Source organism: Rhinolophus sinicus, chromosome 2 (assembly GCF_057876585.1).
Source record: "Rhinolophus sinicus isolate RSI-liver-muscle chromosome 2, RSI-T2T, whole genome shotgun sequence".
NCBI lineage: Eukaryota > Metazoa > Chordata > Mammalia > Chiroptera > Rhinolophidae > Rhinolophus > Rhinolophus sinicus.
Window position 1 is genome coordinate 161,479,939 of NC_142502.1, and position 72,089 is coordinate 161,552,027.

The 72,089-nt window shown below is 47.0% G+C and overlaps 1 long non-coding RNA gene and 2 other non-coding genes across 3 annotated transcripts; 2 read left to right on the plus strand and 1 right to left on the minus strand.

Annotated features, from left to right (window-relative positions):
- Positions 1–12,382: 12,382 nt before the first annotated feature.
- On the plus strand, positions 12,383–28,774 carry LOC141571822 (uncharacterized). Its single transcript, XR_016019853.1, has 3 exons — positions 12,383–12,501; positions 14,205–14,312; positions 25,515–28,774. It is a non-coding gene; the product is annotated as an uncharacterized LOC141571822 (long non-coding RNA).
- On the plus strand, positions 14,471–14,569 carry LOC141571964 (small nucleolar RNA SNORD16). The gene has a single exon (XR_012496998.1). It is a non-coding gene; the product is annotated as a small nucleolar RNA SNORD16 (small nucleolar RNA).
- Positions 28,775–68,596: 39,822 nt separating the features above from the next.
- On the minus strand, positions 68,597–68,689 carry TRNAI-UAU (transfer RNA isoleucine (anticodon UAU)). The gene is given in 2 exon segments: positions 68,597–68,632; positions 68,652–68,689. It is a non-coding gene; the product is annotated as a tRNA-Ile (tRNA).
- Between the last annotated feature and the right edge of the window lie 3,400 nt (positions 68,690–72,089).

Below are 72,089 nucleotides of genomic sequence, written 5' to 3' on the forward strand. Positions count from 1 at the left end.
GTGTTTCTAAGCAGCAGATTCTCGCTAAGTGGGTTAAACAGCTTCTCACTCTCCATTCCTTGGGCCTCCCCATCCTGTTGACACTAGTCCTTCTTTGTTCACGATGAAAAGGTGAATCCATGCCAGGCGTCAGAGCAGCCCCACATCCTGGGTGAGAACCTGCAGAGCCACTGAGCCTCGGCTGTTTGTCTTGAGTGCTGGTGGTGTTGGCCCTCACATAAACCAAGCAAAGGGAAGCAAGTATGGCAGGCATTTTCTTCTTTTGACTCGCATAAATGAATAAACCAACAGTAGATCAATAGCCACCTATTGACACATTTTGGTGGAGCATTTGCTACATGTAAGGCACTGAGTTCGCCCTTTACAAATCGAATCCTGGGAACCTCACGTCACAGCACAATTAGTGGTGACTGACCGACTAATTTCCTTCCTCCAGATTTCCACCTTGGATTCCAAAAGCCATACTTCCGGGAAGTGCCAGGGCAGTGCCAGGGGAGGGAGGACTGCTGGCCTCAGGACCCCTGTCTTGGGTAGGAAGGAAGAGCCCAGCCATCTGAAAGGACCCAGCAAGCCTGACCCAGTCAGAGCAACAGAAGGAGATGGGCAAATGCAGAGATCCTGGGCCCATGTAAGAGATTTGGGCCACTGGCCCAAGCAGAGAAAACCTTTGGCCTGGGTGCCCAAGAAGGAATGTTTGCCAACCAGCCCCCGATCAATACCTCTAAAGTGAACGCCAGCAGCTCCCGTGGCAAGGCCTGAGCCACCATGAGCTTACAATCAAGGAGTATCAAATCAAACTAGCCAGGAAATCAGATGCAACGATGGCACCTGAGGAAAGCAGGAGAAGTCCCCAGACAGCTGGGCCAGGTCTTGAGGAAGGAACAGGGAGTCAAACAGAACGCAAAACAGCTGAAAGGAGGGCTCTGGCCCCAGAGGAGGTGGATCCAGGGGCTGACAAGAAGCCCCCGATCCCGGGGGGCTCTGAGTCATGTCTCCTGAGCTGTAGGTGTCTGTACTCCTGTGTTCCCAGGGATCCACAGAGATGGTTAGCCGCCGGGCTCTAGGGCACACTGTTTCTCACGAGTCATCCATTCAACCCTCACAGCCTCCATGTGGGGCAGGAATCATCACACCCAGTTCAACGTAAAGAACCTGCCGCTCAGAAAGATTCAATAACTCCCTCTGGTTCACAGTGTCCTCGTTGGGGCCGTTTGGTTGCAAGAACCTACATACTTATTGTTTGGTGGGATAAAATCATTAACCAGTGATTGTTCCAAGCCTTTCCCCTCCCCTTTCCTGCTAAGGAAACTTTGGCCCACTTCTTTGCTTCTGCTTCCCACCCTTAAAAGACATCCCTGCCCTGCAAAGTGGTTCTTTGGGACTTTGACAAGCAGGGTTGGAAGGGGAAAAGGAGAGAGAGATCGGAGGCACTGGATTAGCTCTGAGGTTGCTTTGAAGTGGAGTTATGGGGCGAAGAGAAAGAATTGTGTCTTGGGGAGTCAGCGGGACTGAGAAAGAAATGGAGGGTGGGATAGGAAGTATCCCCTTTCATAATTGAGAAATGCAAGGAAAGAACTGAAGTTATGATGACATAACGTTTGGCTTCTGAACTCTGTTCTTTGGAACCAACACCACTGAGACTGGACCTCATGAGTCACAGCTTTGTAGGCATTACATTTGTAAGGCTAGATGAGGGAAGGAATGGAAGCCAGGGCTGAGGCAAAGCAGACACCGGCATCTTTGCTTTTCTTCGTGTGCTGTTCTCTTCTTTGCATGCGCCCACTTGTTTTGTTCACTCTTAGGAGTTTCTGCTCCTTTGGCACTTTGGTTGGCACATATAACCGTGGCCACCTGCAGCATCTCTTTAGCCTTTTTCTAGAATGATGGCAATCCGGCTTGTGTTCCCACTGTAAACTGTCTCACTGTATTCCTGTTTCCTGATTCAGAAAGCACTTTCCCACAATTAAGTCTCTCTTTGCAAGCTTTGTTTATCTTTAAAGCTTAGCCCTAGGCTGTTCTTGACTCTTCATTGTGGTTTCACCTTTGTGGAGTTGTTATCAAGTCTAGGGCTTCTGAATCTATAGAACTGTATGCTGATGCTTAAAGAACTCACAGATATAACTGGTTTGTGGGAGACTTTCAATTTAATAGGAAATAAACACACACAAAAATGTCTCATTTCTTTGCCCTTCACTATCTATACTATAACCAATTCCTTCTCTCATTGGTTTAAAGGCTCCCTTAACTATTATTTGATTAAATCCACTTTTCAATTGCCTTGAGTTTCCAGGACAACCTAGTTCTGTTAATTAAGACTCAGTTCTGTTTGTTTGTTTGTTTGTTTGTTTGTTCTCCCTTTCCTAGGAGGGGCCAGGGCCCATGGCCCCTTGAGATGGAGAAGGGATCTGATCTGCTCTTCACACACTTTCCCCCACTTCCTCCTCATCCATCTAGTTAGTGTTCATCCGGCTCCTCCTCCGTCCAGATCATCCCAAAGATGAGAGAGAGGAAGACGGGCAAACATCTTTAACTTAGGGTGAAGTCCTTTGCTGGTTGGTTGCTCTGCTAAGTATTCAGTTTAGCCCAATGACCTCTGGTGCCTTCGGTGGGGCAGGCATCCATGGGTTGGCTCGCCCCTGGGATGCATGTCTGCGCTCTTCAGAAGGCCCTGCGGAGACCAAAAGTAGTCAACTCTCAGGGCTTTTGCTGCTGGTGTTTCTGTCTCAGCAGGCTGCCTGCTGGTGGCGGAGGGATAAGAGGAAGAAAGGAAGGGGAAGGGAGAAGGGAATGACAGCAAGGGGACTCAGTCTAGCTAGCTACCTTATCTGGCAGCCACTCAACCCACAGGAAACTCAGGAATGCTGGCCTGGCCAAATTGTGGGAGCGATGCTGCCCTCTCTCCATTCTGCCGGCTTTCTCTAGTCCTTCTCTGTTCAGGTCACACAGAGGCAGGCCATACATTCCATGCTCCTATTCCAAATATAAAATATAAAAAGCATTTCGCAAGCACCTTCAAAAGATTTTATTTTAACTTGCCGAGAAGAGATTTAAATATAGGCAAATGATTTTTGAACCAGGAAACATGAATAATGGGTTCTTTAGGAACGGGTCTCAGGGTGTCCCCTTCCTTTAGTTTTAAGGAAGAGAAAGGGTTCCCTGCCCCTCTCCTTTGGAAGGGGAAACAAATAGCCTCTCTCTTTATGAGCGCTACACACTCGCCCCAAATGCCACCAACTCCCAGCTCTCTCTAGTGCACCGAGGGGATGAGACTTCCTTCCAGGGGCCCAGGCAAGGGCCAGCAGTTCCATGTGTACCCAAGGTGAATGTGCCTACCTACAGGGCACAGGGCACGAAACAAGACTGTCGACCAAGTGTGCAGGGCAGATGGATCTGCCCAAGGAGGCATGTGCTGAATCTCGTTGGCATTTTAAACTGGCAGGGCATTGATTCGTTTTCTGTCTGGACAGAATGTGCCTTCACGAGGGCCTGTGGATAACTGATCCCATGAAACTGTCAGACGAGCTGATCTGGACAACGTAGGGGCAGATCAGAGTGAATTATTGTGCTTTACTACTTTTGAAGAAAGGCAGTTTTACGGCTTTCAAGGAGATACAGTAATGGGAACCAGGTGTGACCAGGAGAGGTCCTTGGGGAACGACTTCAAGGACCAGCTAAGAATGAGTTGTAACCAGCAAAGCAGTTGTTTATATGTGAATAGTCCAACTTCAAATGTGATTTTAAATTTCTTGTTTGACTGTCTCTCCGAACATCGTTACTCACTGTCTTTCTGTACTACCATGAAGAAAGGGTTGACTAATCAAAGGCCAACTTCCTCCCAGTCACGTCCACATTATTCCAAACCTCAAATGACCCCCTTTCCACAATCAAAGATGTTAGCCTGAGTTGGCAGCGCATGGGGAAGCTTGCATTTCACAGCAGGAAAAGGAGTTTAGCCAAAATTTCCACATGAAGACAACCTTGATCCCAGCCGTAACCCATCTCAAAGTGAGTGCGTCCAGACTTAGGTGCGCCCAAATACTGGAGGAGGTACCATAGTCAGGGGAGAAACAGGGAAAGCTGAAGTTGCCCTGTGGGACTGGGCCTGTGCCAGATCTAGAAAACAGGTATTGAAGGTGTGAATAATTCAATTCAGTGACGACTGTGTACCTGATTCTGTGGAGGATGCTCTGATGGATAAGCCGGGGTCCGTGTGCTCCAGGAAAACTGAATCTCATGCTTGAGAGGAGACATCCATATTAACAATGGCAGAGTGAAGATAAACACAACAGGAGAGAAATAAACAGCATTCCACAGTGGGGCAGAACCACAAGAGGCTTTCTGAAGGAAAAAACTACAACTGAGAGAGCAAGGAGACAATATTAGTAATAATTTAAATTAACTAGCTTAGTGTAATGGATAAATATATAACCCTTCACTCAGTCATTGTATAATTCATCCTTTCCCCTTGGAACATCTACATAAATTGACCATGTATTATGCACATATTAGAAATTGATAGCAAAAAATAACATTTAAAATGTTATTTTATAAATTTATAAACACATTCCTAAGTAACTCAAGGGTTAAAGAAGAAATTATCATGGAAATGAGAAAATATGCAGAACCTAACAATAATTAACATAACATTTCTAAATTTCTTGATGCAGCCACAGGGATGTTAGAGAGAAAATTGCATTTTCATTTATGGTTTATGTAAGGAAAGAAGCAAAGACTACAACTTGAAGAGTTAAGCAGCCAGTCCAAGAAGTTAGGGAGGAGAGAAACTGTAACGCAGGGTCTCAGCTCCCGCTCCCCACACAAGAACGCAGGATATGGTGAGGGCAAAAAGGAACACCCACGGAGCCATGGATGGGGGTTCATACCGCTATATTCTCGCAGGTGGCTGGGTTGGAGACATAGGAAGCAATCTGCCGTCTACTTCTCTGCCAACCAACCAACTTGCTAGCTGCAATCCCCAGCCCATGTCTCTGCCAACAAAGCAACCCAAACTGCCCCTAACGTAGCCATGGCAGTTGTATTAGTGGCTAATGGCTAACCAGTAACAGCTCATGGCCACCCCATAAGCAAGCCAGCACCTTTCCACGTGAGGCCGAGAGCCTGGAAACTGCTCCCTGGGACTCTGTCCCCACAGAAACAATAAAGTAAAAGCAAATAAAGTAGAAGGAAAGAAATAATAAAGATGAAGAAAGAGATTAATGAAAGAGAAAGTGGGCATAGCAAAAATGAACAATATCAAATGTGGTCCTTTGAAAAGACTGATAAATAGATGAATATCTGGCAAAACTGATCAATGTAAAGAGTGAAGGTACACATGAACATTCTGGTGGAGAGAGTCATGGACCCCCATCTCCAGAATGTTATGTACAAAAGAAATAGCCTTTGAGCTTGTTTAAGCCACTGTCACTTTGGGTGCCTGTTTTTTGCAATCAAACCTAATATTAACTAACACAGAGGCCATAGCTACACTGAGCTGAGGTAGCAGCTGGGACAGTGGCCAGCAGGACAAGTAGTGACCACAGTAAATGGCCATGAATGCTTTCAACAGTCTCCTGGCTTCCCAGGCAGATTCATCCCAGGGCTACCTTTTCGGGCCAGAACGCTGGACAGGTCTGGTTCCTCTTGGACAGGGGCTATGTACCATTCTTTCATTTGCAAGTCCCAAGAAGCCCCACTCAAATTGGTTTAAGTAATAGAGACAATTGAGTCACTCATTTAGCTTAGGTGCATCCAACAGCTCAAACTGTAGTTCCAAATACCCAACAGGTTGGCCCCACATGGTCCCCTGCTACCCCTCCCTCCAACAGCTTCAGGGTCTTCTCTGATGAGAGCAAAATGGTGTTAGCAGTTTCAGAATTTCCATCCTCACCCAACACCACTCAGGGAGAAAGAGTTCCTTTCCCAGGACCTCCCTTAAAGTCTAGTGATTAGTGCTTTCTCATTGGCCAAAATTGGATCATGTGCCTGTCTTTAAACCAATCAACATGCTGATGGACTTCAGTCAATCAGGGCCCAGGCCTGCAGCTTCTGCTAAGTTGAGTGACTTGGACAAATTACTGAGCCTCACTCCCTCATGTATTATACAGAATGCTAATAATACCTAACTTGTAATATTTTCAGATAGTGTAAATAAAACCACTTTTATCACTTAGCTTAGTACAAGACACAATCTACATTTGATCATTGGTAGCCATTAATAGTTATTACTACTAACACTAAAATCTGGGGTTCCATTCCCACCCCTGGGGTGAGAAATTTTGGTTGGGTCTCGCAGTTTGCAATGGCTGCTAGTCTGGAGCTAGTTCCTGGGAAGAGGGAGTGGTATCAACATAAAACTTGACCCCCAGCCCTAGGAGGTAAACTGAGGCAATATGCCCCTAGTACAGCTGAAAGCCCAGAGACAGGGAGTCTACAGTTTCCCTTAATCACCCAACAACCCCCAGGATAAAGAGGCAGAGGTGACTCTGCCCAAACATGAGTTTCCTAGGGGGATCCCTCCCCATTTGTGACCTCCCCAGAGATCATGCCTTGCCTCGGCCCCTGGGGTGGGGCTGTCCCATTAAATGGCCACATGCCCAACTAAGAGGAGCAGAAAGGCTGCAAAGTCCCCTCTGGCTCTGCTCATGGTGGGTGATAGGGTCATATGCCCTGACAGGCCTTTACCCAGGGAGAAAAATCTTCCTAATAGCCCAGAAGAATGTCCTAATCTGACATCTCATTTAGCAGATTATTGGGTCTGGCTTTGATCTCTCCTTGGCATAATGAGTGAGCCTCTCTGGGCCAATCAGCAGTCATTAATTAGCAGAAAGACCAGAAGCTAGGCTTGCCCAGGAATGGGGCCCTCTGTTTCGAATTGGGAGTTGAGGGAGGAGATGTTTGTGAGCAAGTCAGACCCAGATGAAGCTATGGGATATAACAGGGCCGCCAAGCCCAGCCCTGGGGTCTCTCTGGAAAGTACTCTAAGCCAGACCTTCACATGACACATGTGACATACAGTGCCCCTCAGGGACTGGGCAGCAAGCAATGGCCCCCACTCCCTCTAACACATCACCCAGTAGTGAGAATACAGAACCGACTCGATGCATAGAAAACAGTGTGTGACTCCACCACACACACAGCACCACAATGTGCAGGGAAAACGGCAGAAACCACCGCATTCTGCATCTGTCCTCCCGGAAGAACAAACCCGCCTCTCTGATTTATTGGTTCTTGACTCCTATTTCTCCCTCTTCTTGGGCCTTGGCATCCCTCCTACGTGGCCTTTGGGTGCCTGGGAGCTAATGGGCCAGAGAGATTGAGTATTGGGTGCTACATTTTCATCATCTCGAAGAGCCGTGGAACTCAACCTCTCGGTCCTGTATCAGGGTTGGAGTTTCTACAGAAACATGACCCGGGAGACAGATGAGAAGAAAAAGAGCTGATGTCCTGGGTCAGAGGGGCCGGAGGCAGTGTGGGAGGGGGACACATGCTGAATTCATATACCATCCACCCTCTGCAACTTACTTAATAGTCATGTGATCTTGGGGTAAGTCCTCTAACTTCTCTGAGTAGCAGCTTTGTCCTAAGGACCGGGTTCTTTTACACGTAGAGACTGCAATATGGACTGTACCTACTTCTGTATAATAACGAAACACGGAGTTAATTAATGTATTCTATTTGAAGTGTTCAAAACCATTAATAAATTTTTGTACCAGTGAAATTAATATTAAATTTATTTCCATTTCAAAAAGTAATGAATGGATAAAACTAAGTAAAACATTTATTTACAGAAATATAGGAGACAGAAAACTAGGAGACAAAATGTTAAAAGTAAACTGTTATGCAAATAATTACTTACATGAATTATTATTTAAAAGAAAAGAAATTGTCATTAACTGTGAAACATAAACGTTCCTTGATCTTTTGTAGTGCAATCCTAACAATAATTAAAGGCGTCAAGTCAAGCATATTTTGTGTGCAAATTTTCCCACTGCTACAAAGTTCTTTCTAATTCTATACCATTCAGGAACCAGCATGGAGAGTTATAAACTAACATGAAATATCTTCTTTTACTACCATCATCATGGGAAACACATCTATCTTTTGTTTAATGAATTTGAGAAAAGTTTTTAAATTCTTTTTTTCTGGCAGAAGTGGGGAGGGACCGAGACCTTTTCATTGAGAGCAAACATTCATTTTTGTTTGTTTGTTTAATAAAAGCCTTCTTTACTCTCCTCAATATAGATAAGACTCCCGCACCATTGGTTACATCCATTTCAATGCTCTAGTGTTCTTTGAAGTAGAGCTTCAGAAGAAGTTTTGCTGTGTTGATTAGCGTCTTCTTTCTCCTCTTGAGAATTATGGAAATGTACCCCCCAAAAAATGCTTTCTAAATAAGTGTTCCTCTGTTTTGTTTGGAATTTTAATGTAGCATATAACTCTCTGGATGGTTTGAAGACAAATACTCTCATTTTAGATTACTTAAAATATAAACTAATAGTATTATACTGAAAAGCAATTGATGTGTGATACTTTTAAAACATACACACAGAGACTAATAAAAACTGGCTTTGCAATGGCTTGTTCTAAATAGGTGGTTTCCAGATCTTTTCTACTGTCAGGACCCTTTATTGAAGAACCTGAATATAGAAAACCAACAAAACTAGGAGTCCCTGAATCAAGGGGGTGGAAGGTCTCAGAGTCCAGCTCTCCTCCTCCTCACTCCCCTTTCACTCACTCACACACTAACATGGCAAGGGGAGGAATGAGGCCCCAAATGCCCCTGTGGAGACTAACCCAACATTTGAGGTGAACTCTAGGCCCTTTCTGGCTCTGATCTTTGATGAGTCAGGTGTGTCCTGGCTCATTCACTCCGGCCAGATGGCTAATGCCATCTTTAAGGCCATATGGTTCTTCCTGGTTTCCAGGGTTTGCATTCAGATCTTACAAGAACCCCTTGTTCTCTCATCATCCTCATCACCTCATCCCCTCCTCCTTCCTCTGTCTCTGTCATCACCTCTTCCCCCATCCCCTTGCAGCCTTCCAGTCGACCTCAATGGCACAGATGTCCCCAAGAAGGGCACGTTCATGGACAGGCATACATTCATCATCACCATCATCATCTACAAGTCTGCAAAGGGGCTTCATCGGGCTCACGACTTAGAGCTGAGAGACGGGCCTGGCAGGCCTGTCTGGCTCCCTCCATCTGCCCTCGTGCATTTATTTTTATATTCAGTTCATTCTTTTGATAAAGGTTTATTAAGCACCATTCTATGCCAGCTACTGTGCTAGGTGCTGGGATTGCAGTGGCGAGTGAGACAAACAAACAAGATTCCTGTCCTCATGGAGCTTACAGTCTGGTAGGCGAAATGAACATTAACGAAATAATTATTAGATAGAAATACTTGATGACAGGAGTATAAGAATGCCTCTCCACTCTCTGTGGCTCTTCTGTGCTGCCTGCAGACACACACATTGACTGAGACCTAAGGGCCTTTCGGATACCAGCTTACCCAGCTCCTACCTTCAGGAAGTTCTGAAAGCCTGAGGAGCCTTGCAAAGGAGCCCAGGTATCCCAGCAGGTCCTCCTGGACCACAGAGAGCACATGGCCAGTGGCCAGTCCCCTAGGCCCCTCCCAGCCCTGCCTCCATGACTCAGGGAACCCTCGGGGGAATCGCAAGGCAGCTTCCTCTCCCACATGCCCACCATCTCCACAAATAGCAGAGCCAAGGTGGATCCAAGTGTTACAGGACCTGAAACTTATACAACTTAGGGGCCCTCTTTAAGAAACCAAACACAAAATTACAAAACTCGGTTAAAAAGTGAACATTGTTTAAAATGCTGCTCATTCTTTTCTAGAAGTCACACAAACTCATTCATTTTTAAAAGCTGACAAAAACACAAAAACCAGAAAAACACTGTTTTAATAAATTAACTTGCTGATGTATCTTTATAATACTTTTTACCTTTTGGCTGCGTGTTTTTGACTGTTTCATCCTATGCCAATGATTTCGTATCATTTTCTATAGAGAGTAGAGAATGGTCTTTCCTCTAACATGATTGATCACAATATGCACTTTGTTATTCAGAATTTAGAAAAGTTTATTTCAGCTTCTCAACTACCGTCATGTGAATTTTTAGGATTGTTGTGGGTTGGGGTAAATCCTTAACAAATTTCATACATGAGCTGTAAGATTAAAAGAACTTTCCACAGACTAGCTTCTGGCTCTGTACATTTCAAATCTTGATTTTCTACCACTTCCTACATGCTTCCTGTCCTGAGAGCCATAGGACGTATTCACACTGCTTCACACCAGGTGAGTCAACACCGTGGGTAATAGGAGAATTCCTGGAAACCGTGCCTCCCATAATAACTAGAACAATATACAGATGTGACCCAGAACCACATTCATGAAATATTATATAGGTATACTGCATCCCACATAAATACACCTCATTTGCCCAGACTAACTGCATCCCTAACTCGTTTCCCTAAGCTGGATCCCCAGAATGCCCACAGTTATTACAATACACCCTGACAGAAGGCAAAATGTGACAAAGGGGAAGTCAGGGTGAAAAGAAACAGCAGCCTTCAATGATTGTGGTCAAAATAAGTACTCTTGCAAGTTTTACAAAAACATGAGACCATCTGAAAGCATTGCCAGGGCCCCTCCCGAGGTCTTGGAAGGACCCAGTAAGGCTCTGCAAAGAGGCGCAGCCCTTAGAGATGAAAGAGGCAAGGAGAAGGGTAATTGCTGTGGCGGGGGCCCCAGGGCTGCGGCCTCTGGAACAATTATCTTAACAAGTTAAATTAGCCCAGATAAACCTGTACCTAATAAACCTGGGCTGCTTGTGCCTGGAGCCCTGAGGAAGGAGGAGGACTTCAAAGGCCCAAGGCTGGGTCATCAGAAGCAATTGTCTCCCCTCAGGGCCCCAGGCCTGTCCGTGGGCTGCAGGCCAAGGCAGGGCCGGAATCTTACCTCTCAGAAGCCCCGGGACCCAGCTCACACAGGAACACTCATAGTGACTCCCATACTCAGACACACCTCTGCCCCCCACAAAGCCCTTTTGTACCCAGCACCTCACCTGACACAACACACACACACACACACACACACACACACACACCCCTAAGAGCTATTCCCGAGTCCAGGACCAGGGTCTCATGGGCCTGAGGAAGGCAGGCCCTCCTTCTTGTGGGGTGGGTAGGGCAGGAGAAACATGGAGAAAAGCCTTTCCTCCTATTCCTCACTCTCATGCGGGGCGGCCTTGGGGGTCTCTGCTCCCGCTCCCCACACAAGAACACAGGATATGGTGAGGCCAAAAAGGAACACCCACGGAGCCATAGGTAGGGGAGTCATACCACTATATTCTCGCTGGCGGCATCCACCTCTCTGCAATCCACTCTTGCCAGCTCAGCCACTATCTTCTTGCTAGCCCCCATTTTTCTCTCTCTGCTAGCATAGCCACAGCAGTTATATTAGTGGCCAATGGCTCACTGGTTACAGTTGACGGCCAACTAGCCACAGCTGATGGCCATCCAATCACAGTTGATGGCCATTTACTACCTGAGCCAGCACCTGTCTATGTGAGGCCGAGAGCCTCGAAACTGCTTTTTGGGGTTTGGCCCCCACACTCACTCATAGGGTGGAAGCCAGTGGGGAGCACTAGCTGCCCCCTTTCTTTTTTTTATTCTTTTTTAACTTTATTGAGGGATCATTGACAAATGTAATTGTATGTAGTTAAAGTGCACAACGTGATGCTTTGATACACACATACATTGTGGAATGATTACCAAGATCAAAATATTAGCACATCCATCACCTCACCTGGTTAACATAGTTAACTCTTGTGTGTGTGTGGTAAGAATGCTTAAGATCGATTCTCAGCAACCTCAAGTATACAATACTGTATTATTAACTAATGGACAACACCAGGCTGTACATTAGATCCGCTGAACTTATTCTTCTTATAACTGGAAGTTTTTACCCTTTGACCTGCATCACCCCATTTCCCCCTCCTCCCAATAAATAGCATGGCAACCACCATTCTGTTCTCTCTTTCAATCAAATCCTGCCATTCTCCTTTAAGGCTCACACCAGCACCGGAGTCTGAGACTCGGCAGACCTGGAATGTTCTCTTGCCCTTCCTCTTCTTTCATCCAGGAAACAAAGGAGAGCCCTGGACCAGACAGTGGGGAAGATGCTGACTCTGTGCTTTAGAGCAGAGTTACACACGGAGCCCCAGGTCATGCCAGCCTCACATGATGCCGGCTGGAGAGCTGGATGATGTCACCCACTGGCCCCAGCCTCCACTCCAGGACAACTGGGAAACAGTCGGAGGGGAGGTGTTAGGGCTTGGCACCTCCCAGGGCTGCAGGGTTGGCCAAAGTCCTGGCTTGCCTTTCGCAAGCCCTGGGACCCAGAGACCTGCTCCATGGTTCTAGCTGGCTTGTAGGTTCCAGGACGGCACAGATCCCCAGCTGTTGCCAAGGAGCTTGGCTGGTAAGCAAAGTGTCTTCACAGAACACCAAGGTGGGAGTCAGGGCCTGGGTTCTTTAGAACTCCAGGTCTTGAGAGTTTGGGGAGGATGAGGGGAGATAATGGCCACAAAGATCATTGGATGGGTGGGTGAGGGGGCTCATTATCCTGAATAATAAGAGCCATGAGCGGACAGATCTAGCAGAACTAGCTGGTAGTGAGCCAAGTCTTTGAGGCTCTTCCGCTCAGGAAAACCCTGTTCTCTGCCCTAAGCCAGAGGTAGAAGGAAAACAGGAAACATATGTTCTGTAGGGAAGGCTGAGCACCCAGCCCAGAGAAGCCCCCAGGGAGGACCTGCTGCTCCCTGGATGTGAGTTTCCCAGCCCCACCTGGGGCCCTAGCTCTGACCAGCCGTAAGAGAGAAACACGCTTATCAAGCTTATACAGAGAGTCCAGAGTTGGTAGACCAACATCTGTGTTCTCATTCACACACTCCTGTGCAACCTTGTGCCAGGAGCTCAGCCTCTCTGGGCCTCTGCTTCTTTGCCTGTCAAATGAAGGTGATTGTCCCTGCCTCCCTCTCTGCCTTACCTGCGTAGTTGGCTTTGGGAACAATAAAGCGCCATACATGGGGAACACTGTTAGGAATCCCTAGGGAGTGTCCATGTTTTTTTCCCCCTCCATTCCTCTTCAGGAGTCCTCTCAGAACCCAGCCTGGCTATGGTGACTGGCAGGTGGCTTAGAGAAGGGCTGGGGGCCTGGTAGGGAGAAAGAAGTCCAGGTTGCTGGGTTAGCTCTCTCTACAAGTCGGGGTGGGCAGAGACAGCCACCAGAAATTTGTGCTCTCCGTTCTGTCATGAAGTCATCATTTCCCAGTCTCTCTTGCATCTAGGAGAGGCTGTATGATTCGTTCTTGTGGCTGGAATGTGCATAGAATAATAGCTGTCACATCCAGGCCAAGGTAGTTAAAAGCAGTTGTGCCTTCTACCTCTCCTCTTCCCTGTCTTCCCTCTGGAGGCAGAGAACTCTAATGCCATATGGGAGGGCAGAGCCACTTAATGCAAGAAGCCTGGATCCCTGAGTCACCACGTGGAAGGCCTCCTGCTGGCTAGGAATACCCACCTTGAACTGCTGTCTGTGAGAATTAAAGTCTATTTTGTCCAGCCACTGACATTTTGGAATTTATTTGCTTCATTAACAAACATCACCCTAATTCAGTTGCCTTATAGGAACAAGACTACAAGGCAAAAAATGGGTTCAACACCCCAGATCTGCCTACTGAGACCCAATTTAGGACTTGGAAAGTGATCTGGGCCCACTCCCTTAGTCTTGTCTATGGGTTCAGCCCCAGTTGGGGGGGGGGGGGATATTTTGAGTTCAAACAATTGAGAGTGGAATTGTCCATTCCTCACTCATTTTCCAGCCACCCTCCAGTTCCATCTATGCCAGGCCCTCTAGGTCAGCATCCTGACTGGACAGACACCTTTCTGGACTCCAAATTTTGGCATTTGTCCTAGCTGGCACAGGGTGTCTCTACTCTTCCTTGGAACCTCTCCAAGATCATGGTTCCCACACTTACTTGGTGCCCTCAATCATGCCCATTTCTTCCTCAGAGGTTGTTGGACCCTGTGAAAGTCCAGGGGCCAGGTCAGGCCCAGAACTATCTATAGCAGGGCCACAGTGGAGCACATATCTCTGTGCTAACGGCTTTCTTTTCCTCATTCTAGTAATCCTCACAACAAGCCTGGAAGGTAGACACTTGAATCACCATCCTGATTCTGCTCTTGGGTGTTAGAATTCCCATTTTACAGATGGGAAGACTAAGGCATGAAGTGGTAAGTCACTCATTCAAGGGTATGTAGTTCATAAGTAGTAAAGTCAGGCCTAGGTGATGGAGACTCTAGATGGAGCCTGTGCTTTGACGTCACTATGCTACATTGCCTTGCAGCTGTAGATGTTTAGTAAATGTGTGTTGGTTGAAAACACATGGCATTGCCATGATGTCATAATTTGCGTCATACTCTGTTCTCAGCGACAGTTGTCTGCTGTCAGTAAGCTGGTTCGGAAGGATGATGACATTTCTCACTGAGCAAGACAACCTTTTTAAATTCCTAACATTGGAAAAATGTGGTTCTTAACTGGGAAAATAGAAAAAATAAAATAAAAATAAAGAAAACACATGGCAGATAGATCCCCAATGGCCAAACAAAGGCCCCTGGGCTAGTAGTGTTAGGTGGCCCTGGGACATTTTGATGAGTCTTCCTGGAGAAGGTGGCATTTGGGGTCAGGTCATATGATCTCTCTGTATCTTGTTTTCCTTCCAAGGTTCTGTCAGTCACATGTGTATGAAATCCACATTGGCTTGGACATGGAAATACAACAAGAAGAAGTGTGAGAGTAGTACGATCCAACATACATATGACACAAGCCACAAGTGCAAGCCATACACATCATTTTAAATCTTCTAGTAGCTACATTAAAAAAGGAAAAAGAAATATGAAATTAACTTTAATAATGTTTTATTTTATTCATTATATAAGTAATGCTATATAAGTAATAGTATATAAGTAATAATAATGTGTCACTTAATGATGGGGATATATTCTAAGAAATGTGAAATCAGCTTGTTGTTAGATGATTTCATCATTGTGTGAACATCGCAGAGTGCACTCACACAAACCTAGATGGCAGAGCCCCCTGCACACCTAGGCTGTATGGTACAGCCTCTTGCTCACAGAATACTGGCCTGTATCACCTGTGACTGTACTGAATACTGTAGGCAACTGTAACACCATGGTAGGTATTTGTGCATCTAAACACATCTACACCTAAAAAAGGTACAGTAAAAATATGGCGTAAAAGGTAACCAATGGTACACTATGTAGGGCACTTATCATGAATGGAGCTTGCAGGCTGGGAAGTTGCGGTGGGTAAGTCAGTTGAGTGAGTGGTGAGTGGATGTGAAGGCCGAGGACATTACTGCACACCATTCATCAGCATCACAACAAACGTGAGTAACGCGTTGCCCTATGCCATTATGATGGCTGCCGCGTCACTAGCTCGACAGGAATTTTTCAGGTCCATTATAATCCTATGGGACCACTGTCATATATGCAATCCACTGTTGACCAAAACGTCATTATGGTCATGTGACTGTGTTATCTTTCCACATGTAATCAATGTAAAAAATTATTAATGAGATATCGTCCATTCTTCTCTTCGTACTAAGACTTCAGAGTCCAGTGTGTATTCTATCTACATGAGCAACATGTCTCAGTTCAGGCGAGCCACAGTTCAAGTGCTCAGGAGCCACAAGTGGCTACTGGCTACTCTATTAGACAGTGCAGGTCTGGAGAGGGTCCGGGCTTGTGAGGTCAGGCTGACCCTGGGAACATGGTGGGCCTCCCAGAGCCCGGAGTGCACAAATGGTTAGGCCTGGCTAAGCAGAGAACTACGCAAGTCTGTAAGTAGCATGCAAGGTAATAAATGCTGCACAAACAGAAACTGCTATGTGTTAAGATTCAGGGAAAGCCGGGGATGATTTTAATTTGCTGCAAAGTTGGCATGTGACTATACTTTCCTATTTACAGTAGGTCCTATCAGGAGGCTTGTAAACAACTCAAGGAGAGTCAAGGAGCCCCGCACTCCTTTCAGCTGTTCTGTGTCCCCTGATTACCCAGATCCTGGGTTACAAGCAAGCGCAGATTAAACCCAGAATGTTTTCATGACCGAGGTGCACAGTCTATGAAATGTGACGGGAAAGAAATTTGAGTGAAGAGCCAGGTTGGGAAATTGTTGCCAGCTGTGGTATGTGGGAGCCGGGGATGGAGGTGGGACCCCAGAAGGAAGCTCTGAGTGCTGCCTGTATCATTGGGGGTCCGCATCTAGCCCTGGTGGTATCGCCTAAGAGAGCAGTTTCAAAAACCGCAGTTGGCCTGCAGAATGAGTGATATTATCTGCCAGAATCAAGTGGAGGCCAGGTCTGTGACCTGTGTGGTCACACAGGATCCCTCACGTAGACGGTTTTGTGCTCAGAAGGGCCCACATTTGGTTTAGTGCTCTGCTGTCACCATTTTGAAAGTCTTAATGGTTTTTGAACCAGGGACTCCGCATTTTCACTTTGCACTGGGTCCCACAAATTATGGAGCTGGTCCTAAGTGGAGGCCACTGCAGGAAATGAGAAGCCCCTTCTGCCGGAGGTCCCCTGTTCAGCATTCTGGTGGTCTTTTTGGGGACCAGTCCCTCCAACTGTGCAAGGAGAGGCCATCTGGAGAAAAGACCAGAGCCGGCCTGATGAGGGCTGCCTGAGACCGCCCTGGAGAACAGCACCAGGATGTTGTGTAGTTTCCAAAATTCGACTCACAATGGTCTCTTTTCATTTAAAGAAAATACCGCAACCATTTCCTAGCAAAGGTTAAGTTTCTACATTTAAAAAAAAAAATGTTTTTTAACCTGCCAAGGAATGTGCTTTTTTAAGCTGGCTTCCTGCCCTTCCTGAAGCTGAGGTTCCCTCCTCCTGCTCACAGGGAGAGCCCTGGGGTCCTATGAGAATGGCGAGTGGCCAGAGGTCACTGCCCCCAAAAGTGGGTCAGAGATGGGGCCGAGGGTAGGGGAGCAGGGAGCGAGCACTGGGTTACCATCCCAATTTACCCAGAATCAGCCACTTGGGAAAGGCGCTTCTAATGGCAGAAATCTACAGAAAACCCCCTAAAGCCTATTTCAGGCTGGGACCTGCACCTCCTGCCCAGCCGTAAACTCCTCTAGTGCCTCACCCAAAGAACAGGCCAGGCCACCAGTTCCCGCCTTCCAGTCCCTGTCTCCCTTTCAGGAAGCAGAGAATCCATTCATTTAATTCATGAACTAGATTAGGAATGAGAGAGTGTGGGTGCAGGTACCCTGAGGGAGGAGGCTTGAGCAACAGAAAAGGAAGCTCTTGTGTCAGCGCCCCTCCACACTTCCACTCCTGTCTGCTGGCCTGGGTGGACTGCCCTCCATTCCTGCATGACACATACCACCCCCCTCCACTACCCGTGGATGTCTCTCCCGCAGCTCTTGCCTCTCCCTCCAACATCGTCAATTCTCCCCTTTTTACTGGATTATTCTCATCAGTATACAAACATGTCCTACTTTAAAATATAAATATATTTTAAAGGAAAAGAAAACACTCTTGACCACCTCCTCTCATTTTTATTCCCTTAGAGTGAACTTTCTAGAAACTGTTATCTACCCTTTTTATCTCCAGTCCCCTTTCCCTTGTTCTTTCTCTTTTTATAATTTTTAAAATGTAAGCTTAATGAATTTCACGAAGTAGCCACACCATATAACAAACACTCAAACAAATAAAACATGAGCAATATCTCAGAAGCCCTCTCAAGACCCTTTGTAATCACTCCCCACTTCCTCCTTTCCAAATGTCACCACCGTCCTGACCTCTAACACTGTGTATTAGTTTTGCCTGATTTTGAACGTTATCTAAACACAGTCATGCAATGTGTACTCTTTCATGTCTAGCTTCTTCACTTAATGTTATGTTTATGGGTCTCATCCTTCTTGTTGGATGTGGCTAGATTTATTCTCATTGCTGGAAAGTATCCATTGTATGAGTATTACCAACATTTGTTTATCCCTTCTATTGATGATGGGTATTTGAGTTGTTTCTGATTTAGGGCTACTATATAAAGCTAAGGACATTCTCATACATGCCTTTTGGTGTCATGAGTACATTTCTCCAGGGTGTATACCTAAGAGTGGCCATGTTGTGTCACAGGATATGTATGTGTTCATATAGTTTCCAGCGTACACTCACACTAGCAATGCATAAGAACTCTAGTTGCATCACATCCTTGGCAATGCTTGGCATTACCAGTCATGATGCAACACTGGCTATTTCCTGGGTCTCTAGCTGCGGGGTTACTCTGCATTTTTTGACTTGTCAGCTTCCATAGTTGCATAAGCCAATGAGCAAATTTCTTAAAATAAATCAATTTCTCTCTCTCTCTCTCTCTCTCTCTCTCTCTCTCTCTCTCTCTCTCTCTTCCTGATTAATTTTACCAGACGCTTGTTAACTTTATTGGTCTTTTCGTAAAATCAACTTTGTGGGTTCTTTCTATTCTTTGTTTCTTTTCTAATTCATTAATATGTGCCCCCATCTTCATTATTTCTATCATCTTATTTTCTTTGGATTTAGTTTATTTTTCTAACTACTTGAGTTGGATATTTACATAAATGATGTTCAGCCCTTCTTTTCTAATATAAGCATTTGAAGCTATAAATTTCCTCTGAAGTCTGGCTTTAATTGCATCCTACCTGTCTTGCATTTATCAAATGTAGTCTTCTTATTGTCATTCAGTTCAAAACATTTTCTAATTCCCATTGTGATTTCTTCTTTGGTTATCAGTTATTTAGAAAAATATTGCTTAATTTCCAAACACTTGAGGACCTTCTAATTGTCTTTTCTGTTGCTGATTTTAAGTTTAATTCTAATGTAGTCAGTGAAAATTTCAATCCTTTGAAAATTGTTGAGACTTGCTTCATGGTCTCACATAGGAGCAAATGTTCCACCTGCACTTGCAAACATTGTATGTTTGCCATTGTTGGAAGCTATGTTCTGTATATACCAATTAATTCAAGTTTGTGAACCATCTTGTTCAAATTCTTTGTATCCTTACCGGGTAATTTCTGCTTGATCTATTAGTAACAGAGAGGTGTGTAAAAAATCTCCTACATAAATGATTGTGGCTTTTCTATTTTGTCTTTTAGTTCTGTCATTTTCACTTTGTTTACTTTGAGGTAATATTATTAGATTCATATAACTTTAGAATTGTTTTAGCTTTTTGAAATGTTTTAGCTTTTTTTAGAATTGTTTTTGTAATGATTTTTTGCTTTAATTTATTTCATTTGATATAAATACAGCTACCCCAACTTTCTTTGTACAGTATTTTTTATCATTTCTTTCTTCTAATCTTTTTATATACAAGTGACATTTAAAGCATACCTCTTATAAGCAGGATACAGTTAGGTTTCATTTTGTTTTTGCTCTAACAATTATGTATTTTAAGTGAAATTTTTAATTCTTCTATATTTATTGTAATTACTGTTATGTTGAGTTTTAATCTACCATCTTATTTACTTTATAATTGTCCTTCAGGTTCTATGATCCTTTCTTGCCTTCTTTTGGATTGAGTCAATATTTTTATGGTGCCATTTGATTCACTCTTTTGAGAACAATTCACGTTGGTGATTTTGAAGTTTTTTTCCTTTTTTTTATGTGATGTTGTTGCAACATCTGTCTAATTAAAATTAGATACAAGTAAGTATTTCTACCACTGCTGTATAATGCAAGGACCTCAGACTGCTTTAACTCTACCACCATCCTCCAACATATGCTATTTTCATGTTATTTCAGATATTTTAATTCACTATACAAGATATTATTATTGTATACGTAGTCAATATTCACTTACATTTACACATATTTACCTTTTCTTTTTTTTTAAAAATTGTACACTTGAAACCCAGGTAGTTTTTTGTTGTTGTTTTTTTTTAAAGATTTTATTGGGGAAGGTGAACAGGACTTTATTGGGAAACAGGGTGTACTTCCAGGACTTTTTTCCAAGTCAAGTTGTTGTCCTTTCAATCTTAGTTGTGGAGGGTGCCGTTCAGCTTCAAGTTGAACTTTCAGTCTTAGTTGTGGAGGGCGCAGCTCAGCTCCAGGTCCAGTTGCCATTGCTAGTTGCAGGGGGCGCAGCCCACCATCCCTTGTGGAACTCAAAGAGTTGAACCGGCAACCTTGTGGTGAGAGCCCACTGGCCCATGTGGGAATCGAACCGGCAGCCTTCAGAGTTAGGAACATGGAGCTCCAACTGCCTGAGCCACCGGGCGGCCCTATTTACCTTTTCTATTGTTCTTCATTCCTTCTTTCATCTCTCAGATTACATTTGAGTTCATTTTCCTTCTGACTAAGAATACACTTTAATATTTCCTTTGGTGCAGGTCAGCTGAAGATGAGATTTATCAAATTTTGTTTTTTCTGAAAGTATCATTTCCTCCCTTTATTTTGGAAGGATATTTGTGCTTCCACAGACTTTTACTAGGCAACATTTGTTCTCTTTCAGAGCTTTGAAGGTATCATTTCATTGTCTTCTGGCTTCCATTGTTCTACTTAAGAAGTCAGTTGTCAGTCTTTTGTGTCTTTGCTTGCTTTCAAGATTTTATCTTTATTGCTTGATTTTCAACGTGAAAGGGATGAGAAGAAATCTGAGAGATGGATAGGCAGGGATGCTTCTGTGACCTCAGATCCAAAGATCTCTCAGTCATACAGGCTAAGGGAAGCCCTGAGAGATAGTCTCCATATACCTGGGAGCCCTAGGGTGGTAGCCACCAGAACTTGGGGTCTTTCCCAAGGGGGATCTTGGGTCTTTTCACTAAGGAGCAAGATAACAATTCTAGGGTGTGTAGAAGAGGATGAAAAGAAGGAAGGGGTGGGGGAGGAAAGACACCATCTGAGCCATTTACAACCAATCATATTGATAAGGTTAGGACCTTGATACCTAAAGTCCTCATCCAATGAATGGAGTCACAGCACAGCAGTAGAAATTCAGCCCCATGATCATAGTGATTTTTGTCTGTTTTGTTCGCTGCTGTATCCCCACCTACTAGAAGAGGGCCTGGGACGTAGCAGGTGCTAAAATCATATTTATCAAATAAATTAAATGGATCAAATCCTGGGTTCTGCCTCAGTAGGTTCTTCCCCTTCCCCCATCAGGCAGGTGATGTGTTTGCCAGCTCTCTTCCCATCTCCTAATGAATTCCCAAGCCCCTCAAACAAAACTCCGTGACTACATGATCTGCCTTCCCAGATCCTCCCTGGTCACCCTCTCCTCAGCCCTCATAACACATGCTAAGAGAGAAGCCTGTAGCCTCAAATTTCACCACATACCTGACCTTTGGGTGAGTATATTACAGTAACACATGTGGGCATATATACAGACAGCTGGTGGTGACTAGCCATACAGTAGTTAGTTTAGAAAATGTTTTTATTATAAAATAGAGGAAAACCCTATGATATAATAGTCAGAAGTTGTGCCTTTCCTATTAAAATCCAAGGCTGCCAGTAGAACGGCACCTACCGCAGCGGTGGCAGAAAGAAGGTTCTTGGCACAAGCGACTTATTTAGCAGAATGTACTCTGGCCGAGAGCCCCACCCACTGTGTTTCTAGCCTCCAGACAAGCCTGTGGTGCAGCAAACAGCAAAGAAAGAGAGCTATGAAAACATGCCTGCTGAACCCTGTATTCGAAATCTAACTTTGGGAAATTAAAGAAACTAAGAATCCCTAGGCTGCATGCCCTAAGAAGAAAAGGGTCAGCTGGCATGGAACCACATGGGACTCCAAATGGTTTGGGACAAGACGAGGGTCAGAATAAAGGACAGAACCAGGACACTGCCAAAAACCTGGGCTAGAATATGAACTGTAACATTCCTTTCTCTGTCCCCCGTAGAGGAGGGATTAGTAATTAACACCAGACTCATACCTTGTATTGTCTAAAGTTACTATGGGTACATAGGACTGCGCCTAACTGTTTGGCAAACGATATATAGTTCATTTGTACTGTAGGTTAGGTTCTTCTCAGTGAATCCCTTTTGCTGCCATTACGAATTTCTGAGTGTGGTTTGGGAGACACAGATGAACCAGTGGGCCCACCTAACCAACTCAGGTGAAGACCCTGGATCAGGGGTGGGAGGACAGGTCCTCAGCCATCACCTCGTGACAGAGGACCAGAACCCTACCTGCTCCCATCTGAGGTTGCCTGGCGGTGCCACACAACATGCGCTCTGTGGGTTTTGTTTCTCCTCTGAAGCTGGTCTCTCCATTTTATACAAACATAAGCATACCTGGAAACTCATCTGCTGATCATTAGAGGGAGAAAAACGAGACTCACAGGCTTCTGAACTCCATTCTGCAAATGGCCAGAAAGGTATCAGTTGAAACGAATAATTATTTCTGGTGAAGAGGACAGAATACATTTCTCTGGGCATATCCAGGTGGTTCTTTGGTGCTCCCAGGCAGTGACAGCCTGGCCTGAAAGAGCTGGGCTCCTCTCCTCTCCGCCCCATCTCCCAAGGAAGACCACACTTCCACACCTCAGAGTGCTACCCGTGTTGGCCTGTGAACAGATGACTAACATTGTCCAGGTCTTTCCTGGTGGCCCTTGGTGGGCCGGGAGGACGCTGGAAGGCCCCAGCCTAACGCAGGTCTCCAGCAACATCCTCTCCTTTTGGCCTCACAGAGCAGAGGGCAGCAGAGGGGAAGCAGAAATGAGCTTTTGATATTTCTGCAACTGCTTTGATTTTTTTTTTGTTTTGTTTTTTCAAGAAGAAAATACTCAGCCTCAATCCCGGGGGAAATGGGGAGGACAGAAGTGACGGCTATTTCTGAGCCTGCTGCCTCCCCCAAAGGAAGGGTGTGAGCAGTACCAAGGGGGTCCAGCCCTCACATCCTGGAAGCTCGCGTGTGGGCAGCTGTTTGCAAACTTTTCTTCCATCACATTATCTCATGTTTGATCCTCACAGTAACCCTGTTAAGTAAACAAAAGTGGGGTTATTGTCCCCACTTTACTGGTGAGGAGACTGAGGCTCTCAGGTTTTAACTAACTTCTGAGAAAGAGATGCAGTTCGAATCCTAAGGTAGGTCCTCTGATTCCAAACGCCCTGCCTTATCCACCACCTCCAGTCCTCTCTGGTCCACACTCTTGTGCTCAGGCTGCATCTCTGCATCGAGCATCACAGAAAAGGCCTGGCTTAGAGCGAAAAGAATCACTCCCTGTCCTAGCTCTGCTACCATCTGGCTGTGTGGCCCTGATCTCTCTGCACCTCCGTTTCTTCACTTGCCCGTGGTGATAACTGCCCTTTCCTTGCCTACTAATATCAGTGGGTGGGAAGATCAAATCAGGGTCCATATGGGAAACAGCTTTGCAAATTCTAGCATTCTCTACCTCTGGGGGCTGACTAGTGTGACCTTCATTATGAGAGTGAAGAGAAAGTCTCCCTTCCTCAAATTTTCTCCCTCTCCTCCCTTCTACTGGAAATCCAGGTTCTAGCGAGTCTTCTCTTTATCGAGGGGCAGATTCTTCTGAGCAAGGATACATCTCTGACCATTATCAGTCATGAGTTCGTCAGTGTTCGTCTGAGGAACTCATGACTGATCATGGGCTCTGGGGAAAGTGACAGCAGAGAGTATCGTGTCTACCTTGGAAAAAACACCATGTGATATTTAACACAGGAGATGGTCAGAATGGTGTGTCGGGCTCTGGGAGCTTACTTTCTGTTCCGCACTCTGAGCGTTCTGAGAGAGGGGCCAGCAGAGAATAGGGAAGAGTTTTCCTCCTTCTCAACACCCCCAGCCCCCCTCCCACATCCCACATAGCGATGTCCAGGCCTCATCCAGGGCAGGAAGTGTTCCTGGGACCAGGGCCGTCCTTCCTAACCACCCACCCCCAACGAGGATACTTTATGGGGCCAGGGCGGTGTGGGACCACTCAGACCCCACCCTTCCAACGGGGATCCAGATGGGAGGAACGAGGCCCAGCTTGCCCCCATATGCTCCCGTTCCTGTCCTCCATCCACCCAGGGACAAAAGCCCTGTGCTCATTCTGGGCTACACCCTTTTCTGCTGCAGCTTTACGGGTGGCCACGGCCAGCGAGCAAGCAAAGCAGCAGTTGTCAGAGTCGGTCTCCCATATGGGTCACTCTCCCAACCTCCTCTGTTCCACCAGCCCACCTCTGAGCACCTCTCCCACTTCTCCAAACCCCCACTACCTTCCTCCAGCCCTTACTTTGGTGCTCACCAGGGCCTTGTTATACCAAGGTCCTCAGGGTTTAGTGAGGGACCTTTCAACATAATGCTAGGCCCAAAGGCATGGGATTCTAATGGTGGCATATAGTCAGACACCTCGAAAGGGGCGTGAGGATGACACGGAGGGGCTAAGTAATGGGAAAAGAGAACACCTGCACCTGCTGTAAAATCAGCCCAGCCCATTGCCCCAGGTCCTGAGAACTGAGCGCTCTGCAGCCTATAAATTAACAAAATGTGGTTGAGCAAGAATTTGCCTGAAGGGATGCGGGAGGAGGTGTCCCAGCTCCTTTAGAAGTAGGTGTATGACGGCACCTTATCCGATGTCCCTTCACTAACTCACAGCACATTCACTTAGGTTCACCCAGCCCAGCCCAACTGAGCTCGACCCATCTGAAGGAGGAAGAAATAAAGGAGGGAACGTGTGAGGAAACCACTTTATAGCACTTTAATAACTGTTTTGCTAGTTCTGTTTATTTTGTTCAAAGTATGTTATAAAAATATTCTGCAATTAAAGAAAGGAAAAAAAAACAGGAATGTCCTTTTAAAAACAGGTTTGAGGTAAAGGACAGGTTGATCCTATTAGCTGGGGGAAAACCCCCTCCTGCACCAAAAGAAGTCCATGAATGTGCGTGTTCACGCTCGGAGGGAGGGAGGGGTGACCCTGAGGCCCACCGGCAGCTCTCTGTCCTGCACCTTCAGTGCTGTCACTGGGAGCCAAAGTTACTCACGCCCAGGCGAACAGAAGACGCGACAGCTTTTCTCCTCCATGATCTTGGTCTTTACAAGCGCTTTGCATCCCGCAATTTGTCCGGGTTTGCAAAAAAAGCCTGAGTCCATGAGCCAGCCTGTCCTTTTGGGGACTCGGGCTCTGCAGGTAAATCGTCAGTCTTTCAGCTCCCACCAAGTGTCTGGGGACACAAAGGGAGGGGAAGGGCCCGCTGAAGGGAACTCATGTTGGAGGAGAAGCGGTACAGTCCTGTGGTACCTTCTAGTCTTAGTCTCAACCGCTCTCTCCCCTGCCCTGAAAGAGGGTGATGCATCCTTGCTCTGTCGCCATGTGCTTTGCAGTGACTTCTGAGGGAGGAATGTCCTTCCCCACCCCACTGATATGGCCAGTGTGTGACTTGCCTTGGCCAGTGACATGTGAAAGCAGACACATTAAGAGCCAATGTCGATTCCCACCAGGTCTCTCTCTCTCTTTTCCCTGCCCTGAGGAGGGCCTGACACACGCTGGTGCTGCTCCTTCAGCCAGACTGAGAAGACCTGTGCGGCGAGAGCTCCACTGGCCCCAGCCACCGACACGTAACATGAGTGAGAAATAACTGCCATGTTTTCAGAGGTAGCGATGTGGGTCTGCTTGTTATGGTGGCCTTCTCTAGCAAGAGCTGACGTCCTTGTCCTTCTCCAAATCCTCCAGGAATGTTTCTTGTCCACTTGCCGAAAGCTCTCTGCCAGAGAGTCCTGCTCTGCTTTCTTTGTCTTGGTCAGTCCTCACCTCACCCACCGTCCCCTAAGGTCCGGCTATGACTCTCATCTAATACCCAACACAGGGGGTCTGCCCTTGACCCTCAGCTTTAGGGCACTTGACCTGTTGCCACAACCCGTCTGGTAGACTTCCCACTCCCACTCTCAACTAATTTCCAGCCTCCTTTGGGCTCACGGGGACACTTCTAGAAACTATCCACAGGGCACAGACACCCACGGCAGCTGGAGGAAGCTGAGCTCAGGCCCTTGCTCTGCCTGCCTCCACTCTGCCTCCACGTGTACTCTGATGTGGCCACTCACAGGTTGGTGAAGGGGCAGACTTCAAGGTGACCTCCTCTAAGCCCCTACAAGGCGGAGCAAGACTCCTCTACCTGTAGCATCCCCTTAGCCAAGCCAGCACTTGGGCCTGGGTGGAGGAAATCAGAGCGCTCACCTCTCACAGCCTGCCACTCTGACCATGCTTCCTCCACCGTCCCTGGGCCAGAATGGAGTCGCTCTCCACTTCTTTTTCTTGTTACCTGGGCCCTCCCCACCTGAGGAGTGGTCAACTCCCTTACCTAAGCCACCAACCCTGGCACTTACTAGGCCAAAGGAAGATCTGTGAGGCATCCCTCCATTTCCACAAAGCCTAGATTTCCATACTATCATGTCAATAATTAACTCAAAAAAGTCAGCCTAGAGCCCCAAAGGGGACCACCCTGTCCCTGCCACCACACTTCCCTGTGGCCATGTGTGCTGTCACCCTCTGAGGTGGGAGCCACAAGAAAACATGATCGGACGGGTGATAATGAAAAGAAATCAGTTCAAAAGGTTAAGACAATATATTTTATGCTATGTGTTTTCACCACAATTAAAAAAATAAATCAGTTCAAACTCAATATATCTCACCAATCAATTTCCCCTTTACATCACCTAGACGTATACGCAGAAGAGATGAAGTCAGGTGGGCTGGCACCAGTCGGCACCTAAACACCCACTTCTCTTAAATGTTGCTCCTTGTGGTATTCCTGTTTTCTCTTTCTTTGGGAGGCCTGGAGCTATTACTATCCGTGTCCTCCTGAGGAGGGGGAAGGAGGCTTCACCACCACCCTGCCTGCTGGCATAGAGCTTAAAAGTGTCCCTGTCCTATCCATCTCATGTGACCTTCTGGCCCCAGACACAATAACATTTTCTAATATGCTCCCTGCCATAGGCACATGGAGCTAAGAGCCCTGATATATGCACTAACATGCTCAGCGTCATTCAGAAACTGAGTTGGCCACATAGAACAGAAACCCAAATAACACTGGCTTACAGAAAATAGGAGATCATTTTTTCCCCACAGAATGAGAAGATTAAAGGTGGGAAATTCAGGGTATTCTAGCATTTCCATGATGTTTTCCAGGTCCCAAGCTCATTCTAGTTTTCTCATCTGCTGTTGTAGGGTATGACTTTTAAACTCATGCTCACAAAATGGCTGCTGGGATCGCCACCATCATACTCACAGTCCACGCACTAGAGAAGGCCAAGCGCTTTTGTGTGCACACTGGCTGAATACCACCCACCCCCCAACCCCTGCTTTTAAGCAGCTTTCGTGGAGGCCCAGTCCAAATTCTGCTTATATCTCATTGTCCAGAACTGCATTGTGTGGCTACCCTAGCTTCAAACGAAGCTGGGAAATGTAGCATTTTAGTTGGGCCAATTGCCAACCCCCAACAAAGTCAAGATTCTGCATAGTAAGGAAGAGGAGGAGAGGGGAGAGTTGGTGAGGAATTGGCAGCCCCTGTCACTCATTCCTAATACCAAAGCTCCCATTAGAGGCCCTGAGGCTGGCAGCTTCCACACTCAGTCTTTCCTCTTTCATATCGTTTGTGCCTGCCTTCCCCACCCCCCCAGGTGATAAACCCTGTTGCAAATAGGGACAACACGTTATTCATTTTTGTTACTGTCTTCCCTCCCCCTCCAACCTTCCAATCCTGCTGTCTCAGTTCAATAAATTCATATTTTAAAAATGAAAGAGAAATGACTCTCACTGGTAACCAAATATGCCTTGTGACAAGTTTTCCATTACTTACTTCCATCACCATTCTAACCATGTGTTGTCATCTTACCCTTCCTAAGTGTCCGTAGCCTACAACTCCTTAACTCAGTTGTAACCTCCTAAGTGCCCCTTCCAGTGACCTTCCCACACCAGGTGCTTTAATGAATTGTGAGACTGTGTGACCTGGGTTCTAGTGGTTATCAGTAACCACAATAGTAATTTGATCTCTTTGTGATGCTTCAGAGTTTACACAAGCTCCTTCAGCCACATTATCTCACTTGGTCTTTTAAATCATTCTTTTTAAGTAAGTAGTGCTGCTATAATTATGCCCTTTTTTTTTTTTTTTTTTTTTTTTTTTTTACAGATGATGAAATGGAGGCTAAACGAAGGTACACAACTTGCCCAAAGGAATATACAATGAGTGTTTGGATTGGAACTTCAATAGAGGTCTTTCGACTTCAAGTCTGGTCCCTTTCCCTCAATTCCCTTACTTTCAAAATGAAGAAATTAATTTAGATGATTTCTTATACAGTGCTTCCTAATAGAAATAGAATGTGCATCACATATGTAATTTTATACTTTCTATTATTCATTTTGAAAAAGTAAAAAGGAACAGGTGTTCATTTTAATAATAAAAATTTAACTCAAAATATTTTAATTTCAACATATTATCCTGAAAAAATTATTAATAAGATATTTTACTTTATTTTTTTTTTCCTTTGGAATTCAGTGTGTTTATTACACGTCTAGCACATTTTAATTCAGACTAACCACATTTCAGGTGCTCAAAAGCCATTCATGGCCAGTTGCCACAGTATTGGACTAACGTTTGAAAAGTAAATTTGAATTTAAAATTAAACTCTGAAATTTCAGATTTCATGACTAATAATTTTAGAAATTATCTAAAATAATTACCTATTTTCTATACATTCTTGCCATAAAGAACTGTTTCCAGCCAACAACTATTCGCAGCAGATCTTTGCTTAGATCTATCACAAAGCACTACTGCCATCTGGTGGCAATCTCTTGAATTGCAAGCAACTCCCTGAAGATGAAATAATCAGAATCTAGAAATGTGTTTTTCAAAGCAAGATCACATCTGATTTACCATGGGAACTTCTTTAAAATGCACATTACTGAGCCCCACTGAATCAGAATTCCCAGGACAGATCCCAAATACCCATATTTTTAATAAGTTTCCCAAGTGATCAGGCAGATTAAAACTGGAGAATCATTGATGTCTATATAATGAAAATTCAGTAGCAGCAAACGTCAGGGGTGGACTCATTTTTCCGTGATGCTCTGATATATTTCTTTTTTTTTTAAAGTGGTGAAAGAGCATTTTATTAGAAGAGAAAGTACACTCCAATGATATTTCTAAGACTGATGCTTTTTCTTTGTAGTCTGATTGGGTTCTGTGGAGTTGTGTTGTTTCTAAATACAAAAACAAACAAACAAACAATAAAACTGACCCATTCACCCAACACACACAGAACATTGAAAAGAATCCATTATCCAATCACTTCCAGGGCCCCACCTCCATGCAACCCTGTTAACGGATATAGATGTATAGCTACATAGATATATCTCAAGGTCACCAGCCTCTGTGGCCCCTCCAGCCTCTTCTCTCACCCCTGCTCCTTCCACACCTGTAATCCAACTCACAGTCCTCCTCTGCCTCTGAGACTTTGCAGTGCCGTTCCCTCCTTCTAGAACAGCATTCCCCCTCCTATGCCCTCAGAGACAACTCACGCCTCAGGATGAAGCCCGGGTGTCATGTACTCGGGAGCCCTCCAGGCGGTGCCCTCCACTTTTCCTCCCAAAGGGCCTCTTCTGCTGGTTGTCTGTGCAGTGTCTGACTGCCCCACACGACTATAAACTCCTAGAGGACAGGGTACGTCTCCTTTCTCCGTATCTCCTTGACCTAGCAAAAACCCTACCACAAAGAAGGCATTTTAAAATATTTGTTAGGTGAATAAATGTTTTCCATGGCAACAAGTAGTCAGTCTGATTTTAAAAATAATAATAATAATAATAATAATAGTGCTGTGTCTGGAAGAGACTAATGAGGTAACCCTCCCATAACACATACATTTAACAGGTATCTGCAAAAGCCGTGGCAACTTCACCTGACAGCTGTAATGGCAGAACATCAGGCCTATGTCTGGCTGAGCAGGAGACTCCATGGGTATGGAGGAGTGATTTGGACACCCATGAGGGGAGTGAGACAGGGAGGGGTGCAGGGAGAGGGCAGAAACAGAGCAACCTGGGAATGTCCTCACCATCTCCCAGGAAAGGAGCCATTTCCCCAGAGGACAAGGGCCTGTCACATCTCGCCCAGCTAATCTGACAGAAGCCAGCTGCAGCTCTGGCTGGGCCTGCCCCTGGGAAGGCGTGCTCAGGCTGGGAACCACATGCCGCTGTTTGCCCCCAGGGACAGGGCACAGGGGGAGGGTAATTGACTTGTCTCCCAAATTTATTTATTAAATCCTAGCTGCAGCATTTGATGTGGTTTCCAGGAGGCATGCCGTGGAAATCTGCCCCCTCCTCTTGCCCACAGAAGGAACATGTACGTTTGCATGGCAGTGCCTCTGAGGGCGGTGGATGAAGCTCAAAGCCAGCCCGCAAGGCAGCCTGCAAGCAGGCAGGGGGCTGGAAAGGGCTTCCTCTGTGCAGCCATACAGCAGACCCAGGAGTGGGCCTTGGGCAGTGGGGCTCGCTGTGCCCAGCTCAGGCAGCAGGTTCTGAGACTGGGGTGTGAGAAGCCAGTGGGAGAGCATGCTGAGGAAGCCTGGAATGACATTCCAGTGACCCCCTGGGACAGTGCAGGGACAATGGGGACAAGTGTCACCTTTCTGCTTCAGCTCCCCAGCCGGGAAAGGAGGAAAAGGTGACTACTGATGGCACTTTGTAAGGCTGTATGAGAAGATGGAATGTGATACAGGGCAGGAAAGTGCAGTTACAAGGAAAGGGCACTCATAACCGGTGAGAACTCAAACACTGCGGGCGCGCCAAATGTGATCTTTAAGTCACAGGCTTAAGCCACTTAGATCCTCTGCTTTATGCTTGCTGATTTCCCACATTTCCTACAATTAGCAAAAATGAGTTTTATATCCAGAGAAACATTAGAATAAACAAAAGACAGGAAGTTTGTGGATCAGAGATGGAGCATGTGCCTAAACTTGTATCCTGCAGCAGACAAGCTTCTTGGTTGAACCCCAACAAGCAGGGTGGTTACAGGGTGGAGGGAGAAAGTGGGTCCTCCCGCCACCTCTGGCAGAACCAGGAAGGAGCCCACAGATGGAGGGAGAGAGTGGCGTCCTCAGGATCAGGGACAGGGTTGGTGGCTCACATGAATGCAACCAAAGATCCCAGCCAGAGGGAATGGGAGTCAGGCCCCCACAATTCTCCACCATTAACCCACCTTCAGCCTTTGTAGGATCAGCGTAAGCAACTTCTATTTAGCTGGTGTGCTGGGAGCTGTGTGCCCCCCCCCCCCCCCCCCCCCCCCCCCCCCCCCCCCCCCCCCCCGATCCCTTAGACCCTCTCCAAAGAGAGACTCCCCACCCCTTCCAAGATGGAGGGGGAGCGAGAGGGGAGGGAGTGACAACCCAAGAAGAGGGGAGTGGACAGTAGAGGTCAGGCATTCTTGATCTCCTTCCTCACACACACGCTGGCCTTTGGAATGTGCCTGTGCCTGTAGCACAAGCAGGGTTAGGAAGGTGCTGAGGACGCAGGCTGGGCCCCAGGGGGCAGGAACGGCTGCTGCAGAGAACACACACATGCCCATCCAGGCTCCAGGCCACGGCCCTATCCTCTCACCACAACCTGTGGCTCCCCTGATCATGCCTGTCCACCCTCTGAAGAAGGAGCTAATGAGGAAGAAAATGTTCAACGTTCCCAGAAAGTGGGCAGCAAATCAGGCTCCAGGGAATTCTCAAACTCACAAGATATAGATGCAGACGCAGGGATGCCTGCCCTTTAAGATCCTAAAACTGGCCCACCTCCTGTCACTTACACTTTCCCTACACGCCTTTGCCTCTAGAGCACTGGCTTCCGCTGAACCATTCAGTGGGCAGATAACACCCCTGCCCCACTTCCACGAGGACAAGTCCAAGCGCCAGAATCCACCCCTTTCCTTCACTTCCCCACCAAAATACTACTCACACAGGACAAGTGTGTGTGGAGCGGGCCCCACAGAAGGTCAGGCTGATGGAGGACTCTGATCCTTTCATTGGCCCCTTTCCAAAGCCTCCCAGCATTCCCACTTTCTAGCCCCATCCCTTCAAGTCCCCCTCCCTAGAAAGGAATTCTTTTCACTTTGTTTCACAAACTTCTTTTTTTCTCTTCCATCCCTATTCTGCTCCCTGCTTCTCTTTATACTGTCCAGACTCACTGTCCTGCTTGGCTGAACCCTGGGCTGGGCTGCCACTTCCAGGCCTGCCCCTCAGCTCCACGCAAGCATTAGCAGAAGCTCTGAAATTCGTAAATCTTTCTCTCCCTACTTCCCTATCTCCTCACACCCACCCACACTCACCAGACTCCGAAAGCCACTCCTAAAGGAAAGAATCCCAGTCAACTTCCAATCCTAGGGCCTACCCTGACCCAGACCAAGGAATCCTTTCTCTGTGCATCTGCCTCAGGTGTAAAATTTAAAGGACACCAAAAAACGCAGTAGGTAAGACAAATCATATGTTAACGCAATATTGTTTAAAATGAAGACTAATGCAAAATGTCCGTGATGGGTGACTGAAATATCACATCTTAAATAAAGACAGGATCAGTGCTTCTGATTTTTCCTTTGCCTCAGGCTCCCATGTGGTGGAGCAGAGCACGGCATTGACTATACTTCTAGATGAAACTATCACAAGCAGGAAGGTACTCCTCAAAAGTGCCAAGAGGATGAAGTAACATGCAGATCAGAGTGGATTTTAAAAGCCTCTGCAACCAGTCAGGTGATGAGTTTTGCAGGGACTGGGGCAATCTGTGCCTGGACAGTCAGGTACCCAGGAAGGAAAGGGGGTTCCCTGGCCAAGGAGCCCCCACAGTTTGACCCAGGCCAGGGCCCAGGAGTGTTGGAGCCCAGCTCCTGGTCCTCATGATTCAGGGGGCCTCAGGCTCCCGCTGGCACAGCCTATTATCATGCCTGCCAGAGAGGATCATATTTCCCAGCTTAGAAAAATTCAAGCCAGCTCATGACTCTGCCTCTCAAAGACTGAAATCACCTTCGTCTACAGAGGAAAGCCTGTGTCTGCTCAGCCAGACCAAAGAGGCTGGACTCCTGCTCCCATCACCCCAAGGACAGGAACTGCCCAGCGATGTCAGAGCCATTTTGCAGGATGTTCTCTCGCCTTACCTCCCAATTACAGGAAGCACTGAGCTCAGAATGGGTCAAGGAGGTTATGATTCTAGCCTGCAGAGGCCAGGGTGACATGGGGAAGGACACAGTGTACTCATGGCCCCAACCCCACCCAGCACCACAAACCTGTATTGTGTCTGTGTGGGGCCGAAGGGGGGGCAGGTGTGCACCCACTGAGGGGGCCCAGGCAGCCTTAACCCAGATGATGCAATCCTCTAGTGGGGACAGCTTCAGCTGGCTATGCTGTTGCAGAAAAACGGCAAGGACCAAGAAACTCAAGCGGCACACAGAGATCAGGGAGAACACAGCTTTATTACGCCGGCGGGCTCAGCGGGATCCTTCCCAAAAGACTGAGCCCCTAGCAAGGTTTTGAGCAGGTTTTTATGGGTTGGGGACTTCCTTGAGTCGGGGAAGGGGTAGGTGTCATCTGGTGATTGGCACAAGGTGTGGCTTGGAGGGGGTTATGCGGAAGTGGGCTGGGGCTTAGGCTGGGGCCACCATTTTAGCTCAGTTCCATGTGGCAGGGAACCATAATAAGGTTAATTTCCCCATCAATGCCACCATGTCTAGAATTCTGTCTGCACCAGGAGCCTGGGCTGTGCCTAGGCTGATACTTATTCACTCAGCAGACATACACAATTACTACCCGCTAGGCCCCAGCCCATGCAGGCCAGGCTGTGCCCACTCATGTAGCGGTGCACACACACAAAGCACATTCTGTACACACCGGGCTAGGGGGTGTCCCGTACCCCTCACAAGGACTGGACAGAGATCACGCTCATGTTCACACCCAGCCTGGGCCACACTGGCGTTCACACACTCACCTAGACTGGCTGTGTTTATGCTCAAGGGCTCCCTTGGTCTCCGCCTCTGGCCCCTGGATTGACACCTGCCTCCAGTGAGAAATGCCAAGTTTTGGTGCGAGTAGATGAGATACCCAGAGGCCCACTGCAGAGGCCAGGGCCACTCTAGGCAGGGTTGCAAAGGAGGGGCTGGGGCCTGGGCTAGGTTACAGCCCAGATTTTGTTTCCCAAGCCCATCTGGTTCCACAGGCCTGTGGGTGAGGAGCTATTGTGGCTGACACGGTGTTGTCAGGTCAGGGGAACCGAAACACAGAAACAAGGCCTGAAGCATGTCCAAGTGTCACAAAATGTGAAGTGGATTCCATTCTGCCATCTTTGCTCCCTAGGCCTCAGCCACTGTACCCACTCACAGCCCTAAACTTCTTCACTCCAAACATCCCCCACCTCCACTCTTCTGCTCTCACAGCCTCTACCTCCACCCACCACGTGACTTAATCATCAGGCTTATCTATCTTCTTAAAGCCCTCACTTTCTTCAGGTCAGTCCCTCTTTCAAGAATACTCAATAGCTCCCCATTGCTGAAGGATGAGCTCTGGCTGGCATTCAAAGCTCTCTTGATGGACAGGAACTGACATCTCCCTCTTCTCCCTTCCCAAACTCCCTTTGTACCAGTGTTAGCACTGTCATTCCATAAAGGCCTTGCCTTTCCCATCTCTGCATCTTCTGCAAAGCCTCCTCCTGAAATGTCCTCTTTCTCTCCAATCCTCCTCAGCCTTCAGGACCCAGCTGAACCTCCACTTCCTCCAAGAAGCCTTCCCTGATGACCACAGTCCCCAGGGTTCACTCCTGTCTGCCTCCTCCTCTGTGCCATATGCTGCCCACCCCCACCATGATACACCATTTTGTTCTGTCCCCTGCTGGGAAATTTGCTTTCCCCTGATAGAGTCCAAGCTTCTTCAGGGTCAGAACTGGGCCACCTTCTCTTCCCAGCTTGTCCTTTCCTGGCACAGAGCTGGGCACACTGGCCGAGGCTCTAAGGAAGGCACTGTGGGCCTCTTTCACCCCTAGCCTACTCTAGCCACAGAAGTTTGTGTGACTGTCTGTCCCTGGCCAGCCAACCTCCCTGTTTCAAAGGCAACCGCTGTTGGCCGGGTGCTCCGAGGCTCCTAGTCAGGCTGGGGCCTGCTCTGCTGGGCGGGAACCCACACGCATTCCTTCAGAATTAAACAAGGTTCCGCTGGCTCCAGGCTCCCCAGCATGACCATGATCCTGTTTGCTTCTGGAAGTAGCTTTCTGCCCTCCCCAGCCAGTGAGGCCCACTTAGCTCCAGAGGAAAGTTCTCTGGTCTCCGGGGACAAAGACCTCAACAGCCACAGAGGAGGGTGAAGGGTGACATCTGGGGCCATTTGGAAACCTGAGACAAGGCCTGAGACTCTACCCTTGGCCTCCTCATGTCTTCAGTACATCCTGCCACACATCTGGAATACACACATGTATGTAACACACAGACATACACACAAACAGGTATAAACATGGACACACATGCACATACAAACACATAAGCATGCACATGGTCTCAGACACAAACACACGTGTTAAAACGTACACAGACATCCACATATGTGTATGCACACAGACACATGGAAACACAGAAAGACGTGCACACACAGACACCCACGTAAATGCACCCTGCGCAGACATCAGCACACACTGGCCAAACACATACGCCTTACGCTGCCACCTCAACCCACCAAGAAGTAGGCACCCTTCTTTTCTCGCAACCCCCCTTGTACTAGCCGGCCCCTGAATGAGGCTATCAGGCCCTGCACACAGGACAATGAGATAGAGCTTTCTAGCAGAGGTAAGTGGGTTCTGGAAGCCTAGGGGCCCTGAGGAGGACTTGGGGGGGGGTCATGCCAGCTTTGGCCACAGGGTTCCCAGCCCCTTTCTAGATGGTCAGAGCAAGAACTGTTTAAGATCACCCCTCATATTTCTTCCATAGACTGGGCAAGTTTTTGAAAGTAGCTTCTATCAATGTTTGAAGGAACATGGTCATTACAAGGTCAAGAGAAGCCATAGTCACATGACCAGCCCAGTCTACAAGGCTGTTGGAATCATATGACCTCCCCCCTTCAACTCAGCGCGTGAAACTCTGACAGTCATATGACCCTGCTCAGCCTCGGTCGATATGGCTAACTGAGGTCACACGGTCTCCTCCAAGCCAGCCCAGAGCCCTGGATGGTCAGGTGACCTGGTCACTGCCAGTCTAAAAACTATGGTACTGACGTAGAAAAAGATACTCCTTTTTCAATGTACTTCATTTCCATTGGTCAGGAAAGTACCGCAACACACTGACAGTGTCAGAATAAGCACTGTATGTCCATGTGCAGGACACTTTCCGCAAGAAATATATGAAATGCCCGCCTTTGGAGTCAACAAAATTATTATAAAAAGATGGAAAAGATTCCCAATAATAAAAGTGTCTGTGGTATGAATAGTGCTCCCTTAGGTGTGGTGCCCTCATGCTATCTTGGGGTGGCCCTGCATGTGGGCCTCCATCACCCCTATCATGGGCTGAATTGTGCCTCCCTCCAGATTCAGACATTGAAGCCGTAACCCCCCAGTACCTCAGAATGTGGCTGTATTTGGAGACAGGGTCTTTAAAGAGGTGATTAAGGTAAAACGAGGCAATGAGGGTGGGCCCTAATCCAATCTGAGTGGTACCCTCATAAGAAGAGGATACTTGGACACGTGGACACAGAGGGAGAACCATGTGAAGAGACAGCCCGAGGGTGGCCATGTGCAAGCCAATGAGAGAGGCCTCCGAGGAAAGCAACTGCTGGCCCCTTGATCCTGGGCTTCCAGTCTCCAGAACCATAAGAAAATACGTTTCTGTTGTTTAAGCCACCCTTTGTTGTGGCAGCCTGAGCTGACCAGTACAGCCCTTCCTTGGTTACTATAAGTGTCCCCTTCCTCCCATCCCCAAGACAATCTCCCTCAACATAAACTCCTCAGAATAGGGGACAATCGGACAGCCTTGAAAATGCAGACTAACCAACACTTGCCATGCACGTAGAAGTACCACACCTTCCCCTTCCCCAGGGTGGGTTCCCACCACAGGCGACCGTCCCCTGACAATCCTGAAAACAAGGAGGACAGCTTCCTGCCACCCACCCAACCCCACGAAGGCCCCTCTAAGGATCTGTCCTATGCCTTTGAGCTGTGACAATGCAAAGCAACTGATCAGGAGACAACTCAGACCAGTATCCACTCAGGCTGTCCTCTTCCTCCACCAGGGGCCAAGCCCACAAAGCCCCCTGTTCTGTTCACGTGGCACCTAAGTCGAATGACAGGAGAAGGAGAGGCCTGGGGAGGCTGGGACCGAGGGAAGTCATGCTCACATCCCCGCCAGTCAAGGAGGGAAGGCGTCCTCATGCACAGAGAGGTTTGCAGTCTCTGTAAAGGGAGGGTATCGGAGGCTCCGTGGCAGCCACCAGGGCCGAGGTTTCTCTTAGCCCCAGCAGACACAGGGGCCGGGGCCTATGATTCTTTTAGAAGCCCCCCACATTGTTTTCATTTCTTTTAAAATCAGAAAAAAGCAAATATCATAATAATGAATATACAATGAATCCTGCCTGGATTATATGCATCTATATACCAGCATAGTCCTAAAGCCTAATTTGTAACAAGTTTTAATGGAGGAAGAGTCCCACAAAAGCAAAAACACATGCCATGGCAGTTCCGGGTGCTGGACGAGCATGAGGGCTTGCTGGCTCTCTCCTCTTAGTTTCTTGTCGCTCACATTTAGTGCCATAAAACAACACATGTATTATTTTACAGGTCTGGAGATCTGAAGTCCAAATGCTTTTCACTTGGCTAAAATCAAGGTGTCAGCCGGCCTACGTTCCTTCTGGAGGCCCTCGGGGAGACTGTTTCGTTACCTCTTCGAGCTTCTGGAGTTCCGGGATTCCGCGTCCCCTCCCTCCGACTTCAAAACCAGCTACGGCGGGTTGAGTCCTCGCATGGAATCATTCTGACTCTGCGTCTCCGGCCCTTCGTCCACTCGTGAAGACCTTGTGCTCATATTGGGCCCACCCGACTAATCCAGGATAGTCCAGATCCTTTTGTCAATCACACCTGTGATCTAAAGTAACATACGCACGGGTTCCAAGGAGTGGGACATAGACATCGGGAGCCATTATTCTGCTTCCCACAATCTTTATAGCAAAGCAATCATAAAATCTAATTTTTATTTTATTTTATCATTTTTTTATGGAGGGAGGTTCCACAACGACAGTATTAGGTTGGTGCACAAGTAATTGCGGTTTAAAAGGTTACAAATAATGGCAAAGTCCATGATTACTTGTGCACCAACCTAATACGTAGGCCCATGGAAGTTATCAGAGGGCCCAGGGAGCTCTGGCTCCTCCAGGTCTCCAGTGCTGGGGTCTGAACTGGAACGGCCTGTCTCCTTCCCAAGGGTCTCACATGGGAGGCCCTTAGGACAGGCTGCCCCAAGCACGCCCCAGAACCGCTTCCCCTCCCCAAAGCTGGCACAACAACAACCTGATATCCATGTGGCAAAGCTCACCCTGGAGGTCGCTGAGCCAAGCAAGAGGGGTCAGGGCAGAGAGGAGGGGGGGCCTCGTGCCTGGGTCAATGCAGGGCCTTGGCCAGAGGCTGCAGCTGTGCCCAGTATCTCCCCTTAGTGCCGGGAAGAGCGTGGCAGCGCTTCCTTGTGGGACCACGATGTGTTTCCATGTGGAGCATGACACTCCTTCCATCCAGGCCAGGTTCAGATCAGCCCGCCTGTCTGCACCCAACTGCTTGCAATCGCTGCTTGTGCTGGGATTTCCCTTTTAACGTTGGTTTATGGAAAACACAAGGTGGCCTGAAAGCCACTCAAATTCCTCCTCCATGAAGCAATGGTTTTGAGAGGGAAGGAAGGGCCCTGGCACCCTAAAAGGGGGTGAGGGAGATGGAGGGGGGAGCATCCACAGAACTGGAGCTCTCTGCACAAGGGAGTATCCCCCAGGGAGCACAGCCTCCCCCTCCGGGGGCCTCCAGGAGGCCTCCTTGGAGAAATGAAACAGGCATGCAGTGGAAGTCTATGCAGCGTTAAAAATAAATGAGCCAGGTTTATATACACTAGAATCCCATAAACATATTGATAGGAAAAAAACTTACCGCACAAGAATACATATTAAGATGACACTTTATACAAAGCATGCAAAACCACTCTGTAAATACCTCAAGAAAACTTGAATCGTGAGATTGAAAAATTACAAATACTGGATGGTGCTTTCTTCTTGGGGCATGGGGGGTTGTAGTGGCGCCCAAGTGTGGCATATCAGGAAGCTGCTCCCGAGGGCTTCAATTAAATGTGTGATTTAATGTCTGAAACTGGTCTATGGCCCTCTGGTTCTTCATTCTATCACTATTTGTTTTGGTATATCTGAATCAATTTATAGTAACAGTATTTTTAGGAAAATGAGACCTGAAGGAGGACAAAAGAAAATGTTCCAGCTTCACATCCAGTATGAAGTCCCCAAGGAACTTTCCAAATGACTCAGAGACCCTTGGAGCAACACTCATGGGGAGAGAAAACACACACGCAGCCAAGCCTGGGTCCCTCACTTCACTCTTCTATCTCCCAGGGAAGAGGCTAGGAAGGGCCGGTAAGATCTCCCCCACCCTCCCAGAGGGAGCTCAGGCACACAGTGGGGTGCTAGCAAGCAACTATGAAACCCCCACTGTACTCAAGGCTAGGATGAGGAAATGTACCCCAGGATTCCTGCCTGAGGTCCCAGAGCTTCATGGTCACCCTATAACATGATTCTCTCAGATGACCCAACCCTCACATACCCTAGACTCTCCCCTCCCTCCATAGCTGTGCTAGCCCAGAACCCAGGCCTGGGCCACAGCTGCAGTCACAGCCCTGGGGTAGAGCCCTGGGTAGAGCCATCACCTGCTTCCTCTCCAACTCCTCCAAGAACTGGGGGTCAAGGCGGGGGATGGCTCCTTTGCTACCTCCTGCAGCCCTCTGGCAACTAGGGGTGGCCTAGCTAAAGTCTCACTGTCCAACACGCCCGTCTAACCTGCCCTGCCCCAGAGCCCAGCTGCTCCCCAAGACATTGCCAAAGGTTTGCATTTTTAAAACTTCAAGCATTTAGAGACATAGAAGGACTTGGGAAGGTGGTCTCCGTGGAGCAGTCTGGGAGACAGTAGGGCAGGGACAGGGGTGGGATGGGACTCCAACAGTCTGGCCAATGGCACCCAGCAGCCAGGCTATGGGAGATACTGGGGATGGGAGACAGGCTCCAGCCTTAGGGCCTGAGTAGCCCTCGGCCTACAGTGCCTTCGTACCCACCTGCCACCAGGAGCCTGGATGAAGGCATAGCAAGTGTCTTCCTAGTCCCAGGGGCTTCCTCCCTGCTCTGGGCACATGGCTAGTTCCCTGCTGCCAGGGATTTTGTCTTGCTCATTCATTCCTCAAACACATAGCAGCACCTACTATGTGCCTCGTGCCTTACTGGACACTAGGGAGTCAGTGATAAAGCAACAGTCACAACCTTGCTCTGAAAGACATGTCAGATGGCGTGACGGCAGCAGCCAGAAGCAGAGTCGTTGTCACAGAACTTGGAGGCTGCATGGAGACTAGAGATCACCTAGTGGAAACCTCCTATGAACAAGGGACTGACACCCAGGAAGTGACATCATTGCCTTAAGGTCAGACAGATCTTGGACCAGAGCTCTTTCCATGCCATTAGATGATCCCACAAGCCCCAGTGACCCTGGGACCAATATGAGTGGACCTGAGCTTGGTGGTCATTGCCAGGCAGTCCTTAGGGAGCCAGGCGGAGTCCAGAACACCCCCTTCACCTGGAGGCTGTGGCCTGGGGCTGGAGAGAAACTGGGGCCATTCTCACAATGCCACATCTCAGCTGCCCTTCCCCTCCTTCCAACCTAGGAAAACAGCGAAACCCAGAGATTTCAGGACCTTCCCCTCACACGTGTTCCCTCTGTCTGGGGAGCCACCACCACATCCCTCCATAGCACAAAGCAGAAACCGAGAAGCCATCACTGACATTCCATCTGTCACCTGCCTGGATAAGTCCCCCTGACCCAGGATGGTCACTACCTGCTCTTCCTTCCCCAGAGGCCCAGCCCAGAGGGGCCGTCAGCAGGACAATGCTCAGTGAAAAAACAGTCTGTGTCCCTCCTTGGAGAACAAGGAAACCTATGCTCACACTGGCCATTTCAGGCTAAACACGCGGCTCTCAGAAAATCAGCTGTGTTCAACGTTTCACACAAGGCAGGAGCTATCACAGCACCTGATACAGAGACTCCAAAATTAGTTCAGGGCCAAGGGCCTGGACGTTGTAATGCACGTCTCTCAACATCCAGAAGACAGCTCTACCACATTTCACAACAGCAGGGGGGCAAACCCGCCACAACCATCCAGCAGACTGTTTTGCTTGGCCCACGCCTTGTTTTAAATTGGAATTTGTTGCCAACATGTAACATTAGGAGAGTTCACATAAAAATCCAGATTTAAAAATAGAACAGCTGGCTTCACTGGGCTGGCATCCCCCTATTGTGACACCATCCTGCTGAGAAGGCGGTCACCTCATGGATGGAGCAGGGGCTTTCCAGTAACCTCGATGCCCACCACGCCCCACTGCTCCCCCACCTGGAGGCCCAGTGCCATTTACCATCTCTCCTGGGTCCTGTCTCTCCTCTCCTTCCATTACCTCCTGGGTCCCTATAAGCAGTGGAGTTTGCGAATCCTCATTTTAGGACCTGAGGACAATGGTGCTAGTGGGAAATATGGCTCCATGACGTGTGTGTTCAGGGGGACAGTCCATTCCCTGGTCTTCAGCAGCCACGGTGGGAGATAAGGGCTGAAAAGGAAGAGAGAGCTTGGCTATGGCAGCAACCCTACAGCCACACAGGTTTGTTATATAACCTAGAGTCAAGCAGGGAGGACAAGCTGTGTGAGCCTAATAGTCAGGCCCCTGTGCAATTTAGAGACAGGAAATGATTGATTCTTGAACCTGTGAGGGTGTCGTGCGGGGTGGCCTGCGAGGTCTCTGCTCCCGCTCCCCACAGAAGAACGCAGGATATGGTGAGGCCAAAAAGGAACACCCACGGAGCCATAGGTAGGGGAGTCACACCACTATAGTCTTGCTGGCAGCTGGGTTGGAGACACAGGAAGCTGGAGGCACACCATCCGCAAACTGCTGTCCATTTCTCTGCAATCTGCAACCCACACTCCGCCGTGCTAACTACAATCCGTGCTTGCTAGCTCAGCCACCATCTTCTTGCTAGCCCCCATTTTCTGCTAGCGAAGCCATGGCAGTTATATTAGTGGCCAATGGCTCACTGGTTACAGCTGACGGCCAACTAGCCACAGCTGATGGCCATCCAATCACAGTTGATGGCCATTTACTACCTGAGCCAGCACCTTTCTATGTGAGGCCAAGAGCCTGGAAACTGCTTTCTGGGGCTCTGTCCCCACAGAGGGTGGTGGGTCAGTGGTTTTCTTTTTAGATTCTAAAGTAAGCCTCTTTCAATGATAAGTGTCTAACTATTACATTGTTTTGTGCACTTGAAACTAATAAAAAATAAATAAAGTAAGTAAGTAAGCCTCTTTCTATAGTACAAGAATATCCCCTTGGTACTTCTGCCTCCACTCCTAGACCCAAAACTTTCCCCGTCTCTCTGTGCTCAGTGCCACAGGAGAGGAGAGGAAGGGCTGGGAGTTATAACCCAAGCCGGAGGCCTGAGCCTGCTCCAAAGAGTTTGAAGTGGCTGGGAGACTCACTCACCACCAAGGGAAAGCCATCAGCCTAGGAACAAGTTCAACTGCATGAAATTTAAAATCCCAGGGTGACAGAAGGGTGGGAAGAAAGCAGAAGCAGGAGGAAGGGAGGGGCTCTAAGCGTGGGGGCCAGGGAAACATGTACTCCCAGGGCACTGAAGAAAGAAGGGGCAGGGAAGCCTATTCTGAATACAGAGCACTCGGAGAAGGTATTAGATCGAAAGGGCAAATCCTGACTTTGCAAACGTCTCTTCCTCTCTGCCCACTTTGAATTCCCTTGCTGGAAATCAGAGCACAGAATCAGTTGACATCCTTCTGCTCCTCACCTTACTCCCACATGCAGGTCTCTAAGTCAAATTCAGTCAAGTCACAGAAAGACAGAGGAGCGACCATGAATGTTACCTGGCCGAGAAACCATAAGCCAGACAGTCAGATTTTCCTGACTGCCCCACTGCAAGGCCAGGCTGTGGACGCCTAACAAAATCACCTTCAGAACTGCCCAGGTCCGTAAAAAACAAGCCATCATGAAAAAGCACAATTGTCTATTCTATGTTTATACAAATATTGACTGACTTATCACTCGGTAGGCACCAAAGGTTTAATGAAATGTTATTGGAAGAAAACCCAAGATGGAACAACTTTAAACTGTTAACTTACTAATTTCCTGCAAATTGGGACAAGGCAGCCAAGATTTGCTCTGAGCTGTGAGAAGACATCTTGTTTTAGCTAATGAGTGCCCAGGTCCCTCGGGGACGTGGCTTAGAAACCACTGTTCTAATATGCTGTTACTATTGCTGGACGATTTAGCTATGACAAGAAAGACATCTGCCATCAGGGCCATCCCCTCCATGCCAGTTGACCGCGGGCACCCAGGGTCTGCATGAACCCTTCCGGACTCTCCTACCCAGCCCAAACCGGTTCCCTGACTGGCCAGGGTCGCAGTGACCATCTGTGGGATGACTGAGGAGCACAGAGAGCACCAGACCCTTCCTCTGCCCAAGTTAGCGTCTCTTTTTCCTTTTGGCCACAGACCCCAAGCACTCAGCCTGACTCCTGACCCGCCCCTATTTACTGACATACCCCTCCCGCCTTCCCCCCTCTTCCTGATTCCCTACCCCTCACTTCTGGATTCCTTTTCCCAGAAATCTGGTTGTGCAGCAGGAAATCACTTCTCAGGCTCCCTCCTTTCTTACAGCATCCCCAAAACAAGCCCAAAGAGCATCCTTCTCACTCCAAAGATTGACTGCCAATTCTGAAGCAAAACAGTGGGAATGATGAAATTACCAACCACAGGAAAGAATGATGTGTGGGCACCCTTTCTCTGCAGTTTTATAGTGACAGTCCTTGCTGGCCAGTGCTAATGCTCCTTTAGCCTTGAAGCTAAATCATCCTCCCTTTTAACCTTCGCCCTCCTCCCCTCCTTCCTAAAACCTTGTCCTCCAGGCCCTTTAACTGCCAACAACGTACTTTCCCAACTTAGATTTATCTCCACCAGAGGGAATGCAAAGTTAGATCCAGCCCCACCCCCAATACCTTTTTAAATAGTAACCCAAACACACCCAGGCAGAACTCATCGAATCAGAGGCAAACACTCAAACCCACCCAGTCCCAGACAGACAGGCATAAATATACACATCCATGTACTCAAAGACAAAGCGAGGGTTCACAACAGACACCCTGCACACTCTCTCACATTCAGGACAGACCCATGGACATGGTCAGGCACACACGCCAGAAGCCCGCCCTGTGCTGAGAGCCATTTAGAGTTTCTTTTGAGGAAAAACACTCTGCTCCAAAGAGGGCTCCTGACAGGACCGTTTTTTTTTTTTTTTCAGAGCGGCTGGATAAATTGCTTTTGTGCAAAAATAAACACAAGTGAACTGCATTAGCTGAGCGAGTGACACATTAGTTACAGATGCGGGGCCTGTCAGAACATTGAAGGAACAGCTTTTATTGGGGAAGGGCTGGGAGACTCATAAATAACCCGTTGGCAATCTCACATAAACATTTGTGCGTTCACATAAACACCGCCTACCACAAATGCTGGTCTGGCTGCCAGCACGGCCTGGAAGACCCCTCTCCCCATCCTCTGAGAATACTGAGGGTGGGGGAGGGTCACAGACGCCTTTTCTCCCATGGTCCCAATTCCTTGGACTCATGCTCTGAGCTGTGGGATGGTGGGAGAGATCCAAGCTCCATCCTAAATGCCTGCCACAGAAGGAGGGTTGAGACCCAGCCCCAACAGGACAACTGGTCGACTTTCCTCTCTCTACATAGAATAGAATAGAATAGGAGAGAATAAGGTATGTACCATATTTCCCTGAAAATAAGACCGGGTCTTATATTAATTTTTTCTCCAAAAGATCCATTAGGGTTTATTTTCATGTACAACCATCTACATTTATTCATGTACAACAATCTACATTTATTCATTTATTCATGTACAAAAATCGACATTTATTCAAATACAGTCATGTTATCTTCTTCTGGAACATCGTCATAACTCTCCAAACCCCAAATTCCAGCTTGAACGTCTTGCGACTCCATTTCCTGTAGAACCATTGGCCCCAATCTCTCATGTCCAGCAATAGAGCTCTCCTTAAATGAGCACGTCTTGTCCATGTAGCCTGCTCGTAGTGCATTGGCAACACAGCTGTCAGTGATTTTATCCCATGAATTCTTCACCCAAGTCATGATCTCTTGCAGGCTAGGCTTCACAAAGTTTCCACGCTGGTTTCTCTCCATTCTATTTTCAATGCAGTCATTGATTTCCATGCACAAATGGTCCTTGAATGGCTTGTTTATTGCAATATCAAGAGTCTGGAGATAGGCAGTCATTCCTGTGGAATCATTATTTGATCTAGTCTTCTCTCTGCAACGAAGTTCTTCATGTCTTTAGTGCGGTGAGTGCTGGCGGAATCCCAGGCTAGCAGACTTCTTTGGCCACCTCGCAAAACAAGTGGCAGCATTAAATCGACCCACTTCCTTATAACTGCTGTGTGCACCAGGCTTTTTCAGCTTCAAGAATGTAAATGCCTGAAACACGTTCAACCTTATCTTTCTTGCCCTTAGTGATGATTAGAGGTGGGGCTTTCTTTCCATCCAGACAAATTGCCAAAATACAGGTAATACATGCACTTTCGTAACCAGTGGAGGGAATGTAGATTGACGAGGTACCCCTCCGATCAACTGTCGTTTGAGATCCTTGGCCCACAAACACTGCAGTTTCATCCATAGCAATCATGTTGGAAAGCTGGTATTTAGAAAAGTCGATGCCATCAACAAAGGACTTGAAAGCAAGTGCACATTTAATAACTTCAGTATCTTCCAGCTTGAACGGTGTTGTCGATCTTACAGACAGTTCATATCGCTGAAGGAAGCCATCCAGCCAGTGTTGTGATGATTTAAATTCTTCTGGGGATATTTCTAACTGTGGTACCATTGCAAGGGCAAATGCTTGAATATCAGCACAGCATACAACCAAAGCCTTTGCTCTCCTGTCAGCAATCCATTCACAGACGATGTCTTCCTGCTCAGGAAATAATGGTTGCAGACCTGATCCACATTTGTGCTTCTTAGCATTTCCCTTCTCCACCTGTTGACTGAGGTTATCTTACTCTGCTGGCCATTTTCGGACCATTCATAGATCCAACTTCTTCTCTTTGCAGAAAGCCGTAAGATTCTTGCCCTGGGAGTCCTCTACCATTCCTTTCTTGTACTCGACGGAATAGCTCTTTCTTTTTGCACTCATCTTGTCTGGGAGTCAAAATATTATTCCCTTTAAATCTACCATTAAATCAAATGTTAATTGAAGACTTACGAGACAGGAGTGGCAACAAAAATGATGACAGCTAAGAATGATGGTCCACACAAAAGCAACGAAAAATTGCAGGCACCAAAATTCAGAAAACGTTTCTTTATTTCACATGAGTGCAATTAAGTACTTCTATTGAATAATGAAGATTCATATGAGACACAACCACGTCCATTCGTTATCAAGTGCACACATTATTCGTGCGTGTGTCTGTACTCCGATTGGTCATTCGGCAATAAGTCTCAAGTTCATCTGTTTACATAGGCATTTACCTCTCATCCAAAGGCGCATGCTTGGGTATTTATGAATACTTAATTATAATTTATATTATCGTTTATTTTAAGTATTAATGTCAATAATATTATTTATTCATATTTAATTATATATTAATATTACTATTTTATAATTTAATACGTCCATCGTGTGTTGCAATGGGAGTACTAAATGCGTCCATCTGGCTGACGATCTTAACTGGGGCTTATTTTGGGGGTAGGGCTTTTATTACAAGCATCCTGAAAAATCATGCTAGGGCTTATTTTTGGTTAGGTCTTATTTTCAGGGAAATAAGGTAATTGCTCTCGGGGCTGGGTTATTAAATAAAGCCAAGTAAGGAATTTAAAAAGAGCTTGGAAATGCCTCCTTGGCTCCAACTCCAGTGGGAAAGTGGGATGAGGTCAGTATCACCCTCACTCCAAGGACAAAGGCCACAGATGGTGGTACCATCCAGGGCACAGGGAGCCTGGACTTCCTCCCATTGGCTCTTGGAGATGCCCTTACCTTGGGGACTGGGGTTCTTCCTCTGAGTAGGACACTTCTACACATCTAGCTGATCCCAGAAAGAAGGGCAAAACAGGCCGTGTGAGCTGACACCGTCCGCCCTCTCTCTTCCTCCTGTGGTACTTGTCAAACCAACAAGCATTCAGTACGTTCATACTCCATACCTCTCCCAACCAAAATCCACTCTCTAGAAAGGATCTGATGCCCTTATGTGCCCTGAGGTATGAGGAACAGTTAATGGCTGTATGTATTTCATTCTTATCCCTCTCCCTCCTCCCTATCACAGATGTTTAAGACAAAAGGACAAGGTTTAAGACAAAGTGGTTAGGATTTAAAGCAAATGGCTAACACTCAAAATTTTTGTTGAATTTTTGAATCAGCAAGAGAGGGGAAGAGTTGGGATCTTTTCAGGGAAGAGAATACGGAAAGAAAGAGAATGTTCACTGGCCCTAATATTGCATTATAGTGATTTAGCTTCAAAACCAGCTCCATCTTCCCACAGCTCAGTAACTTCGTATTTGTCCTCCACTTTCTACCACATAAAAGGCCAAAATCCTTAGACTGAGTGGCCTTTTCCTTTGTCCGTCATATTGCTTGATCTAGTCCCACTTACCCTTCAACCTGATTGTCTTCTCTGCCCCTCACGCACCTTGAGGTCCAGCCAAGTTGAACTCACTACTCCCCGCCCTCATCCCCGTGTTACAACTTTGTGCCTTCTCTTACATCAAATCCTCTTCTGAGAAGGTCTTTTCCTTTCAGTCCTGCAGGTCCGGATCCAACCCACGCTTCCAGACTCAATTCAAAAGCCACCTCATCTCTCCTTCCTTTGAACTCCGGGAGAACTTTTCAATCCCTTGTTGCTGACTTACCTTCTCATTCTAAGTTGTTCGTAATCTGGCCTATCCCCCCTCAAGATTTTAAACTCTCAAATCTGTATCGTCCTAATCTTTCAGGTTCCCCTCCCTCCCAGGCCTCTAGCAAATGCCTGGGAAAGGGTAGGTGTGTTGAAGCCACGAAGGAAAATGGCGATGGCGCCTGGATTCATGGCCGTGGTAGTGGTGGGGATGTGGTGGTGGGGTTGTGAGGAAGGGGATGACGGCAGTAATGGAAACTGGCCAGCAAATCCTCCCCCGGGCAACCCCCTCTTGGCTTTCACTTTGCAGTTCCACAAGACGAGCTGTTGTTGCTTTGGAAGAGAAATTAAGATGCCAGGCAGGTACAGACAGCCAAGCACCATAGCTCTATTGAATAAATCTCAGCCGTCTAGGCCCTTTCTTCCCATCAACAAATGGAATGCTTTATGAGGAAATACTGCAAAGCATAGCCCTGGATAGAAATATTGAAGGCTCTTTGGCCAGGACATCCCTCCGGAGGGAACACAATGTAGCCATAATTTATTGCATTCAATATTTTCGTTTCCAATCTTATTTTTATAGACATTATTTCATAGGCTGAAGCTTAAACACAGATGGAAAAGATTCTAGCTTTGTAATAAGAGATGGTTTATGGCAGGCCAACCCACTGCTCTGTGTTTGTGTATGAATAAACGTACATTATCGTGTCCTTAGGTGGGACCGGGAGATGCCTGTATTATGTGTTTGGACTTTGATCCAACAGTTCTGCCTTCATCTCTCCCCTTTGCCTTCCGGATGCTCCCAAGAGAAGGAAGTGACACTCTAGTGGGGCAATGGGGCGGAGGGACGGGCAGTCTTTGAAATGCATTCCTGGCTCTGGCTGGATCATCCATTCCTGGTGTCTTCAAAGGGCCTTGACCCAGGGCCTCAGGCCTAGACCCCAAAGAGCAGAGTTGAAAGGAAGTGGACACTGTGGTATTACATATATGATTCTGTGTTGTGTGGTTTGCATTGTCTTTTTTGTGGGGGGCGGCTAGAAAACTGAGCTCACACTGCCTCTGATACCTTGTGAGCTCTCTTCCCTCAACAATATATTACAGGTAGTTTCATGTCAAAGAACATTTTTAAAAACATGATCTGGCTTATGATGTTCACGGTGGGTATGTACCCAAGTTTGTTTAACCAACCTCATTTATGTTGGGGAGAGAGAGAGAGAGAGAGAGCACAGGAGGCGAGAGGGAGAGAGATGAGGAGATCTGAAGAGAAAGGAAAAAGGGAGAGGGAGACAAAGAAGGTTGGGAGGAAGCATCGCTCAGACCTGAGCAGGGCGTTGAGCCCCCAGGAGGAACCCCAGCCCATCGAGAATGTCTTGGCCAAAGTGTGGCCCGCACACATCCGTAGACTCACTGTTGGTGGGCAACAGGCCTCATGGAGCTTGGGCAAGCAGTTCTCAAGACATGCCTTTCAGGCCCTCCTTTCTTCCTCGCAGGGTTGGTTTTTAGCCAACTTTAAGTAGCCGTGGGAGTGTGTGTCAAGAAACATGGGACTTTGGGCTGATGTGGGGAGAAGGGAGGAAGGAGCAGCAGCTCCATTCAGCTGGGAGGATCAGTGGAAAGTGAATGGAGGGAGGGGTCCCTGTGGGGCCTCAGGAGGGTAATCTGTCCCACTTGCCGGGCTTCTGGGGGGTTCCATGTGGAGATGGAACTCTATCTTCACTCCGTCTAAAGTGAAACGTTATGAGAGGCCATCTACAGGGGTCGCCATCTATGGAGAGCCTATCAGTAGAATTCGGGGGGGGGAAGTGACTAACCCTCCTGTCTGGCAGAAATGGTATCTGTAGTGTTCATTGTACAGACATTTCTATTTTGCACAATTGCAGTGATACGATTCTAGTGAAGCCATCTTTGAGGGTTGTGGAGTGTTTGAAAAGACCTAAGGAAATGGTGATCCCCATCTAGAAAGTCTTCTGCCTTCACCGGGGCTCAGGGTAGGCCGATCATTTCTGCTTTGCTCATGCTAGGTCATACCTGCGCTGGGGGTTTGGCGAGGGGTTGAAATCTTTGAAACAGGAGTAGGCGAAGAATCTGCTTCAGGTAGCAGCAGGTTCAGGAGGATGGTGCTCACCACCTGGGCTGCTTGAGAAATCTGACCCAGGTGCCCAGCACAATAGACTAAGAAATGGAATTTCACAAAAGGTTACAACCAGGTGTGGAGGGGGTGTTGCATTCTGGCTGCCTCCCTTACTTGGAGGAATCATGCATGCTTCCCCCCACTCCAACTCTAGGACTCTTGATGGGCTATCTGTCCATCATGGGGTTCCCCAACCCTCACCCCTAAAAACTAAGTTTGGGCCCTATGTCTATCCTTGGACTTCCCAGTTGTGGGACCCAATGCAGGTTTCCCCCGCTATCCAAAAGTAGAGTGTCCCTAAGAAGCCTTTCGTAAGCTGAAATGGCATAATGCGAAGAAGCAATTAGTATTAATTTATGTGTCTTTATTTCATTCACCACAATCGAAAAGCTTAATTAGGTCCAGTTTTACACTGAGCATAACACCCTTCCGAGCTCTCTTGGGTTTTTCTGATACCTTAGGACACATCTTGCTAATGGATACACAAAATAAATCAAGAAAAATCACAGACACAGTTCACAGCTGTGGCGCTTGCTGCTGAGATGCTGAGTGTGGTTCCCGGGGAAGGAGCTGGCGGGGCCACTCTCACTGCTCCAGGTGTGTGCTGCCCCTGTAATGGCTGCTGCAAAACAAACACTGAACCCTATTTTTGCCTTTTGCCTTTTTTCATAAAAGTCAAAATCCTCTTCGGATTTCTTTCAGCTAGTGAAACAGGTACTAACCTAGGTCTTGTAGGTCTTTCGTAAAAGCAAAGTGTGTAACATGAACTTTCAAAAAGTGAGGCACACCTGTATAAGCTTTTTGCTTATATAGACCTGTTTGAATTTGTCTCCTGTCACTTATAGCTGATGATGTCTCAATTGATACACCAGGCCAAAAACTGAATGTGCTTTAAATCAAAGAGCTAAATAAGAATGAGAATAAGTCTTCCAAGGGTCAGAGTTCCATAGACCTTCAAGAGAGAGGAACAAGAGGCCTCTGCCAGCCCTATACAGGATGCCTGGAAGCCGTAAAGCCCTTAGAGGTAGGCAAGAGGGCCCTGCTCTGAGGCCCACACTTTAGAGGGCCCACATTTTACACACACACACGCACATGCACACATGCATGTACACACATGCACACACACAATTAAAAAACACAGGGATACCTCTGCCTCGGGACCCAGCACTCAGCACTAGCACAGTATGACCTCTCACCCTAAACATCCACTCCCATGGGTCACATCATTTAGGCCCCAGGAAAATGCTTCTGCACATCCTTGGCGTCATGTCCTTGAATCAAAAGAAGACAGTGTCTAAAGCTATCAAAGCTTGTGCTTTATGCTGCTCCTGACATCGGAGATGGGCCTTGCTCTGGAGTGTGGTGGGGAGGATTGAACGGTGGAAGCACTGAGGTAAGAGAAAAGACACGTTAACTTATCAAACCCTTCCTCTCAGACAACAAGAATGCACTAGAAGTAGTGTGTCCCAACAGTGGCAAGCATGCATTTTCTTGCTTCTCTGTGGTTCCAGAGGTACTCACAGATTAGCACAGTGTTTGCTACAGATGTAAGTGACAGCTGAGGAGCAGTTTCCAACATAAATAATTCATAATTCTCCTACATTTGCACATATGCAGGTCAAGATGGAACATGCATGAAGTATGATACTAATTCTTTATATTGGCAGCTAGACAGACGTAGAACAACTCTAGAACTATGAAAGATGTGATTTTTATAAAAATGTTTACTGAGATCTCATTAAATTTTCAAAACTAAAATAAAAAATTCAGCTTCATTTAAATATTTTATTTATAGTTTTGTATATATTGGATCAAATTTATTAGTTATATTTGGATTGTAATAGATCATTTTGAATATTTTAAAGACAAATAACTTGTTAAAAACATATGAAAAGTAATTTTGAAGTTTTGATCTTTTATCATTTAATTTGCATTTTTATCAAAATAAAACATAATTTTTATACTGTTTCAATTATCTGTTGCTGCATAACAAACCTTAAAACCTAGTGGTTTAAAATAAATTATCTTTCTCTCTCATAGTTCTGTGGATTGACTGGCTCAGTGGTCACTTGGGGGCGGAGGATCTTGCAGGCCAATAGCAGCAAAGTCAGAAGTCAAGGGCAGCTTTAAATGGCCTGTACATCCAAGATGGCAGCATCTCTACTGTCCTAACTGGTGCCTCAGCTGGGACGGCTGAAACAACTGCTCTCTGGCTGGCTATATTGTTTTCTCCATGTGACCTTTCCACACGGCTAGCTTGACTTCCTCATAGCATGGCAGTCTCAAAGAAATCAGACTTTGTACATGATGGCTGGCTTATCCCTGAGCGAGCATTCTAAGAGACCCAGGTGGAAGCCAAAAGGTCTTTCCTAGGACTTCTCCTCAAAAATCACCCAGTATCACTGTCACTGCTTTCTGTTGGCCAAAAGGGAGTCACAGGGGCAGCTCAGATTCAGGAGAGAGAACTACGCAAGGTCATGAATACCAGGAGGTGGGGTTTACTGCGAGCTAGCTCTGAAAACCAGCTACCACTTTCTACCCTCTGGCCCCCACTGAATCATGGCCCTCACATATTCAAAATATACTCTCTCTCAGAGACCCCGAAGTCTGTGAAGCCTCAGGCTTAGGCTCCAAATCCAGGACCGTGACACCTAAATCAGGTCCAGTACACAGGAGGTCCCTCAGGGGTGGTTCCTTGGAGATGGTTCCTCTTGATCTACAGATCTGTGAGCTGGACACAACTTATCTTCCCTCCAATCCTAACACACAACAAGGAGGAAGGCACAGCATAACTGCAATAGATCCTCCTATGCAAAAAGGAGGAGAAACGTGTGTGAAGCAATTCTGAAATCACACAGTTCCTTCCTTAGGGCCTGGTCCTGCTGTCTGGGAGTGTTTGTTCATGGCCCTTGGTTCCACACTCTGACCTATCCGTCCTTTTCCAAAAAAAATGGTCAGCGTTTGCAGACAAACAGACTTTGTAGCCGTTTCCTGCCCATAAAACGTTCTCTTTTCATCTTAAACTGTCTCTGTCCCTATCCATCCAAGCTGATACAATTCTTTAAAAACCTTGTGGGTTTCTAATATATCAAATGACAACCTACTCCATTAGACAAAAGCCCTTTTCAAAGAGTCCTTCTGACCTTACACCACCCGTGAGGTTGCTGTGGGATTCTTATTCCTATTGTCCAGCAGACAGGATCTAAGAGTTATACCCTTAACATTCTTAGAAGCCCTGCTGTCTATCCAAAGGGTCTAAAGTCATTCCGTCACATTTTCTGAGGTCTTAGCAAAGGGTCTTACAGCCACATCCTGGACTTTATCTTTAACTGCGACAACGTTTTACTGGGAAGACCATGGGTATCTGTGAGGAAGACAGAGAATAGTTGGTTGTTCCATGTGCAGGCTCTGAGGCCAAGCTGCCTGGGCTTGAATTCCACGTTTGCTGATTACTAGCTTTGTGACCTTGAGCTGTCACTTCTCTGTGACTCAATTCACCCATCTGTTAATTGGGATAAATTACAACACATACTTCATAAAGGTGTTGTAAGGATTCAATTGCTTAATCTTCTTGTATAATGTTAGAACAATGCCTACTGTGTAGTAAATTTCCAATAGGTGTTAATTAAAGTTACTATGTGTGATTGTAGATCCACATCTACAGATGTAGATTCAAATGCTACTACGTAAACGTTGATGTGTATCTGCCCATCTCTGAGTATGAGAATGTACACATCTGAGTGTGCGTGTCTTTCTATGTGTGTTTGGGTGTAGGAGACCTTTCTGTGTATCCAATGATTACAACAGCTGTCATTCATTTTGGGTTTACTGTGTCAGACATTACTCTGAGAGTTCCACAGGTATTCACGGGGAAACACACGTGAATGTCAATAGCTGAGTATGTGTCCAGACACATGTGCCAGTGAGTACCTGTGAGTGTGGCCTGTCAGCTCTGCCCGGTGAGACCCCCTTCCTTAGTGAGCTGGGCGAGAGATGGAGACAAGCACCACAGCTGGCCTGACCACAGCACTGACGAGGGCCAGTGAAGTATTCCCGCCCCCCACCCCTTTCCCAGACTCCCAGTTAGCTTGAATCGCCTGGGTCTTTTTTTCCTTCAATCGGAGAGGGCAAACAAGGAACCTGGAGAGAAGCCCACCAATCACAAACTTCCTTTCATCTTACAGCATCCTTGGTCTTGCCTTGGCCCCAGGGAGCTCAGACGGGATTCCCCAGCTAGGCTATTTTCCCAAAGTGTGTGCCATTTTTTGCTGAGTGGCATCTACTTCTAAATCACTGTGTACCCTCCCTGGAAGGACAGAGACTAATATGAGCAAGACAGTGAATTCCCCTTGTGGATAAAGCCTTCACATTTTACCTATTCTGTTTTCTTTGCTTCCATTATCCAGTGTTGGTAACATGTCAAGTGTAAAAGGATATGTGAAAATTTATGAATGTGCTTTTCTTTCTTGCCTGTAAGAGTTCATGATTTTCATCTTCCTGGGCCCAATGCCTCCATCTCTGCCTAAGAAGAGACTAGGATGAAGGTTTGACATAGATAAACTGCACAGAAGAAAAAAATGCAGTAATGCTTGGCATATGACATGCAAACGAGGGCTCTATAGCAGGTCACAAGTCTTCTAAACGAGGCTATTCTCTTGAGAACATATTTTCTAGAGGCCTTCATCTCTCTCCTTGGGCGTGACCATGGAGTTTATATAATGGATGCCCATCAAAGAGACTACATGCTCCAGTTCTCTCCTTCCTGCCCAGGGGATGCTGGGAAGGGACTAGGAGGAAAGCAACAGGGAAACCAAGCAGTCAGATCTGGCTTTGCTCCAGGGAGGGAACCCCAGAGAGAGAACCCTATCCCAGCCTGGGAAGCAGCATATAAGGCTGCTTTGAACCAACCGAAGCCCCCAGCTGCCTCCAACACCAGGGCTCTGGGGTAAAGCAGAGGAGCCTCAGAAGTCCAGATTCACAAATCTGCTGCAGTTCCCTTGGGCCCAGCTGCCGAGCTGTGAGCCAACCGGCCATCCAGGGCCACAGGCACAGTGAGAAGACCCCTGAGGGGTGCTATGGGGCAGTGGGGGAGACTGGGGAAGGCAGCCAAGAAGAACCCAGGTGCAGTGGGCTGGTCAGCCAGGGGCACCTTGGGGACTCTGGCCAAACCAAGGGGACTGGACCATGAGTTACACAAACTCAGCTTCAAGTCCAACTCCTGGCCAGTGGGGACAAGGGACTTTGCTGGAAACATGAGGACACCACCCCCCAGGGTCCCAACTCCTTACTCCTGCCAGATGTCACATCAGCTGCCCTGGTCTGTCCACATACCTCAACACCGTCTTGGTGGGAGAAGCTGGGAAGGTGACCTGACAACTGAGCACTTTTATCCAAGAGAAATGAAACATCACTTAACGTCACAGGCTACACTATTGGGTCCCACAACATTCACATCAAGCTGACCATTCCATTGTTTTTCTCACTGCTCATCAGGTAGGGGTTGGGAGAAGTGCCAGATTACTTATAGACTAACAAATAAGAAAATTCCTGGTTTTCTGCTCAGATGCACCAAAGTGTGAGTTAAATTGTCATTCTTGTTGCATACACAAAAATAGAGGGCCCATCCCTGCCCCCACAGAAATGCCAGCTGGCCTTTCCAACGAAAGACAATGACCCTAGCAGGGGTCTAGTCCTGGCCTCTGCATCCCAAATTGCCTCCTCTAGGTGGTGTGGGACAGGTCATGGCAGAACAGGGCAAGGTTTCCTTTCAGCCCAAGTGCTCATATCAGCTTTCTGGGGCTCATGCACATTGGGTCTCCTCGCACTGGCTTACCTGTGCTTTTTTGAGGGAAAGAATAAGGTTTTAATTCTCTTTCCAGGCCTTTCCCATCCAGGGCATGGAGATTCTCAGGCCTGGCTGCTGTGTCAGAGGCCACTGAGATCCCTCCTTCCCCAGAGAAGTGGGCATGTGGGATATGAACTGAGTAGGTCCAAGCTCCTACATACTGTGTGTCTGGGGGCTGGGGGGGTGGGGTCAGCACATGCAGAAGGTAATGCCAGCACCTGCTGGAGTCTCAGGGAGAGACCATGTTCCACCGGCCTTGGGTGGAACCATCTCAGAATCTTGTACTCAGGTGATTCACTTTCCTTTTCCCAGAACAGTGTCTCACCTAGTCCCTCATTTGATCATCTGGTTTGCTGGCTGGAGCAAGATCATCACCCCATTTTTATGGATGGGAAAACTGATACCCAAGAAAGAACAGAACGCTGTCTTAAGTCACATGACCGGGAATGGCTTGAAGGCAACTTTTAGTCTCCTGCCATCCAGCCAAGAGCTGTATCCCCTCCTTAGTGCTCAAACTAGGGTGTCCCAGGAAATGAGAGGGACCCTTTTATGAACAAAGTTGGTAGGACTTTCCCTAACATCTAGGGAGACGGTGTGAGGGGAGAAGAGGACATCTACATCCTAGTGCTGGGGCTGAGTCACTGAGGCACTAGGCAGTAGTACTGACCTTGCAGTTGGCTCAGGGCCCGATATATGGACCCAGAGACTTTGTTTCCTAAGCGTTCACACACACATTACCACACAGGCCATTTCAGTCCCTTAGGTGCCATTTTTGGAAATGCCGCAAAGGTTGCCAGGGGGACCTGACAGATCCCTTTCCTGACTCACTGGGCTCCTCCACACACCAGAGGGCTCACCCCACCTTGGTCCCTATTCAGAGTTCTCAGTCTTATGGCCTCCCTGATTCCCCAGGATCTGTATTCCAGCTCTCCCTGCTCCCTGGTGGGCAGGATTCCCCAAGTCACAGCCTGTCCTCCAGAATTGCCGAGATTCCCCCCATTTGGCTCCCTTATGTTTGGGGACAACCGCATCTCAGACCATATGACAAGCACACCCAGACTGTGACCTCATCCCAGGTCCCCAGGCAGGGTCAGTGCCCCCAGGCCCTCTTCTCCACTTGGAAAGGTCCAATGCCAGAGGCTGACCCCCCCCTCGTCCTGCTCGTCCTACTGTGAATAACCGCCAAGTGGGGAGACGGTCAGAGCTGGGGCTGAAGACTGAGGCCACTGGCCTCCGAAGGCCTGACCCTCAGGTAGCCACAGCAGCCCTCAACGTATCACGTAATCACATTACTGATAGAAACCTCTCTGAGGTGGATTAGACAGCAAACTATGAAGCCATGAAAAAGCAATGAAAGAAAAGGACTATTTAACTTATCTCAGGATAGGCAATGATTTTCTAGACAAGGAAGAGATCACACAGGGAAAGCCACGGTTTCGTAAAAGTTGAAACTTCTACACAGCAGAAATATCTCAAAATTAAAGGCAAGCCAGACTCAGGAGGAGAGTTTTTGCAACACTAACAGTTATACCCTTAACATGTTTTTTTCCACGAATTGTCTTTTAATGTCCTTGCTTCTTTTCTGTTGGGAGCATTAGGTTGTTTGTTTATTTATATATTAAAAGATTACTTATTTTGAACACTTTGAAGTTTGAATCTGTTAGTATATTACCTATTGAATTAAGAAAACGACAGTTTAAATATAAATCAAAAAAATGGTTTAATTGATCCTATGGTAAATGGTTGATGAATGAAAATTTAATATAAAAAGAATTCCTAAGAGAAACTTTTGCTACAGCCCTCAGCCCAGAGACCAGGGAAAGAGAGAACTGTAAAGCTGAGTAAGTTTGTCTCTAGCAGCCCACATCCTCTGCTTTCTGTTTCCCTGTCCCACTTCCAGGCACCCCCTCCACCCCCGCCCCTTTCCAAAAGCTGCCCTCTCTGTCACTCTTGCCTCACTTGGGGCACCCAGAACCCCTTACTTTTGTTTGGCTCCCCGTTCTTCCAGCCCAGGCCTTCACTTGGCCAAAACAGTCTGTAGGACAGAAAAAGTACCTCTTCTCTACCCAAGCCCCTCCCCACCCACACCCACCATGGGGGAGCACGTTCACTTTCCCTATGTGTTTTGCACATGCTGGGAGATGATGTGGGCCAGTGTTATCAGCCCATTGCTCCCTGGATGGACAGACGGTCTGCCCCTCCTCCTGACAGCTCTGCTCAGCCGTCACCCTCGCTGCCAGGACTCTGCATTGGGCCAAGCTTCCTCCTCTCCAGACCTCCTGCCTGCCCTTCTCTCCTCTCTCTTTTTGGCCTGGCTGAGCCCGGGAAAGGCAGAAAGCTAAGGGCAGGGCCAGGACGCCCTACAAGCTGCAGGTAAAACAAGGCTCAATGGCTCATCCTGTGGCTGGTCCTGAAGAGGCTCCAGTGCAAGGCAGAGCCACAGTGCCACCTCGTGGTACAGTGCCACCTGTGCAGCCAGGCCAGAACCATTATATCTGCCTCTTCCTTCATTATTTCACTGTCCAGTCGCTAGGGTCTTCCCTAGATCCCAGAAGGGGACTGAAGGACAACTGTCAAGCTGAGGTCCCAGCCACATCTGACCCCATCCCCCAAGCAAAACACCTAGGAAAGGCCTGGGTTTCTCTACCAGGCCGACTCTGTCACTCTTACCCCTCTGTGTTTGGCAGATGTCTGAGCCTTACATAACCTCATGAGTCTTAGCCCTGCCTCTAAAATGGGAGCAATAAAAAGGCTGCTGATGAATAGATTAGGTAATAAAGGCCCTAGAGCAGCGACTGGCTCATTGCAAGTATTTAAGAAATAATGGTTTCCTTTCCCTTTCGTCTGGACTAGGTGCCTGAAAAACCTAGGCTTACTCCAAGGCAGGGCCAAGTGGACAGCCAACACCCAAAGCCTAGGATGAGAAGCATTTCTACTTCAGTTCCTCCAAGAAGCCATTCCACGTTGCTTCACCGGACTACTATTTGCCTCTCTGAACCCCTTTGGTTACGGTGACCCACTTACCTAGTTTGCCAGGAACTGAGGGCTTTTCAGTGCTAAAACTGGGGATGTCCCAAGCCCACTTGGCTGAATTGGTCACCCACTCCTTACCTTTCCTCACACTCAGGTTCTAGGACTTGATAGAATCACTGAGCTGTAGCCCAGGAATCTGCACTGTGACGCTCCCCAGGTGATTCTTATAAATACCAAGTCACTGCCCCAACACCATCTGTGTTTTCTCATTGGCTTCTGCACTCCAACTAGGCAGGAAGCCATCTGAGGCACAGAACAGACTCAGTAATGTGACCTTGGAAAGACTCTGAAGAACCTTCTGAAAACCAAGGCTCCAGACCTGAATCTATAAAGTAAACCAGCAGCAGCAGGGCACATGTTCTCTACTCTGCTTCAGGGTTTATGCCCACGTATTGCTCCTCAATTATTCTTCCATTTGTTTATTAAGCATTTGTTGAGCACCTATTAGCTTGGCCCTGTTGGAATTTCTATCTTGATGATGGGAGATAAACAATTACCACTCACAGAAACACCATAATTTAGATAGTAGTCAACACGACTATACTATATTCAAAGGCATCTCTGAGGAGGTGATATTTGAACCCTGAGAGTTGAGGAGCCAGTCACCCTAAGATTTGAGTGAAGGTGATCAAGGAGAAGAGATGGCCATTGCAAAGGCCCCAAGGCAGAAACAAGGACTAGAAAGACTAGAGTGGCTGAAATATAGTAAGCCAGGAGAGAGCGACAGGAGCTGAAGTTGGAGAGGTGGGCGGGGGCCAGTTCAGACACTTCTGGACCACTGTAGGCCTTTGCATTTTATTATGCATGCAATGGAAAGCCATCTATGGTTTTAAGTGAGGAAACGAGAGGATCTGATTTGTATTATTAGAGGCTCATTTAGGCTTCTGTGTGGAGCAGGGCCTGGAGAAGGACAAGAAGTAGAAGTAGAGAGTCAGTTAAGAGGCTACTGCAGTGGTCCAAGCAGATGACATAAATTGCAGATGGAGAGAACTGCAAGGATTCAGGATACATACAGAGGGAGACACAGAACTTGCTGGTGGATTAGATGTAGGTGGGAGCAAGAATATAATGAACACTGCCTCCTAAGCTTTTCGCTTAGAACCCAGGTGACTGGATGAAAGAATCTCATCCATTCAATCCTGTGGGATGAAGAATTTGTTAAAGGAAGCCTTGCAATTAGCCAAATTCTACGGGAAATTCTACAGGTCAACAAATAATTACCATAAAAGGGAGTAGGTAGAGAGGGAATTCGTATAAATTAAAAGATGTTTAAAAATCAAACTGTAAAAATACCTTTCAGAGATGAGTGTGGAAATTTGAACACAGACTAGGTATTAGATGATGCAGAGGCACTATCATTCATCTTATTAGGTGTAATAATGACAAATATTGATAAATAAAGTGGTTACCTGTCGAGTATACACACTGAAGTATTAACAAGTTAAATTAAACCATATTTGGGATTTCTTTTAAAATAGCCCAGTGACAGTACAGGAGTAGGGAACGAGGTAGACGAAACGTTGACAATTCTTGAAAGTCGTGATGGATGTCATGATGGATGGATACATGGGGTTAAATATACTATTTTCTCTACTTTTGGGTATGTTTGAAATTTTCCATAACAAAGATCTGGGGTTTTGTTTTGTTGAATTTTAAATGGACTGTGTTCATACAGATCTGACCTACCTAGAATTCAACAGTATTCCCTCCCTTTATTCACACGGAGGCCACATGCTAAATGTCCATAGTGTGCAAATCAGAGAAATGAGTCAGGGTTAAGAAAACAGTAAAGCAAGTGAGGGAAGCAGCAGCAGCTGGCACCCACCTCTGTGTTGGGGATTAATGGAGAGTGGTGAGGCTGTGGCAAACGGAAGATCAGATGCCCATCCAAAGGGGGCAGCCAATGTTGCCATGTGGGAATAAGGGCCCCATGTGGCCAAGTCTTCCGAATTTTCATTAGAAATTTGAAATCTGGACATTTCAGTAAAATCTCCCAGTATGTAGGTAAATGACTTAAAAAAAGACAAAAAATTTAAACACTTCGCAAGTCAGTGCTGGAAAGCCAAACAAAACCTATGTGGAGGCTAAATTTGTTCCACAGACTGTTGTTTTGTGATCTCTGACACCACACTGTGTCATGCATTATATGGTAATGCATTGATAATTGGTTGACATTCTTAGCATTTGAGTCACATGGCTGGGACAACTGAGGTTGCACACATCTGAAATCCCCAGATCTTTTACATGCAAACAGCTGTCAAGCCAGGTATTCCCCCGCACTGAACTGTGAACTGAACGTAGGCTTACAATTGTCTCTATCAAATTGCATCTTGTCATTTGTCAGAAACATTTGTCTCTGGATTAGCTTTACTCTTCCTCCAAATTCTACTGAATTTACACTCCCTTCTGGCTTTGTAGTACACAGTTTTAATAAGCTTATTTTCATCCAAGCCAACTACAAAGCTCATATCAGCCTAGGGTATATCAGGCTTCTCTCCTGCTAGAGATCAGCTATAACTTCAACCTACCTTCCAAGTTCATCCATCTCATATTTACCCATATTCCTCCTTGAAGCCACAATACGTTATATATAAGTCTCATCCACTAGTCTTGTGGTGATAATAATGCCACCTCCTTACATCTGTATAGAACTTGATGGTTTTTAAAACATTTTCCCCTAATTTTCTGACTTGATCTGTATCACGCATCTCAACCTTAAAAAATCCTATCACGATCACATTTAGAAGTTGGACTACAAATCTGCCAGTAGTCTATTTATTTGGTTGTAACCCACTAATAACTTCCTAGCTGGGGATTTCTAGATTAAATAGAGAAAGGGTGACTGATTGAGTTTCCTTCCTTCCCACCTTACCATCTTCCTAGAAAAATAGTTCTTCAAACCAACACCATTCTGGCAATAACCAATAAGAACAGAAATAATATTTAAGAGGAAGAATATTCTAACCATAAGAGCTGACAGAAAATGGAATGGGTTGCCCTGTGAAGAAATAACATTTTGATGCTAAAAGTTTTCAAATAGGAGCTGGAGTTTTCTAGAAGGGCTTCCAACATGGATAGGAAGTGGGGCAGATGATCTTTCATTCATTTATTTCTGCCCATGTGGGGAACCTGCTCTGTGCTCTGCTCTCAGAAGTATCTGACCAGTTTGTGCAGTGAGTACCCTCTGAAGGTCAGAAAGGTGTACTTGGCAAGTCTGGTAATTTTTATGCTTTGTACATTTTAAAATTAATACCGTTTTAAAAAGCAGTTCGCAGCAAATTTTTTCTTTAAAATGCCGACATTTTCTCCACTGTTTAAAAATGGAGAGAATCCATACCATGGAATATTATTCAACCATTAAAAAATAATGAGAGGAGATCCAAGATGGCAGAGTAGATAAACACTGTGCCTGCTTTCTTTCATGAACACATTAAAATTACAACGAAATTATAGAACAATCAACCTGGAGAACCATCTGAAGTCTGGCTGCTGGCAGAAAAAGTGCCTTCTTAGTTTTATAACTGAGGATATAAAAAAGAAGCCACATCGAGACTGGTAGGAGGGGCAGAGACATGAAATGGGCCGGCCCCCAACCTCTGTATGGTGGATGAAAATTGGGAGGGATACCTCAGCCACAGAGGTTCCCTCCAGATGAGCGGAGGACCCCAGCCCCACGCCAGGCTCTGGTGCTGGGAAGAGGAGCCTCCACAACATCTGGCTGTGAAAAACAATGGGGATTCCAACAATCCGGGTGGGATGGAAGGCTGTGGGAAACCCAGACATCATCTTAAAGGTCCCACGCACAGACTCAATCGTTCACAGGCACTCACCTCAGGCTCCAGCTGAGGGATGGTGACTCAGGAGTTGTTAGAAGCATATAGGGAGCAGACTGAGGTGTGTAGCTTCGATGCCAGGGCTGGAGGACAGTCCCATTTTCCCGGTGAGGGGTCCTACTCCTGAGTGCAGCCGGCAGCAGGCAGCAGGCAGCAGGCAGCAGGCAGCAGGCAGCAGGCAGCAGGCAGCAGGCAGCAGGCAGCAGGCAGCAGGCCGCCATCTTTAATGGTTTGAGCCCTCCCCCTACGCTTACAACCAAATCTGAATCTGATTGGTCTGGTGAGCTCTAGGGCTCCGCCCTGCTGACTCACTGGGACCCTGCCCCACCAAACTCCTCCAATGCCCAGAGGCACTTTTTCTGCCACCAGTCAACTCTGCCTACCTGCATTACACTCTTTCTTGGGAAACTGTAAGAGTCCAAGGGCCCCAGGCAGGTGGCAACTGGCCTCGGTGTGCTCTGAGACTTTTGCTGAGTAGCTCCACACCCAGCACTGGCACCAAACCAGGGTCTACATTAATCTGGTGACCACAATGCTTCCCACTGTAATGACTCCCTGAGAACCTGCCTCTCCCAACTCACATACTGCATGAGGCTTTATCAGTGGCTGAACCTTAAGAGAGCCGGCAGGTGGCAGCAGGCCTGGGGGTGTCCTGGCATTTTGCTGAGCTACCCTAGGCATGGTACTAGTGGCAGTCATCCTCAGTTCACAGTGTGCCCTCTCCCACATGCCTCCAGGTTTAACACAGGTAGCAAAACACTGTGGATCACTTTGTAGCTCCTACCAGGTAGTCTGTGGCTGGTCACAGGCAGTGGATGACCTGGGCCTGCACCAGAGCCCCTCCCAAGAGGTGCCAGTACCAACATACTGGGAGGTTGACTTCAGTCTACAGCAGAGCACCGCCCAATTAGCCCCACAAGGGGTACACACAAAGGGCAGTCCCAACAGGCACCAGAAACTGCCGGGACAAATCCCACTCAGTGTGGTAAGCCCTTCACACAGTAGCCCATAACTGTGGATGTGGCCAAACCCCGCAGCCAATCAGCCTGACAGTCAATCCCACCCCCTGACTTGCCAATAGAAATCAAGTCTCAACTACAACAGGAGGACACATACAACCCACATAAGGGACACTCCTGGAGCACCCGAAGCAAGTGACCAGGGAGACTGTGCCAGGGCCCTACAGGGCACCTACTACATAAAGCCACCCGGCCAAGACTGGGAGACATAGCAGATCTACCTAATACATAGAAACAAACACAGGGAGGCAGCCCAAATGAGGAAACAAAGAAATACATCCCAAATAAAAGAACAGGAGAGAACTCCAGAAAAAGAACTAAATGAAATGGAGGTAAGCAACCTACCAGAGTTCAAAACAATGGTTATAAGGATGCGCAAGGAACTTAGTGAGAACTTCAACAGAGAGATAGCAAGCATAAAAAAGGACATAGAAACCATAAAAAAAGAACCAGGAGAAGTGAAGAACAATCACTGAAATGAAGAATGCACTAGAAGGAATCACCAGCAGACTAGATGAAGCAGAGGATCAAATCAGCGATTTGGAAGACAAGGTAGCAGAAAACAACCATCAGTACAGCAAAAAGAAAAAAGAATCCAAAAAACTGAGGATAGTTTAAGAGACCTCTGGGACAACATCAAGCATAACAACATTTGCATCATATGGGTACCAGAAGGAGAAGAGAGAAAGCAAGGGATTGAGAACCTATTTGAAGAAATAATGACTGAAAACTTTCCTAACGTAGTGAAGGAAATAGACATACAAGCCCAGGAAGCACAGAGAGTCCCAAACAAGCTGAACCCAAACAGGCCCACACCAAGATACATTACAATTAGAATAACAAAGGCTAAAGACAAAGAGAATCCTAAAAGCAGCTAGAGAAAGACAACTAGTAACTTATAAGGGAGCCCCCATAAGACTGTCAGCTGATTTCTCAACAGAAACTTTGCAGGCCAGAGGGAGTGGCACAAAATATTCAACGTGATGAAAAGCAAGGACCTACGACCACAATTACTCTACCCAGCAAAGCTCATTTAGAATCGATCATTTAGAATCGAAGGACAGATAAGGAGCTTCTCAGACAAGAAAAAGCTAAAGGAGTTCATCACCACCAAATCAGTATTACAAGGAATGTTAGAGGGCCTTCTTTAAAATGGAAAAAAAAAATCAAAATTATGAATAATAAAATGGCAATAGCTACATATCAGTCAACAATTACTTTCAATGTAAATGTATGAAATGCTCTTCTCAAAAGACATAGGAGGGTTGAATGGATAAGAAAACAAAATCCTTACATATGCTGCCTACAAGAGAATCACTTCAGACTGAAAGACACACACACAGAAGGAAAGTAATGAGATGGAAAAAGATATTTCTTGAAAATAGAAACAAACAAACAAGCTTGAGTAGTCATACTTATACCAGACAAATAGACTTTAAAACAAAGGCTACAACAAGAGACAAAGAAGGACCCAGTATCCCTCTTCTGGGTATTTCTGCAAGAACTTATGCAAAATGCTACTTCAAGGGGATGTATGCATCCATATGTTCATTGCAGCATTAGCCAAGATGTAGAGGCAGCTTGGGTGACTGTTGATGGAAGAAGGGGCAAAGAGGAGGTGGTACATAAATATATACAATGGAATGTTGCTCAGCCATGGAAGGGAATGGGTTTTTGCCATCTGAGGCAGCATGGATGGACTTAGAGGGTATTGTGCTGAGTGGAACATGTCAGACAAAGAAAGGCAGATGCAATGTGATTTCACTTACATGTGGAATCTAAAGAACAAAATAAATCAGAAACAAATTCATAGATACAGAGAACATTTTGATGGTTGCCAGATGGGAGGGGGACTGGGAGTGTGGGTGAAAAAAGGGGAAGGGATTAAGAAGTACAAATTGGTTGTTACAAAGTAGTCATGAGGATGTAGGGTATAGCATAAGGAATATAGCCAATCTATGTATGGTGTCAGATGGGTACTAGATTTGTTGGGGTGATAGATGGGAGGGAGTTGGGGGAAGGGTGAAAAAGGTGAAGGTATTAATAAGTACAAATTGGTAGTTACAAAATAGTCATGGGGATGTAAAGTAAAGCATAGGGAATATAGTCAATGATATGGCAATAAGTATGTATAGTGCCAAGGTACTAGACTATTCAGGGGGATCACTTCTTAAATTATACAAGATCTGACAATTTAGTTCGAGAACTTGTTGCAACAATGTTGCTAACCTTTTTTGATGTCAGAGGGATTATTTATTATGGATTTGTACCAACTGGACAGTTAACCAAGTTTACTATTTGGAAGTGCTGAAAAGGCTGTGTGAAAAAGTTAGACAGCCTGAACTTTTTGCCAACAATTCATGGCTTTTAAGTCATGACAATGCACCAGCTCACACAGCTGTGAGGGAGTTTTTAGCCAGTAAACAAATAACTGTAGGGGAACACCCTCCCTACTCACCTGATCTGGCCCCTAGTGACTTCTTTCTTTACCTGAAGATAAAGGAAATATTGAAAGGAAGACATTTTGATGACATTAAGGACATCAAGGGTAATACGACGACAGCTCTGATGGCCATTCCAGAAAAAGATTTCTAAAATTGCTCTGAAGGGTGGACTAGGCGCTGGCGTAGGTGCATAGCTTCCCAAGGTGAGTACTTCGAGGGTGACCATAGTGATATTCAGCAATGTTGTATCTAGCACTTTTTCTAGGATGAGTTCACGAACTTAATTGTCAGACCTTTGTATTTTAATAAAAATCTTTAAAAAGTATTGATACAGGGTAAGGCATGGATGAATCTTGAAAACATTAGGATAACCGAAAGAAGCTAGTCACAAAAAACTATTATATGATTCCATTCATATGAAAGTCTACAATAGGGAAATGTATAGACAGAAAGTGCATTAGTGGTTACTTAGGGCTGGAGTGGGGGGCGCTAGGGGGGTGCTAAAGGATACAAAGTTGCTTACTGAGGTGATAAAAATGTTCCACAGTTGACTATGGTGATGGTTACTCTGTGACTATATAAAATCCTTTGAATTATATACTTTAAATGGGTGAAATTGTATGTATGGTATGTGAGTTATATCTCAATAAAGATTTTTTGTTGTTGTTTTTGGTGGTTTTGTTTTGTTTTGGATAAATATTTGTTTCCAGGCCTGGGCTAGATTTCTAAAGAGGAGCTCTCACCATCTGCTGAGGATGAGCCTGTGAAACACTCCGGTTGGGTGAGGAACTGGCCCGCAGGCCAGGTGAGGTGGGCAGACTTCAGTTGGCTTGAGGCTCCCCATTCTAAATCTGGGGCGGGGGTTAGTAGCTGAGGAGACTGACATGAGCCCCACTCTCCACCCACTTTCTCTGAGCTTTCTAGGTCTTGTTTGTCACCACTGTGGGTAGTATTTCCATCGCAGGATTTAACTACTATTATGACCACAAAAACAGCTAAAATCATTCTTTGGGGAGAAGGCATCTGAGGGGCCTCCCACCCCAACTAAATTTGTTCCCTGCTTCACTCACCCCTCCTGGGGATGTGGGGCACCCATCCACCTCTTGGCAAAGAAACCCCCGCTCCTCGGCGGTGGCTTCAAAAACTAGCTGGCCACGGCGGTGGAGTGCAGATTTCCTGTCCCCCTTCCCCACCTCGGGGGACTTCTGAACCTGGGGTTTGTGGCATGCAAGAAAGGACACCCGCCACTCGGGTATTACTAGAAAACGCCTGCTCTCTGGTGTGCCAGCGAGTGCCACCACTCCAAACTGACACCGGGAGAAGGGGCACCGAATGAGGAGAGGGAGACGCCCCAGGCACACTTCCCAAACTGCACATGCGCCCAGGGAAGCCTGGGTGCCTGGGTATGGAAGGGCCCGCGGCCTAGGGGTCTCCGCAGGTCGGAGAGAGGGGTAATGGCCAGTAATTACTAGTTAAAACGGAGGGGAGAGGCTGCTCCACCTGCATGCCCGCGCTGGGCCTTGGCCCTAACTCCCGGGAGTGGTCCTCGGGCTCGGCCCTCGGCACCCAGCACGCGCCGCGCCCTGCCCTGGGCGAGGGACATCGGCCGGGAACCCGGGGCTCGTCCCAGCGCCCAATGATGGGGCATGCCCTGTAGAGGGGGGGAGCCCCGCATTTTCGACCTCGATGCCCAGGGAGGGACCCATCACCGGTGCAGCACCCCGTGACTTCCTGGCTGCATCCCCGGTACTGGGGTCCGGGACTGGGTGCTGTTAAAGGCAACGCCTAGGAAGTGAACTAGCAGGGTGCAGTAGGTAAATGTCCACGTTCCAGCAGCTTGGTGGTGCTCGTGGGCAACAAGTAGCTTGGAAAGCCGGTGAGAAGCGCCAATGCGAGCGGCTTCCTGCCTGCGGCGGAGCGGGACGTGCGCGCTGAGCGGTCAGACGGGAACTGAGAGGGCTAAAGAGAGACTAAATCCTTCCCTTGGGCAAGGAGATAAAAGGGGGTTCCGGTATCCAAAAGGGTCGTGCTCCAGGTGAGGCTCGAACTCACAACCTCGGCATTGCTCTGCATGTACTGCTGTATAAGTACCGCGCGCTAACCGATTGCGCCACTGGAGCTCCGCTTAGGCGGCCTGACTATGGCTCTATCAGGGTTCATCCGGGCAGGCGCGGAGCATGCGCATCCACACTTCGTGCGGTTCGGCGGGAACGAGCCACGGAATCGAGTCCCCCGCAGTTTCCAGCCCCGCGGCCCCGGCGGAATAAGCCCGGGAATCGTGCGCGAGTCTCCCTGCGGGCTGGAGCGGCTGGTTGGCAGGGCCGCACCGGGCGGGCCGCTGGGGCCTACAAACGAGCCCACCCCGCTTCGCTGGGCAGCGTGAAAGGAGCCCGGGCCGCTGCGGTCTGAAACCATCTCCGCGTCCTCCGTGGAGCTTCGCCCTCCGTGAGCGGACCCCGCGAGAGCAGGCCTCGCCCTCGAAGCGGCACTGGCGGCCGGCGGGCGGGCCTTGTTGCGGTGGTGACGCGGGCGGGGTGGGGCAGAGCTGGGCGGCCTCGGCTCACCCGCCGCAGATGCTTCGGGCGGCCGCCCCCTGCCCCGAGACCCCGCGTGACCAGTAAGCGGGTGGGCCTGACCCCGGAGTGAGCGAAACCCGCGACTGCCGAGGGGGCAGCCGGGGCGGCCTCCACCGCAGGAGCGCGGGCCGGCAACTGAGCTTCCGAGACCCGACAGGCCAGGTTTCGGCAGCGGCGCTTTGTACCCGGAAGGTTTCCTGCGCCGGCCTGAGTGGGGTGCTCAGAACACTCCAGGCAGAAAGGCGTGTCCCCGAATCCCGCCCGGGCCTTCGACAGGATGCTGGCTAAGCCGCGCGGGGTTTGTTGGGCCACAACATGTTTGTTTTGCTTAATGTTAAAACTAGTACCTAATATTTAAAAGTCAGGAAGTCTCATACAACAAATACCTGGATATCCTCATTTCATTTTTAAAGACCAGAACATGGTAACACGGTACCCAAGGCTGAATTATGACTGTCCTGTGCCTTAGGCACTTTTGTCTTCCTGGGCCCCCCCATTAAAAAAGAAAAACATTTTTGTACACCTGAAACTAATCATGTATGTCAACTGTAATTGAAATTGTTTTTAAATTACATTTTACTGCTGAAAAATAAATATAATCCAGGCTGGGTTTATTGTTACATTCATTTATTATATTTATTTCAAAAGAATTTAAAACGTAAACATTTTTTTCAGGTTCTAGGCTCTGTGCCTATTGTAACTAATTGATAAGTCTGCTGGGAACCTGTATCCCCCTGGAAGCATAGCCGCAGTCCCCTCTACCCCCTCAGTCTCTTCCTCCATGGGTGCCTCCCTGATTGTCCCCTGGGCCCGTTGGGTGATGTTAATAAAGATAATAATTTGTGTGTTTTAATAAGTGATTTTTAGTCACCATATTTGGTGACTTCTGCTTTCCTGGAAGAGCCAGAAGAGCAAACAACAGAACACTTAGGGCAATAAATCGGGGGAGCCCTCCATTGGTGAGGAAGTGAAGCGGCAGAATAAAAATCATGTATGTAGTTACCATGATAGTGACTTGCCCACACTAACAGGTTGTGATGAGTGTTGTGCAATAGGGTTGTAGAAAGCCTTGAAATTTGAGCAGGAGAGATTATACAGTAACTAGGCAGATATTGAGGGACAGCAACAGGCTCTGTGTAAAGCAGGGCCTCCTGAAGGTGTTTTCAGGAAGCTCAATGTCATGTGCAGACTGGGTTATCCACCCAGAAAAAGGAGGAGGTGACTCTCCAGATGGTTTTTTAAACTGTGAGAGACACACGTCCAGAGCAAGAGCTCAGAAAGGGGATGGTCAGCACTCCTGCAAGATTCCATCAGGCGCTAGGCAGGTGGCAGGATGCAGAGCTGTTTATAACATGACAGGATTGGAGCTCCTTGGAAAGTTCTGGAGTGAATCCAGGATAAATCAAAGACAGCAGAGTGAGGCTTTGAAATAAGTCCCTCCCAAAAGTTGGAACAGGTTGTAAAGGTAGATGCATGGTTTGCCCTAAAGTGGGAATAATTTTTCCCCTAAATTGAAAGAAGTTAATTTCATGATAAACAATAAAGTAAGGTGTAGACCCATACACAGTGTCTTCTCAAGTCCAGTAGCATTTGCTGAGTCTGCTCTTCCTCTCTCCTGAGTCCCTCAACCCACCTGGTGAACTGTGAGCAGCAGAGTTGGCCCCTGGTGGTCCAGTTTCCCTTCTCACTCCCCCAGGGCCATTTATGGATTTATTCCCTTATTGGTTCAACAGATACTGACTGATCTCCAGTTTCATAAGGGGGAGGCAGCACCTCATAAAGGCTTCGGAAACTAAAATAGCTTAGTCCCCAAGGAAACTGGAGCGCTAAAGGAGGAAACTAATGAGCTGCAATGTTGAGCCTGGAAGGGGGCGGTGTCAGAACCTCTGCTACCAGAGAGATTTTCCATCAAAAAGTCCCCTGAGACCTTCAAATCACTTAACAGACTGACTCTGAAGAGCAATAGATTAATAAGAGTCTGAGCTGTGGCCCTCCCTGGCTGTGTGACCTTAAGTAAATCTCTCACCCTCTCTGGGCCTCAGTTTTCTCATCTGTAAATTGCGGGATCTAGACCAGATAAGAGCTTTCAAGCCTATCTTGATGGGAGAGCTCCTTTTACTGGCTATACTCATGCCAACATCTTAAGATTATTGAATCATTTAATAATTTGTGTGATGTTAATAAGTGATTTTTTTAACTAAACTTATTTTAGATATATGTATATTTTTTAAACAATCTTGAGTAATACCCATAATATAAAAAGACTAGCCTGAACCTATTTCCATTTACCATGCAACACAAAATGTTTAATTTACTTTAAATTAATGATGTAAAGGAAAAACCTCTGCTACAGGAGGTTTTTTTAACAAATAACTTTTAAAAGAAGATATATTGGGTATTGGGGAAATGTATATTAAAGTGTATGAAATTTAATGAGTCATTGTAGCATCAAAAATAGGCAAAAACTGCTCTCCTAAATGAATGTTTGGAATTTATGCTTTTTACAATTTTAAAAAAAACTGGTGTATTTTTATTACTTTCATGTTCTTGTGTTTAAATGATGAAAAAGAACAGAAGGGTTCAGACTGCTATATGCAAGCACTGCTTTGCAAGTAACATGAAGAAGGTATGGTTGGCTTTTATTCTTAATCATGAAAGGCTGAATTGGACATAACGGTCACTATATTTTCTCTTTTTGGCTTTGGTTTCTGACAACAAGAGACATCAGGATGAGCCAAATAAACATTTTGACCAACTGAATGCAATTTGCATATCTAATGGATAAACATCATCTTGGGTCAAATTTGCAGAACTTTCATTGTATGGCCCTTATTTACTTTATTTTAGCAAACTTTTTATGTTTTTAGCCAGTATAAAGAGACTCCCACGTGTGCTCCAACGTTCATTGCAGCTTTGTTTACAGTGGCCAAGACATGGAAACAAC